Here is a 72,089-nt window from a genome sequence, read left to right on the forward strand (position 1 = left end):
AGGAGAATTGTTTCTTGTTCTGGCACCGCAGAGTTACCCCACTCTGTTTATTTCTCAAGATGTTTGAGAGAACCAGATTGCCCACATCCCCACAGGTGGGTTTGCTATACTCCCCACCTCTAAAGGCACCTTCTTACCCCAAACTCACACTCCCGTCCATTGAGCTACAGCCCTGCCCAGAGTTACCCACATCGGAGTGAGGAGCCCTCTACTGAGGTGTGGGGGTGGGGTTTGTCTTTGTGACAAAATATTTAAGATGCATAAAAATATATTTAAAATAAGGTAGCAACCATTGATGTACCAACATGTAAGTTCCCCAACTTCCTTTTCAGTACCCAGCATTCCGTGTAAGAAATGTGTCCACATGGATGTTGTGGCACCAGTTCACTGAATTCTCACTGATTTATTAATAGTTCTTATTTTTTTCTATATTCGAGCACACTGCTAGGAGTATTCTTCTGTGTATATATTTATATGTACCCGTATTCATAGATACCCTTACGTGTGTGTGTGTCTGTGTAGCCTGTAAATTTATCTAGAATATGTACCTATAGTTGAAATTCTGGATCAAAAGAAGGTGTATATTTAATTTTATTAATATTTCCAAGTATGTCTCCAACATGACCATTCTAATTTACCTTCTGGCCAGAAATACGTGAGTGTACATTCTAACCTAAACTTTGCATTTTAGACTGAGGACTATAGAATAGTATTTCAATGTGATATTAATATAATTAATAATAATTATCTGATAACTGATGAGCTGTGCGTATATCCATATTTCTATTGGCCATTTAAGTCTCTCCTATAATGATCCTGATTATACATTTTGTGAATTTTTCACGTGGGGCAGTTTACAGAAATTACTTAAATGTACTGGATACTAATTCTTTGACCTTTATATGTGTTTCAAATAAATTTACCTGAGTAAAATTTTAGTAATTACCAGGTCTCTTCTCTTTCATAATATTGGTGTTTTTAAGTTAGATATCGTTGAATTTTCTGTGTTTTATGTTTTATGCACTCAGGTCTTATTTAGATTTTTTACTGCGTAGTTAGGGGGAAGGTAGTCTGCTGTGTTTCACTCTCACAGCTTCACAACTTAAGTCTTTAATCCATTTGGAATTGATACAACGAGAAGTAGAAACACAGTGTAAGTCATTCATGTGTATAAACACTTCAGCGCCACGGTTTATGGGGCCATTTGCATTGTTGCCCGTGCCGCTGTTCTCATGCTTCAAGCTTCAGTGCCTTGTGGGCCTGTTTCTGGGCTTTCTCACAGTTCCATTGACCTGCTTGTCTCTCCTCACACCAGTGCCACACTGTCTCTATTATTGTAGCTTTATATTAAGTTCTGATTTCTGATAGGGCAAATCCCTCCCTTTTATCCATTGAAATTCTCTTAGCTATGTTTAGCTCTTTTCTCTTCCATATAAGTTTTATAAGCTTGTGAAGGTGAACATGAAATTCTCTCAAGCATTTCGCTGAAATTGCACTGAATTTGTAAACTAATATGAGGGGAAACATCACGTTGGTACAACTTGGTCATGACTGCTGCTGGAGAATACTTTGTCCCTGTTCCTGATGTTTCTCTCCTGCAAAAGGAGCTCAATCTGTGTAATCATGGCCACCCTGTCCCCATTTTATTCACTTGGTTCCTAGAAAGGTGGAGGGGCTTATCTGATTGTTAAATCTGAGAACAACCTGGCGCGCCCTGCTCTGCCCTCACCCTCAGGAGCAGCCAGGCTTCTGAAGCCCACGGGCCCCTGCATTTCAGAGGTGCTTCCCCACAGTGTGCAAGAGGGCTGCCCGCGTCACTGCCACCAAGACTGGGTGGATAAGCCTGTCTGCTTACGGTGTTCATTGGGAGCAAGCAACTTGACTAATAAAATTGAAGTCTTCCCCCAGGTGTCTGAAGGTGATATAATGGTCTCCATATATATACACTATCTTTTATTTCTCAACTTTTTCAAACCCTCGAAAAAGAAAAAAATAGCCATTCACTCAGAGCCTCTTTGAGATCCTAGCAATTGTTTGTTTATGAATGGATGGATTTGATTGTTGAATATGTATTTATTAAACACTGTTTGCATCTATTTTTACAAGTGAAAAGGTTCTAATATTCTTTTCTCAAACTTTAATTAGGTATCAAGGTTACATTAGCTTCATGAAATGTGGAGTGTTTTCTTTTGTGACTTACAGGAAAAGATTGTTTGATATTAGAATTATTTGTTCCAAAAACGTTTGGTAAAAAGTTCCTATACCATAATTGTGTCTAGAGTGTGTGTGTAAATTTTTAAATAAAGTCAAGTCAGTTAATGGTTTAAAAATCTTTAAATATTTTGCACATATACACACAGAGACACACACAGTGACTACTATCACTCTCCTGTTGCCTGCTTTTTTAAATAAATATTAAGAAAGTGCAAGTAAAATTTATTAAATTATACATATGATATAAATGCCATGATGCCACAGATACCATGTGCCAGTAACCTAAAATGGAAAAAAAAAAAAAACCTTTTACTATTGCTTTTTACTATCTTGGGGAAATGAACTAGGGAATGAAATTTACTTCTCAAAAGAACAAAACATAAATCAAAAAAAAAATGATAGTTATTATTTTAATTTAAGGATTACTGTTCTATGAAGGATGGTGTAGGCAAAATTAAAAGGTGATAAAATGTGAGGGAAATCTGTTAAGTCAAAAACTGACAAGGAATTCAAATCTTGGATAAACAAAGAATGTCTAAAATCAAGTCAATACAAACGTCTACAAAAAATATAAACTGGCAGTTTACCAAAAAAAAAATTAGAATCCCAAAATTCTAAGAACATTAGACAGTGATCCAATTTACTTGTCATTAAATGGAAAGAAAACAAATAGAAAGTATATAACACATTACACTTGTTTTTCCTGGCAAAAAAAGATTAGGAAAATACCAGTGTTCACTGGAAAGTGACAACATGGAAACCCCCACGCACAAATTGTAGGGATGTAGATGGTGTATGCATTATGAAGAGTGATCTGGAAAAAACGTGGTCAAGTTAAATGTGTGCACACCCCCAGACTCAAAAATGTTCTCCCAGGAATATACCCTAGAAAAATTTCACACTGAGTTCTTTGTAGTGGGAAAAAGTTGTAGGCAATCTGCTACCCATCACTAGGGAAGCTCATAGGTGCTTATATTGGATGGACACGTAGAGCAGCGCTACTCAGTGTGTGGTCCTTGGACCAGCACCTGTGCTTAGATTCTGCTTCTGCTCTATGATGAGATAACCACTGAAAGTGAGATCAATCATTTAAACTATCACAGAATTTTGACAATGCTGAGACCTTTTTATTGCATTTTATAAAAATACAGGGCCTCAACAGATTGGAAATTTTACAAAGAAAATTATCCTTTACCGTAATACCTTGATAAACACTTCCATAAAGGATTCTACAACTCCATGAGACCATCGTGGCAGAGAAGAGTTACTAAGGAAGGCAAAAGGATAAAATGAAAATATGGAGATAATTGTGAGCAAGATCATTTAGAAATCTATGGATATGTGAAGATTTCAAATATAATGCTTAGTATTTAAGCAAGTTGGGTTTCTAATTAAAATATAGTGAGCATAAAAGAAAGCATACTTAAATGTCTATGTATATTTCATTTGTTGCTGAATTGATAGATTTATGAAATACCAATTACTCTGCACCCTGAAAAACATAGATACCAAACCATGACAACTTCCCTCAACTGTAAATGAAAATATCTGAGTCAGGTGTCAAGGTTCAGTCTTTAAAATCTGAGTTAATTATGTCACAGAAAATATTCTCTGACCCCACTATGAGATTAGATGTTATACCATTTTCAATTCCAGAATTAGGTAGATGATCATGATGGTCTTAGCTTTCTCTGCTCTTCTTTCTTTGCGCCTTTTCAGCTAATATTTCATCTTTGCCAGCCATGGAACAAAACAATGGCACCAAAGTGACTGAATTCATTCTCCTGGGATTTGCTGGTCAACACAAGTCTTGGCATGTCCTCTTCATAGTATTTCTAGTGATCTATGTGCTCACCCTAGTGGGTAACATTGGCATGCTCCTACTCATCAAGATTGAGTCTTCCCTTCACACCCCCATGTACTTTTTCCTCCAAAACTTGGCTTTTGTTGATCTCTGTTATGCATCTGCTATCACTCCCAAGATGTTGCAGAATTTGATGAGCAAAATAGATTCCATCTCATTCGTAGGATGTATAGTGCAACTCCTTGTCTATGGTACTTTTGTAACAAGTGACTGCTTCATCCTGGCTGCTATGGCGGTGGACCATTACGTGGCCATCTGTAACCCCCTCCACTATGCAACAGTCAAGTCCCAGAGAGTCTGCGTTCAGCTCTTAGTTGTCTCATACTTCATGGGTTTCCTAAATGCTTCTGTAAACAAGTTTTACTTTCTCACTGAACTTTTGCAAATCCAATAAAATTAACCACTTTTTCTGTGATGAACCCCCAATTGTTGCCCTCTCCTGCTCCAATATTTACTTCAGCGTCACGCTACTAGCAGCCTTTGTGGGGTTTAACTTGATGTTCACTGTAGGCGTTGTCATCTTTTCCTACATATTTATCCTGGCTGCCATCCTGAAGATCTCTTCTGCTGCAGGGAAGAAAAAAGCCTTCTCCACGTGTGCCTCCCATCTGACAGTGGTCACCATTTTCTATGGGACGCTCTCTTACATGTATCTGCACCATAGTACCATAGAGTCTCAGAGCAAGAAAAAATGGCTTCTGTGTTTTATGGTGTTATGATCCCCATGTTAAACCCCCTCATCTACAGCCTGAGAAACCAAGACGTGAGAGAAGCCCTGAAAGGAGTTGGAAAGAAGTGCTTCTAGTTTGAACATCAGTTACTAAGTCAGTGCAGTTCAACAAGCAAACCAACAGTTTTCTCTTATTTCCCAACAGCAGAAGGGATGGCAAATATCTGTGGGTTACAAAGGCATTCCTTAATTATATCAGTAGATCTGAAATGTAATGAAAACATCTTAAATGAGTAAATAAGTTTCTAATTCATGTGTTTCTTAAGGAGAAAGCATATGAAAAGGTCTTTGATATTGCTTTTGTACATTTTGAGGAGCCTTTTTCTTCAAATACCTGCCCTTAAACAAGAAAAGAAAAATACAGAGAAGTGTATAAAAACTGTTGTAAAGTACCCATAACAAGTATAACATGAATGCTCACCAGGACAAAAACCTTTTCTGATTTCCCTTGACAGATGCTGTTACTCTTACTGTGACTCTATAGCTACATTATTTTAATTTTATAAAGAATAAGTCAAAGAGCCAGTTTTTGGAGCAAATATGCGGAAAGAGGGAAAAAACACTAGAGCGAATTGCTACATAGACATTATGGAGAAATATCCCTCTTTTCTATACATGGTCTGTAACCAACTAGGAAATTGACACAGGAATTAGGCAAATATGGATCATAGCAACTTACTTTGGTAAAATTTTATTTTACATGAAAGTTGAATCTCCAGCCAGACGTAATGCAGGGTTTGGTGCTACAGAACAGACTCATTTACCCAGAATTGGCATCTTATTTCCCTCAGTCTCCAAGGATGTGGAGAGATGGAGGAATCCAGGTGAAACTTGAGAAGTCATACTTAGGCTTGGGCATGAGTGTTCCATCCACTCGGGAAAAGACAGAATCAAGCGCACACCCATCCTATTGCCAGGCGTCTGAACAAAAAGATATCACATGTTGTAGTTCTCTCAATCTCATTAATCTGGTAAAACCACAGTATGTTGCTACTGAGAGGATTGAGAAGATGAGAGTTTACTGCCTTTTTCAGCATTTCCAGAAGTTCCAAATTGTGGGTGGAATTATGAGCACAGAAGTGCTGTGAAATGGATCCAATCATAACGCGAACAATATCAAAAGAAACCAGACGGTACCAGCCCATGTAGCAGAGTGCACTTTTCTGCACTCTGGAAGAGACTCGCAACATTCGGAAGCTCTGATCCTACTCCAGGTTGCCTGGGACCTGCCCAGATCTTCCTTTGCAGAGAGAAACTGTACTTTCACTTGGAATGTAAGCAGATCCTCTTCAGAGAAGGAAGGAAAGGTCTTTATCTTCACTACCCAAAACCGTCTCTGGAGACAGAGACAACTCTAACTTTTTCCCTTCTGATGTGTCTCCTTTTACAAACATCCTTAAACGTATTGGCTGTAAATGCTTTGTATAGAGGAATTGGACTGTGCAGACATATTCTTGGAAAAATCTGTAAATTAAATAATATTGCCTTAATATTCATTAAGTAAAAAACAGGAAATACACTGATGAAAGAGACATGTTACTGTAATAGTAAATGTCAATTTACCTCTTGCAGTTCATGGTAGATCAAACTGAGAAAAATAATTTTAATAAAATGACAGAAGAGTTATTTGACATAATTAATGAGAGTAAATACCATATACAGAAACTCTATATTGGTGAAGCCTACCAATGAAACTCACTTGGAGTCAAAATTTAGACTTATTTTGCTTCTGCAACTCACTCCCCAGAAGCTGTGGATACATCAGTAAGAGGAAGGGGAGAGGGCTTTTTGCAGTGTATGGGCTTTGCTGATGTTTCCGAGTATGGATTAGGGAAGTGGATACTCTCTCTAGATTTGGAAACTATCAAAAAGCAGGAGAAGAACAACAACTGGGTATCTCGGTAAGCACTGCTCAAGAAGCAGAAGGAGGAAAGTAGTAACAGTATGTCACTGGTGAGAAGGTAGCAGTCACTTAGAAGTGGGAGTTGTTAGTCTTTTTACAGTTGCCTTGTGGACTTGGGAGGTCCAGTTAGACCCGCAGCTTCTGGTCGGCTTTCTGTGACTCCTGGCACTGTGTTAGACACATCACTGTCTGATTACTGGCAGAACTGATTTTCATCTTCATAGTAGCTTGAAACCAGGAAACCATCCTTATTTGTTCCTTCTACTCTCTTTCTTTTTCTTTCTTTCCTTCCTTCCTCCTTCCATCCCTTCGTTCCTTTTTTCCTTCCTTCTTTCCTTTTTATGTGCCCATAGAAGAATTGCAGCAATACAATAAACTCCAAAAATCAGAAATACATGGAAAATATTCTGTGATCCAATGACTTAGAACTAGAATTTAACAGTAAAACTTCAAGGTGAAAAACAACTAAAATTCTACCACTTTAAACTGAAACTCTCATTTAAACAACCCTTTGGTTGAAGATGAAATAAAAACAAAATTGACAAATACATATAATATAATATTTTATCAACTATCACGTAAAATTCTATAAACTACAGGGGTGTCCAAATAAAATTTTAATAACTCCATAAGTAATTGTGTTAATAAATAGGAAATAATAATAAATTAAATGAGTATACATTTCAAGGCATAAGAAAATAAGATTAAGGAAAGAAGAAAAGTAATAATTATTTTAATTGATATTAAAAACCACATAAGTGTTAGAAATAATAAATCTAAGGATTCATTTTCTGAAGTTAAAAGTAACAATAAAATGGATAAATGATATGCTAATTTATCAAAAAATAATACTAAGAAACAAAGAAAACCTTTAAAAATAAGAGAAGAATACTTAGCTGAGCAATATCTAAATGTATTAGAGAACCTGATGGAAAGGATGTCTTTTTACTAAGAGAATACTGATGGCAAAAAGTTATTACAGAAGAGATCAAAGAACAGTTAACATGGAAAGAATAAGTAATGAAAGGGCAGCCTTCTCCCCAAAAAAAGCACCAAGCCCTTTTGGAGGAACAAAAAGCCTAGAACGGTCAAACATTGTTTAAATGAAGACCACAGCTGGAGGGCCTATGCGGCCTCTTTTCAGGTCTAGCTTAAAGATGTGGTATATAGACCAGCATTATAGTAACATAAGAAAGACACATTGAACAATGGAACAGAGTTTTAAAAAAAGCTCAACAAACATATGATAAGCTGATTGTCAAAAAAAGTACTAACCAATTCCATTACGAAATTACTGTCTTTTCAAAAACAATGGTCTTGAAAATAACTCTATGTTCTTCCTACCACTTCTGCAGTTTCTGAATTAGTCGATTCAACCAACCATGGATCAAAAATATTGCACCCATATGGTGGCTCCCTGGAAGACCCCCCTGTCATTATTTGACCTAACTCAAAACTCTCATGTAATGCAAAGAGATTTTTTCCCAAGCAAACTTGTTTAAATATATATATATATGAGGTCATGCTGTAACATTGCAGCTGCCTAAAGATATAGATAAGTGTTGAGCCAAACAATAGGCAAACCAGAAGCTTAAAAATAAAAGCTGGAGAATGAAACTTTCACAAGGATATTGAAAACTTCCAATATATTCCTAAGAACTACAAGACTATGACCATCTGTAGTACTGTGAGCTTGCGCCGGGCTATGTTCATGTTCATGAAAAGACCTAAGAAGATCTTAAACACTCAGTCTGGCTAACCCTGAGGCTGACACTCAAGCAGCAAGTGAAGGCAAATGTGGCATTATAAACTACATTTACTGAGGATTAAATGCATAACCCAACATATACTCAGAGCTCATTGGCAAAGACTGGGAGATTTATGGGTTTCAGGCATTTAAATAAATCTCCTTCCAATCACTAGCTGACCACAAAGTAATTAAGCAGACACTTCAATGACCACACATGAAAAGGAATACAATCTTTACGGGATTCATTCAGACAAGTCACTAAACACAAACATTAACAAGAAAAATAAGCAACAAAAATAAATGCTGGGGAGAAAGATAATCTGATTTCCAGAATTTCTACATTGTTTATCATTATAAAATACTTATTTTTCAATACAAATAGTGAGAAAAGAGAAGAATGAAGAAAATAAGACTCTCACATGGCAAAATGGCCAATGAATGGAAACTGTCCCAGAGAAACCTCATATTTTAGATTTACTAGACAAAGATTTTAAATCAGCTATTTTAAATATGTTCAAAGAACTAAAAAAAAACACTTATAAAGAACTAAAGAGAAATATGAGAATAATGTTTCATGAAAAAGAATATCATTAAAATATATAAAATTTTTAAACAACTATTCTGGAGTTAACAAGTAAAATTATTGAAGTGAAAAATTTACTGGAGTGGCTCACCAGCAGATCTGAACAGGCAGAGGAAATAATCAGTTTACCTGAAGCTAGGTTAATTGAGATTATCCAGTCTGAAAATGGAAATGAAAAAGAATGAAGAAAAATAAGCAGATTCTGAAACATCTGTAGAACACCATCGAGAATACCAATATACGGTAACGGAAGTCCCAGAAGGAGAGGTAAGAAAGAGACATAAAATCTACTTTAAGATTTATTGGCTGAAAACTTCCCAAATATGGAAAATATTCATCTACACAGCCAAGAAGCTCAATGGACTCCAAGTAGAATAAGAGAAAAGAGATACATACCCAGATGATAGTCATTCTGTCAAAATTCAAAGATAGAATCTTGAAAGCAGTGAGAACTGATTGATCATATAAAAGGATTCTCAGTAAGATTACTAGCTAATTTCTCTTCAGAAAGCATGGAGGCATATGGATGGACCTTCAGAAGGGTATGATGCTGAATATATAAGCCAGACAGAAAAGACAAATATAGTATGTTCTCACTTATATGTGGATCTGAAACGAAAACAAAACAAAAAACAACCAAAAAAACACCAAGCTCTTAGGTACAGAGAACAGAACAGATTGGTGGTTGCCAGAGGCAGGGGGTGGAGGGTGAATGAAATGGGTGAAGGGGGACAAAAAGTACAAACTTACAGTTATAAAATAAATAAATAATGGGAATATAATTTATAGCACCACGACTATAGTTAATACTGTATTGCATAGTCAAAAGTTGTTACAAGAGTAAATCTTTACTCATCACAAGAAAAAAAATCTGTAACTATGTATGGTAATGATGTTAACTAGATTTATTATGGTGATCATTTTGCCTTGTAAACAAATCATTGTGCTGTACACCTGAAACTAATATAAAGTTATATGTCACTTATAATTAATTAAAACCATCAATAGGACATTTTGGCTAACACAAATTATATGATTGTGTTAAGATAATAACAGTAACTTTATATATATTCAATGTAATTATAATGAAAATTCTAGTCAAAATACCTTGGAATTTAAGATTGAGCTTTTCAGATGTAGGTAAAAATACCTATTAGAAATTATATCTTTTTCAGGGCTAAAGATATGAATAGTTCAGACTTGGTTAGAAATACACATGTTACATATTTAAGGTTAATGAGTAAAATAATATAACTTTAGATTGTAAATCAATTAGTCAATCAATCAATCAATACTTAACCTTAAGGGCAGTTTTAAAGTGTATTTTAAAAACTTTAAAGTGAATAAGGCCTTAATAAATATAACAAAAAAATTGAAAATAACTTTGCTGCATAAAAATCAAAGTTTTTTGCATGTAAAATATAAAATTAGCAATGTAAAATGATTAATATTAAGAAATACATGTTTGCAAATTTTATAAGGAAGTAAGGGTTCTTGACTCAAAACATCAGTATAAAAGCAAAATATTTTTAAGAGGGCAACATATATAAACATAATTCACAGAAAATGAAATACTAATGGTTCTCAGACATGGAAAAAGATATTCAATCTGGTTTACAGGAGAAAACAGCAAATAAGACTAAAATATACTGTTTTTATGTATGAGACTGTTATCAGCATTGTATTAGAGAATATTTGCAGAAATAGTCACTCTAGACTTGCTAGAAATGATTTAAATTGACAGAGCCTACTTCTGAAGGACAGTTGGGCAATATCTATCAAAACGTACAGTGTTTTACACTCTTTGACCTGGAGTTTATCCTTCTAAATATCCTTTAATCCCACACTTATGCTCGTTAATATATTTATTATAACTTTTTTTAGTAAAAATTGGAAGCCATCTAAATATGTACCAATAGAGAAGAGAGTTTAATTAAACATATTAAGCAATGCAGCTGTTCAATAAAATACTATACAGCCAATAAAGAGTGAGATTTCTTTTTCCATGTAGATCACCTAAGAATATTAAGTGAAATGCAAGTTGCAGAACTATGTGGGTGATACACTGTCATTTTTATTGATGAGGAAGAAAGAATATAATGTTAGTATGTTTTCAAAAGCAATGCAAGGCTAATATAGAAGAATACAGAAATTGTAACAATGACGATATCCAGGGAGGGAAACTAGAGATTGAGAATCAAGGGATAGGCAGCTTGTTTTTCACTCTGTGCACTTTGGTACATCTGGATTTTTAACCATGTGGATGATTGGCTATACACCTCCCCACAAAAAGGAAGGCAAGAAGCCAGAAAAGAGGAAGGGAGAAAGGGAGGAAGGAAGGAAGGGGAGAGGTAAGAAAGAAGGAAGACAAGGAGAAAGGAAAACACAGAGGGAGAAAGGAAGGGAGAGAAGGAAGGTAATTTGTCAATAGTAGGGCAACTCTTAACAACGAAACCAGGAAGTCCCTAAAGGCAATAACACAAAAATATATTTTGTCCCCTCTGGCAGTCTGAACTCTTATACAGCAGAGAATAACTAATGAATGTTGTTTTTTCCGATTCCATTGCAGGCCCTGGAAGCTCGGGTTCTCAAGGGATCCAATATTGAGCCCTTAGGTCCCAGCTATAAACTCCCAACTGGAAGGAACCATGCAGAGAGACTTGGTGAGCAATCAGCCTCCATCATTTGCAGAAAGAGAATCTGGAGACAGCTTTGGTGTAAGTAAAACAAAGTAAATCCTATTTTTCAACATGAGACGTGTATCACTGCAGTGTGTGCAGGGAGCAGCAGAGTGAAAGGGTGAGGGTCAGTGTTCCACCATGCCTTGCCCCAAGACCAGGAGCAATCACTTCATCACTGGTGATGTAATGGAAATGCAGTGAGGTCACTCAGTTGGGCTGAGCATTGCCTAGCAAAGGACATAATCGAGCAAATAGTTGAGTGAATTAATTGATCAGTCAATCAATATTGTATGCCCTTAAATAAACATTTGCATGTGTTACTATGGCCATTCTTTGAGCACGTAATACAATATCTAGCCTTCTGCAGGCAAGTTTACCTAAGTTTGCTCACTTGCACCTTACAACATTGCAAAGCAGATTTTACATTTTCCTCTCCTTCATTTTTTAGCTTCTTATTTTGAAATAAATATACATTCATGAGAAGTTGCAAAGCTAGTACATGGAGCTCCCATATTTGATATCATCATGATCAGGGAAGGTACACTATGATTTCAATTCTTCTAAATTTATGAAGGATTTTTTATGGCTTAGGATATGATCTACTTTGGTATATATACTTCTAGCACTGTGAAAAAAGTGTATATTCTCTTTTAGGTGGAGTGTTCAATAAATGTCTATTAGATCCTGTTGGTTGATGATGATGTTGGGTTTTCTATATCCTTGTAATTTTCAGTCTAGTTTCTCTATCAAGTGTTGAGAGAGGAGTATTGAAGTATCTGATTATAATTATGTATTTCTCCCTTCAGTTTTGTCAGTTTTTGCATCATATTTAAATAGCAGTTCTAGTCTTTGGTGCCCACACCCTAAGATTCCTATTTCTTCTCGGTAGGTTAACCCTTTTATCATTACATGTTGTCTCTCACTTGTCCTTGGTAGTTTTCTATGCTGTGAAGTCTACTTTCTCTGATATTAATGTAGCCACTCTTTCATTTTTGATTAATGTTTGCACAAGTATATATTTTTCTCTTCCTCGAAACGTATATGTATCACTACATTTGAAGTAGCTTTCCGGTACACAGCAATTCAAAAGCATTTAATTGCTGTGTACAGAAACCTGCTTTGTTCTTTCCACCTGGTCAAATTCTTCCTTTTAATTGGTATTTAAAAAGTGAATCTTGGAACATAAAGAAAGAAGAGAGAGCAAAGAAAGAATAAAAATATGAGTAAAAACAGCAGACCTTCTTTCTCTTCAAGTTTCTAAATTATGTTTGACAATAAGGCAAAAACTTTAACCTTGACGAATATGATTCCCAGTGTATTCCACATTTCACTCAAACTGTTAAATGTAACACCAGCTATGTACATATAATGTAAACTTTGAGTGGCAACTATTTTATAAAAAAACTATATAGATTTGCAGTAAAACCACTATAGATAAATCAAAATGAAATTCTTAAAAATGATCAAGTGACCCACACAAATGCAAACAAATTAAACCTGAAACAAAAAAGAAAACAAAATATATGATACACTTAAGACTTAGCAAATCAATGAATCCATAAAATGTAAATGGTCATCTTTATTTTTAAAACAAGAAACATTATCAATTACCACTTTTAAAAGAAAGCAAAAGTGCAGAAGTTTATAAATTTAAAAATTGAAGTTTTCTCTCATCCAATCCCACACCTATGAATAATTTAAGAATTTGAGTACTTAATCCCTAAAGACTCCACACAAAAACCAGTAGAGCTGACGAGCAAATTCAACAAAGTAGCAGGATAGAAGATTAACATACAGAAACTGTTGCATTTCTTTGCACTAACAATGAAATATCAGAAAAGGAAAGTAAAAAAAAAAATCCCTTTTAAAGCCACATCAAAAAAGTTAAATACTTTGGAATAAACTTGACCAATGAGGTGAAAGACTTATACGCTGAGAACTATAAAACAGTCATAAAGGAAATTAAAGATGATTTAAAGAAATGGAAAGGTATCCCATGCTCTTGTGTTGGAAAAATAAGTATTGTTAACATGGCCATACTACCCAAAGCAATCTACAGAATTACTGTGACCCTATCAAACTACCCAGGACATTTTTCACAGAAATAGAATAAATAATGCTAAAATTTATGTGGAGTCCCAAAAGACTCAAAATTGCCAAAGCAATACTGAAGAAAAAGAATGAAGCTGGAGGAATAACTCTCCCAAACTTCAGACAATACTACAAAACTACAGTAATCAGAACACCATGGTATTAGCACAAAAAACAGACATATGGATCAATGGAACAGAATGGAGAGCCCAGAAATAAACCCACACACCTACAGTCAATATATCTTTGATGAAGGGGGCAAAATAAACAATGGAAAAAAGACAGTCTCTTCAGCAAGTGGTGTTGGAAAAGCTGGACGGCCACCTGTAAATCAATAGTTAGAACACTCCCTCACACCATACGCAAAAATATACTCAAAATGGCTCAAAGACTTAAGCATAATGCAAGATACTGTAAACCTCCTAGAAGAAAACATAGGCAAAACATTCTCTGACATAAATTTTAGCAATGATCTCCTAGGGCAGTCTACCCCGGCAATAGAAATAAAAGAAAACAAAAAGACCACCTACAGAATGGAAAAAAATTGTTTGCAAATGATGCAACTGACAAGGGCTTAACTTCCAGGATATACAAACAGCTCATACAGCTCAATAACAAGAAAACAAACAACACAATCAAAAAATGGGCAGAGGGCCTAAACAGACATTTCTCCAAAGAAGACATTGAGATGGCCAATAGACACATAAAAAGATGCTCAATAGCACTAATTATCAGAGAAATGCAAATCAAAACTACAATGAGGTATCACCTCACACTGGTCACAATGGCCATCATTAAAATATCCACAAATGATAAATACTGGAGAGGCTGTGGAGAGAAAGGAACCCTCCTACAATGCTGTTAGGATTGTAATATGGTACAGCCACTATGGAAAACTGTTGAGATTCCTCAAAAAAGTAAAAATGCACTTACTATCTTATCCGGCAATCCCACTCCTGGGCATATATATCTGGAGAAAATTCTAATTTGAAAAGGTACTTGCACCCCAATGTTCATAGCAGCACTATTTACAATAGCCAAGACATGGAGGCAACCTAAATGTCCATCAACAGATGATTGGATAAGTTGTGAGATACACACACACACACACACACACACGCACATACACAATGGAGTATTACTAGCCATAAAAAGAATAATATAGTGTAATTTGCAGCAACATGGATGGACCTAGAGATTATCATATGAAGTGAAGTGAGTCAGACATAGAAAGACAAATATCGTATGATATCACTTATGTGTGGAAGCTAAAGGAATAGCACAATTAACTTATTTACGAAGCAGAAACAGGCTCAACAGACATAGAAAACAATCTTATGGTTACCAAAAGGGAAGGGGAAGAGGGATAAATTGGGAGTCTGGGATTTGTAGATACTAACTACTATGTATAAAACAGATAAACAAGGTCCTACTGTATAACACTGGGAACTATATTCAGTACTTTGTAATAGCCTATAATGAAAAAGAATATGAAAAAGTACATGTATGTATGTGTGTGTGTGTATATATGAATTCATGTATATATATATATATATATGAATCATTATACTGTACCTCAGAAACTAATAGAATATTGTAAATAGACTATACTTCAATTTTTAAAAAAAGAGTTTGGTTACTTAAGTAAGAGTTCGTTACTTAAGAGTTTGGTGTGTTTTTTTCCTGACCTTCATTCATAAATAAATAAAAAATGAAATCAAAAGAGAGAATGGGAGTGAGAGAAAATTTGGTTTTTAGAAGGGTCCATGCTGTACCTATTATTCTACAACTTTTATCATTTGATAATAATACATAGGCACTTTTTTGGTAAAAGTATATATTTATCTCACCTTTTGGGACTGTGTATTGATCCATAATAAGAATGTGCTGTATCTATTTAACCCTATTTCCAAACTTTTGATTATAAACGGTGTTTTGATGAATATCATTAAATTCTAAGCAGTTCTGGGATCTCAATGTTACAGAGGAAGGAACTGAGGCTGAAAGAGGTTACACCCTTTGTCTCTATTAACTGGTAGGACAAGAATTCACCCCAGTTCTGCTGGTTTCCTTTCCACTGCCCAATGCTGAATATAAATGGAGCCTCAGAAAGACTGAGACTCAGCCTATGTTAAGCACATTCAAACTGCTCAGTAGTTGGCCATTTTCTACATATCATTCATTTGATTAGCAAATACCTTCACCTTAAATGGAACAAAGAAAGTGAGGGTATAGCTCAGTGGTAGAGTGCATGCTTAGCTTGCACAGGGTCCTGGGTTCAATCCCCAGTGCTGCCTCTAAAAATAAATAGGTAAACCAAATTACTTTCCCTTCCAAAAAAAAAAAAAAAAGAGAGAGAGAGAGAAATTCAATGGAAGAAAGAACTTCACACTGAGACAGCCCACCTTTAACGTACACATTGTGTGCCATATATGGGTTGTGGGGCTTCTACTAGTTTCATTAGCTCTTGAGAAGAGGCTGATCAAACTCAAGTTGATATGGTAAATGTAGTAATAATTACCCTATCAAGATTCTCCATTAAGTGGACCCCTGATCTATTCTAGCTTCATCCTATAAGTGCTTACACCCAAAGGATGGACGCCTCCTTGAAAGGGCTGCATTTCAGCTATTTTACAGCAGATTAACCTGAGGAAGGGACTTGCACCAACTTGTTTCTCCTCAGCCCTCACTAAATGTTGAACTAAAGAGAATGGCTTCTTGTTCTCTGACAACAAAGTTATCCACCTGTGCTTACTCCAAAATATTTTAAAGAACCAGAGAAGCCCATATCAACAACAGGCTTAGTTTGCTGCATTTCTACCACTAAAGACACATTTTTAGCATCTTATATATGCAGATACACAGCTCGGCTTACAGTTACTGACATCAGGGTAAAGGAAACTCATTTAATAAACTCAAAGTGAGTTTCCTTTACCCTGATATATATATATACAATGAGAGGACTGATATATACATACCCTGATATGTATATATACAATATATATACAATGAGAGGACTCCTTGGTTTGCAAAGAACATCATCTAAAGGGAGGTGCATGGTAAACAGCAGTACAAACTTTCTGAAGCCTTCAGACATAAAATAAATCTCAAAAATTTCTCTAATTGAAAAGCTACTAATTTCAGCACCTTGAACTAGGATTAAAATGATAAATGGCTGAGAAAAACTATAGGTTACTAAAAAAGGACATGATTTTGTTTGAATATTACTCTATGAAACTATAAATACCTGTTTAATATAGTGGAAATATATGTTGTTCTATATTAGAATCGCAGATATTAGACATGAGCCTACTACTTCTGTGAAAACTTCTTTATTTTGAAAATGTATCCATGGCTCACACATCACTGTTTCTATGGTGGGTTCTTACCAAGAAAATAGAAAAAAAATTGGAAAGAAATAAACGCTGTTGTGAGTGCTCACCATGAAAATCTAATTTTTAAAAAGTGACGTAAAATAAGAGCCCTTCTACTCAATAGCTCACAAAGATTTCCTTTCCTTTCTTGGTCCTCCTCTTGGTCCTTTCTAGACTTTTGATAGTCATGACACAAGGAAATAGCACTGAAGTGACTGAATTCTTTCTTCAGGGATTTGGTGCCCAACACAAGTTTCAGTATGTCCTCTTCACTGTATTTTTGGTCATCTATGTGACCACCATGGTGGGTAATAGTGGAATGATCCTACTCGTCAAGACAGATTCCAGACTTCAGACACCCATGTACTTTTTCCTACGACATTTGGCTTTTGTTGATATCTGTTACAGTTCTGCTATCACTCCCAAGATAATGCAAAACTTCATAGCTGAAAACAAATCAATATCATTCAAGGGCTGTGTCATGCAATTATTGGTTTATGCAACATTTGCAACGAGTGACTGTTACCTCCTGGCAGCTATGGCAGTGGACCGTTACGTGGCCATCTGTAACCCACTTCGCTATCCCATGGTCATGTCCCGAAGAGTCTGCATCCAATTGGTAGCTGGTTCATATGTCATGGGCACAATAAATGCTTCTGTGCACACAGGGTTTACATTTTCAGTGTTCTTCTGCAAGGGCAACACCATCAATCACTTCTTCTGCGATGTTCCTCCAATCCTTGCCCTCTCATGCTCCAACATTGACATCAACATCATGCTACTTGTAGTCTTTGTGGGATTTAACTTGATGTTCACCGTGTCAGTCGTCATCTGTTCCTACACATGTATCCTGGCTGCCATCCTCAAGATGTCTTCTACTGCAGGGAGGAGAAAAGCCTTCTCCACGTGTTCCTCCCACATGACAGCAGTCACCATTTTCTATGGGACCCTCTCTTACATGTACTTACAGCCTCATTCTAAAAATTCCCAGGCGAACATGAAAGTAGCCTCTGTATTTTACAGCATTGTGATTCCCATGTTGAACCCCCTGATCTATAGTCTGAGAAATAAGGAGGTAAAAGAAGCTCTAAAAGTGATGGGGAAGAAATTCTTCTAGATTGGATCCCAAGGGTTAGAATTCAGCACACCAAAGTATGCAGTAGAGATGTTTGACCATATTTAATGTTTCTGAAATAGGGAACCTGTTCACCTCTTAAACCAATGCTACCTCCTTCAGTGGATAATTTCTTAGAATGTAATAAATATAGTGACATCTCATGGGACTAATTTTTCAGTTATATATTTTGAGAAACATCACATACTACCCATGAAGAACTGTTTTAAGCTTATTTAAAATATTAAGGAATATGTGTAGACTTTACAAAGTATAGAGTTATTACAAATATATTGTAGATATGTTCTTAAAGACTGTATTTTGCATATAATCAATATTAAAATTGAAGTTCACTGTTCCCTATCCATCTAAACAAGTTTCCTAAATTATCTATGAAGAGGCTCTTCATATGTTCTGTTCCAATTGTTGTGTAAACCAGAATGCAAAATAAACATAGTGCTTTGAAAAGCACCTTATGGCTCAGGCCATTGTACTTCCTACTTACAGCACTTGAAAACACTTACTTTTTATGTGACATTGTGACTTGTTTTTTCATTAGTTACCCTCTTTATTTTGAATCCTTCCTTTTCTTGAGGAAGTTAAGGAAACTTCTAGAAATAAAGAAACTTCTCTATTGGAGAGACAGAAAACCTAGAATGTAAGTGGATCTAAAATGGCAGTGGTCATTCATTTATGAAAGGTATACCAATCATTTTAGACCAGACAGAAAACTTTAAACTTAGAAATGAAGCGAGAAGTTCAAGAGTCCAAGAGTGCTTTGAATCAGGAAGACAAACTGTTAACAGAAAAAACTTTAGCACATGGATTGTGGGTAAGTGATGGAAATCCTCACATAAATCTAAAGCTGCCATGCTAGCTAGATGAAAGAGGAAGTTTCATATTAAAGTAATGGCAGCCAATCTAATGAACTGGCCAGAGAATGTACTGTAAGTAACAACACAGGGAGAATTGGGCAAGAAAAGAATATATTTTTTTCAAGTACATTATCCTACATAAATTCTAAGAGATGAGTTAAAATTAACCTGAAGTCAATGCAGCATGACCAGAATCTGCCCAGCAAAACTCTACCTTTAGAAAGAAAGAGATCTTGTATCCAGGGCAGATCCATGTGTCTTCAAAGATCAGGACCAGGGACAATAGCTGGAGATTCATGGAAAGTACAGAGGATTTCCTGAGACCCTGGAGGGGAAAACTGGAGACTAATGTACAGCATGGTGACTGTAGTTAAAACGCAGTGCTATATACTTGAAATTTGCTTAGAGAGTAGATTTTAAGCATTGTCACCGCAGGAAGGAGAGAAGGAAGGAAGGAAGGATAGGAAGGGAGGAGGGGGAAAGGGAGGATAAGAAGGATAGGGAGGGAGGAGGGTGGAAGGAAGAGGAAGGAAGGAAAGGAAAGAAAGAAAAGTTTAAATATGTGAGGTGATGGATATTTTGAACTTAATTGTTATGATCATTTTACTATGTATATCTATATCAAAATACCAAGTATATACCTTAAGTATATACAAATGTTATCAGTTATACCTCAAGTAAATTTGGGAGGGAGGTGATCAAGCAAAGAAGAACTTAGTGCACATTGTTAAGTCTAAGTGGCCAAATTGGAAATAGGGCACAAAATGGAGAGTTGTGTAGTACTAGGCATTGAATACCTAAGTGAAAGAAACCCCAAAAGGAAATAAACTGAATGGTAAATGGACAAAAGTAGCAAAAATCCCAGAGGCTTATGTAAGGACGAAACAGTTGATGTGGGTTCTGACACAGGAACAATTAGCAATTGTTAGCACTTGTCCAAGAGAGAGACATCCCTTCTGGCATTGTGTAGAGTAGCAGTGGTCTGATGTTACATAATCACATATGTTTCATAAATCATCAGCTGCCTTTAAGCTGTTTGGGGCCGGTCAAGACTGAGGGGAGCAGGAAATACAAACCCCCATCTTGAGTGAACCAGTATTCTGTGCATCCATTCAGGTTTTTTGTTTGTTTGTTGGTTTGGTTTGGTTTTTTTGTTTTGTTTTGTTTTGTTTTTTTGCAATTTCAAACATTTACTGAGGGTAGTGTAGAATCACAGGGCACCCACAATTGAATCAGGTACTAGCAAGAGATTTAGGAAGCACCTAAATCACTAAAGAAATAATAATAATAACTTGTTGACCTAATTCCAAGGAATCACAAGGATAGAAGTAGGGCTCGTTCCCAGCCTAGAACAGCAGCCCGGGAGCCAGGGAGAACCAACTGGAAGAGTAGCTGGAGGCTGAGACAGGATGAACGCTAAGCAAATATCCACGAAGCAGAAGCCCAAAGCTCAACCGTTAAGAGGACACCCTCCTAAAAAGTGAAATTAGTAAAGAGTAAAATGAAAAAAATTTTGATACACACAACAACTTGGATGAATTTCCAGGGAATTAAGCTCAGTTTAAAAAAAAAAAGCCAAACCCCAAAGTTGTACACTGTATAGTTCTAGTTATAGAACATATTTGAAATGACAAAATTATAGAAGTTGAGGACAAATGAATGGGTACCAGGGTTAGAGATGGAGTGAAGTAAGGGCTGGGTGAGGTGTAGGGTGTGTTCTAAAAGAACAATACATGGGATCCTTGTTTGCAACTGTTCAGTATCTCGACCGGGGTGATGACTATAGAAATCAGCATGGATCATAAAAATTTTTAGCAGGGGAGGGATATAGCTCAGTGAAATCCATGCACAAAGTCTTAGGTTCAATCCCCAGTACCTCCATTAAAAAAGAAAGAAAGAAAAGAAAAATTTATAGAACTTATTACAAACACACACACACACACAAATGAGTTTGGAGGAAACTGGAGAAATCTGAATAAAATCAGTGCAATGCATCAATGCCAATATCCTGGTTGTGATATTATACTATAGTTCTGCAAAATGTTACTATTAGTGGTATATTAGTTTTCTATTGCTGCTGTAACAAATTACCAAAAAGTTTAATGGCTTAAAACAACACAGATTTATTATCTTAGAGTTCTGGTAGTCAGAAGTTCCAAATGGGTCTCTAGATCAAGTGTTAGCAGGGCTCTATTTCTTTGTGTGTAAACTAGAGGAGAATCCATTTTCCTGATTTCTTTTCAGCTTTTAGAAGCCACCTGTATTCCCTGACTTATAGCTTATTTTCTCCATCTTCAAAGCCAACATCATAGCATCTTCAGATCTCCCTCTGACTCTCACTCTTCTACCCTCCTCTTCCAATTTTAGGGATTCTTAGAAAACTCCGAGTAGTTTCTTGATCTCAAGGTCAGCTAATTCGTACCCTTCATTCTATCTGCAACCTTAGTTGCTCTTTGCCACGCAGTCTAATGGGTTTACAGATTCCAGGTGTTCGTAGATGAAGATTCTTTGGGAACTGTTACTCTGCCTATCACAGGAGGAATCTGGGCAAACTGTACAATGGATCTCCATCTGTTATTTCTTACAACTGCACATAAATCTATAATCATCTCAATAATTCAACTGTAAAATATTTCATGAAAATATTTTTAATCTATCCTGTGATTAACTTCTTTTTGAACTGTGTTGCTCATTATTTTCTCATACACACACACACATCATCTACCATCCTGAGCTTGCCCTCGGGAATAGGGGAAGTAAAGGACTTCTGTCACAGATGTCTTGCTCCTGACAGCTCTTATCTTTTCTTTAGGGCTCCCTCTTGCATGTACTTACAGTCTATATCTACCAACTCTCAAGAGTAGGGAAAACATCCTTATTGTGTGGCATTACGATTCCATGTTAAATCTCCTCATCTACTGACTATGAAATGAGGAAGTAAAAGAAGCTCTCAAATCAATAAGGATTAAGTCCTTCTTGCTTGGGCATAAATCTGACACCGAGTGCCAGAGGAATCCAAGCAGGGTGTTCTTCTGCATTAGCTGATGTCACATTGGCCATAGCAAGTCACATAGCCAACCCAGATTCAAAGAATTGGAGTCACTGACTACCACTTAATGGAAGGACCTGCAACATCACATTGAAATGATGTGCCTGCCTTGAAGGAAATAATTTGTGACCTGATTTATAACCTACCAGAACATGTTCCTGCCTGGAATAAATATTTTTTAGCTGACACCCTGATCAGGATATGATTTATACTGCCATAGGTGTGTGCATGACAAAGACTCAAATTTAATCTCTGTAAACATAATGATAATTTGTCTTTTGCTCATTATTATGTCCCCAGCATCCATTAATTAAGGAATACATTATGTGCTCATTAAGTGCTTACTAAAAGAATGAGCAAAGAATACACACAAAAATTTGACTATGGCCCCACAATGAGAAAAAAATACTAGCTACAGCCCAGTACAGCTAACTGTTCTTATAACATCTCACGTTGCATCCCAGGTTGCTGTGTCCACCAACTGTCTCTAAGACATTATGATAAAGGCTCAGTTCTTCAACCAAAATTTGAGATCAAGGAATAGCAAAGATGGCTAACTTTGTTAGTCTAGACCAAAATGGAAGAAAAGATGGTATCACACGTAAAAGTTTTGAACAAGAATGACATGGAGAAGAGAAAACTTTAAAAAGCTGAAAGACAAAGAATCTCTTCACCACCACTAGTCATGGCAAAATATACTGGTTTTTCTGCCCACTCTCCATTCTCCTCTCATTCCACCCTTAAAAACCCAGTGTTATGTGGCAGGTGATGCAGCCAGATAAACAGGTACTTATTCCTAGCTTCCACTGGAGCTAGAGTGGTACGTGTCATAGTTTACGTCCCTGAGATGTGGCCTTGGGTAAAGGTAATGTATGTAGGGGTGTGTAGTGAAGAATTAACCTTATCTGAAGAAAGGTCCCAACTTTGTCTCCACCCACTGGGAAGTGACCTCAAAGACCCTGAAATGCCATCCTTAAGAGGAGTGGCTTGGTTTGCCTGGAGGCTTTGGCCACTGGACAGTCCAACAGTGTGATTTATGATCAGGGCTTTGGGATGTGCCCTATCAGCTCCAAACTCCAGAGGAAATGGGGACTAAAGGTATAACCATGAACCTGATTGAGAACTAAAGATCAGCCACATGAGCAGTGACAGAGAGCCCCAAAAGGAACTGTGGACACTGAAGGTTCAGGTGAGCTTCCTGACTTGGCCACAGTCCATGCGTACAGCCACATGTTGACACTCCAGCAGGTACTGTGTCCCCGAGGACAATGAAAGCTTCAAGTTTGGAACCTCACAGAATTTACCATCTATATATGTTTATCGAGGTGGTTATAATTTGTGTCTATTTGCTGTAGTAAAATTGGAATGTATGTGTAGTGGTTTCCAGTTGTGTTCGTTCAGGCTCTATTATAAATTACATAGACTGAGTGGCCTCTAAGGTACAGAAATTCTTGGCCATCTGAATTTCCTCTTTGTAAAAACGTGTGTTCAATTTTTCTACCCATTTTTTAATCAGATTGTTTGGGCATTTTTTTTTTTTTGATGTTGAGTTGTATGAGCTGTTTATATATGCTAGCTATTCACCCCTTATTGGTCGTGTCATTTGCAAATACCTTACCCATTCAGTAGATTGTCTTTTCGGCATCCTTTGCTATGCGAAAGCTTTTATGTTCAATCAGGTTCCATTTGTTTATTTTCCCTTTTGCTTCCTTTGCTAGGAAATAGATCCAAAAAAATTATAATCTTAAATTCAGATTAGCTTTGGATTTCTTTTTTCCAGATTGCCATGTCTTTTGCTGATTTGGGGGACAAGATCAATTTTCTAGACCTGAATACAACTTTATAGACATAGCAAGAATTGCTCAACCCGACTCACAACAAGAAAAAATTTTAAAGCCTTGCTCTATAACAAGGCAACACACACACAAAGTCCCTGATGACCGTAACATGATTAATTTTATTTCTCTAGAGGAAACTTAAAATGTTCTTCAGCTGAAAATAACTACTAAACATTGTTTATTCCAATTCCATTACAGCCCCTGGAAGCTCAGTTTCTCAAGGGAGCAAGTATCAGTCCCTTAGTCTCCAGCTTTAAACTCTCCAGTTAGAAAGAAACATACAGAGACATTGGTGGCCATCAGCCTGTGCCAGCTGCAGAAGGAAAATCTGGATGCAGCCCCGGTGTAAGTAAAAAAAAGGCAAACCCTGTTCTTCAAAACCAGCCACATGCCCTCCCAATGTGTTCTGGAAACAGCAGAGCAAAGGGGTCAGAGACAAAGTTCTAGTAAGTTTCAGCCAAGACCGGGAGTAATCACTTCATCCCTGGTGACACAATGGAAATGGAGTGAGGGACCTGAACTGGGCTGAGTGTTGCCTGAGAAGGATGTGGATGAACAAATGATTGAAAGATTGAATGAATGAATGGATGAATGAATGAATGATACTATATACCTTCAGTGTATTATTTGACTGTGTTATGATCAGTTTTGAGCTCCCATTCAGCGCCTGGCCCTGTGCTGGGAATTTTACACAAATCACCTTGCCTTAAGTCACATCACTGCAAACCAGACTTCACTCTTACTCTTCCTTTTCTGTTTCAAAATACTTAAGGCTATTTTTAAAAGGAAAGTTGATGAAGTTTATAAATTTAAAGACTTTCTCTCCCCACTCCCATTCCCAAGGATAACCACTTGTATGTTTGGTGTGAATTCTTTCTGAGCTTTTTCGTGGGTAAGGAAAATGAGAAAAACAGAGTTGGGAGTGAAAGGAATTTTTATTTTGAAAGGGTCTACACTCTGTATATTATTCTGCAGCTTGTTCTGCTCATTTGAAAACAACATGAGCACCGTTCATAAAACATATATGAAAGTATATATATTCCTCATACTTTTTGGACTCTGTATTGATCCATAATACGAATCTGCTCTGACTTGTTTAACCCTATCCAAACTTCTGCTATTGTACACATTGTTACGATGAACATTATCAACTTCTCAGTAATTCTGTGATCCACATTTTGTAGAGGGTGGAATTGAGAAGAAAGGAATCTAAATCCTTTTCCTCTAAGAGATGGTGCAACCAGAATTTGAACCCAGCCATGCCTGTCTCCCTTCTACTGCACAGTGCTGGGTATAAATGAAGCTTGAGAACCTCCAGGGTTCAGTACAGGATAAGAGGTTCAAAATGCTCAGGTACTTGGCTTGACAGTGTGTGTGTCCCTTGTACTGGTTTTCCAGAGCTCTTGAAAATTGTCTCCATATGTCATACATTTTATTTTAATTCAAAAGGAATAAATTAATATGGTAAATGTCATTATCTCATAAAGATTCTAGTTTAAGTGGACACACAACCAGTGCTAGCTTCCTCTGGCAAATGCTTCCACACACTGCATGGAAGCCTCCTCGAAAGGGTTGCAGTTAATCTGTTTTACAATAAATTTAACCTGAGGAGGCAGCTCACACATACTTATTGGCCCGTGACCATCACTAAATGTTGAAAGAGAAGAATTGTTTCTTGTTCCAGCACCACAGAGTTACCCCACTCTGTTTATTTCTCAAGATGTTTGAGAGAACCAGATTGCCCACATCGCCACAGGTGGGTTTGCTGTACTCCCCACCTCTAAAGGCACCTTCTTATCCCAAACTGACCCTCCCGTCCATGGAGCTACAGCCCTGCCCGGAGTTACCCACATCAGAGTGAGGAGCCCTCTACTGAGGTTTGGGGGTGGGGTTTTGTCTTTGTGAGAAACTTCTGTCCTTCTGTCCTTGCACAATATTTAAGATGTACAAAATTATACGTAAAAGAATTCAACCATTCATGTAGCCACCATCTAACTTCTGCACCTTACTTTTTATTACTGATTTATTTAATAGTTTATATTTTACTATATTCAAAGATGCTGCTATGGATTTTCTTATATGTATATAAGTATATTTACACGTACACATATTCATACATATATTTACATGTGTATGTAAATGTGTGTACATATCCTTGTTTACATGGTCAAAAATTAATCTAGATTATATCCCTACAGTAAACATTCTGGACCCAGGGACATAAATGTTTAATTTTACTAGTATTTCCAAATTTGTCTCCAACATGAATATGCAAATTTACTTCTACAAAAAAAAAAAAAGCGAGTCCACATTCTCCCCTAAAGTTTGCATTTTAGAGGCTAAGGACTATAAAATTATATTTCCATGCAATATTAATACATTGCCTTACCAGTGAGCTGTGTGTATATATATCCATGTATATCCATATTTCTATTGACTATTTAAGATTTTCCTTCTATAAATATTCTGATTATGTCTTTTGGGAATTTTTACCTTGGGGAAATTCATAGAAATCACTTAAACGTACTGGATACTAATTGTTTGTCATGTATATGTGTTGCAAACAAACTCACCTGAGTAAATTTCCAGTCAGTATCTAATCTTTCCTTTTTAAAATGTTGGTGTTTTTAAAGTTAAATTTTCAATGTTTTACATTTTGTGCACTTAAGTCTTATTTAAATTTTTTACTTCGTAGCTAAGTCATAGATATTCTGTTATGCTTTAATCTTACAACTTTACAATTTAAATCTAATTCATTTAGAATTGATAAAATGAGAAGTAGAAATATAACATAACATTTCATACATACAAGCATTTACAGCACCGTAGTTTAATGGGCCATTTTTCATTGTTGCACGTGCCACTGTTCTCATACTTGAAGCTTCAGTGCCTTGTGGGCCTGTTTCTGGGCTTTCTAACAGTTCCATTGACCTGCTTGTCTCTCCTCACACCAGTGCCACACTGTCTCTATTATTGTAGCTTTATATTAAGTTCTGATTTCTGATAGGGCAAATCCCTCCCTTTTATCCATTGAAATTCTCTTAGCTATGTTTAGCTCTTTTCTCTTCCATAATACATTTTATAAGTTTTGAAGGTGTACTTGAAATTCTCTCAAGCATTTTGCTGAAATTGCATTGAACTTATGAATTAATATGAGGGGAAATACCACATTGGTACAACTTGGTCATGACTGATGCTGGAGAATACTTCGTCCCTACTCCTGATGTTTCTCTCCTGCAAAAAGAACTGAATCTGTGTAATCACGGCCACCCTTGTCCCCATTTTATTCACTGCCTTCCTAGAAAGGTGGAGGGGCTTATCTGATTGTTAAATCTGAGAACAACCTGGCGCGCCCTGCTCTGCCCTAACCCTCAGGAGCAGCCAGGCTGTTGAAGCCCACGGGCCCCTGCATTTCAGAGGTGCTTCCCCACAGTGTGCAAGAGGGCTGCCCGCGTCACTGCCACCAAGACTGGGTGGATAAGCCTGTCTGCTTACAGTGTTCATTGGGAGCAAGCAACTTGACTAATAAGCTTGAAGTTTTCCCCCAGGTGTCTGAAGGTGATATAATGGTCTCCATATATACACGCCATCTTTTATTTCTCAACTTGTTCAAATCCTGGGAAAGGAAGAAAATAGCTTTTCACTTGGACCCTTCTTTGAAACCCTAGCAATCAGTTGTTTAATGTATTAATGAATTTGATTATTGAACGTATATTTTTAAAGCAGTTTCCATCTATATTCACAAGTGAAATTGGTTCTAGTTTTTTTCTCAGAATTTACTTAATTGGGTTTCAAGGTTGCACTTGCCTCATGAAATTAGTTGGGTAATATTTTCTTTGAGACTTACAGGAAAAGATTATATAATGCTAGACTTATCTGCTCCATAAATGTTTCGTAGTAGTTTCTGTAAAATAGTTGGGTCTAGGGTCTGTGTGTAAATTTTTAAATAACAAGTCAAATTATATAATTGTTTAAAATATTTAAGTATTTTGCACACACATACAGAGACTCACATAGAATACAGTAAGTATCTTCTTAGTCTTATTTCTTTTGTAAAAAAATAAATATTGAGAGAACACAAACATTTATCAAATTATTTGTATGATATGAAAAGTCATAATGCCACAAATAACATATGCCAGCAACGCAGTATAAAACAGGAAAAAAAAGTTTTCTTATTGCTTTTTACTCTCCTGGAAAAATAAGCTAAGGAAAGAAATGACCTTTATTCAATTATTTTTTTAAAAGAAACTGTAAGGGAAAAAATGATAGTTATTTTAAATTTAAGTATTTCATTACAAAAAGGATATCATAGACAAAATTAGTAGATGGTAGAATGTGAGAAAGATTTAAGTCAAAAACTGACAAGTGATTCAAATCTTGGATAAACATAGACCATCTGCAATCAACTCAAAAGAAAATTTTACCAAAAAAAATTAACAAGCAATTTACAAAACAATAGAATCCCAAAATTCTAGGAACATTAAATAATGATCAAATTTACTTGTAATTAAAGGGAAAAAAAAATAAAATCAGATATCACCTATTACATCTATTTTCCTGGCTAAAAAAAATTAGGAAAATACCAGTATTCACTAGGAAGTGAGGGTGTGGAATCCCCATACTCAAATAATAGGAGTGTGCACTGGTGTAGCCATTATGAAAAGTGATTTGAAAAAACTTGGTTAAATCAAATATGTGCATATGATCAGACTCAAAAAATTTGTCTGTAGGAAAATCTCCCAGAAAATTTTTCACACTGAGTTATTTGTAGTGAAGACAAATTGCTGGCCATCTGCTATCCTTCACTACGAAAGCACATAGATAAATTATGATGGATGGACACCATAGAGCAGTGCTACTCAATGTGTGGTCCATGTACCAATACCAGTCCTTGGACTCTCTGCTTTCACTGTATGATGAGACACTACTGAAAGTGAGATTGAGCATTCAAACTATCACAAAATTTTGACAATTTTGATACATTTTCACTGTTTTTGCAAAAGTATGGGGCACAACAGATCATAAATCTTACAGAGAACATTATCATTTACCATTAATACTTTGATAAACACTTCTGTGAAAGACTCTATGTGCCCATGAGTCCATCATGGCACAGAAGAGTTACTAAGCAAGGGAAAAGGATAAATGAAAATATAAAGATAATTAAGAATAAGATAATATAGAACTTCATGTGTATGCCAAGATTTTAAATATAATGATTAGTATTTTGGCAAATTAGGGTTTCTAACTGAAACATAGAGAGTATAAAAGAAAGCACAGGTAAATAAAATATGTTCTAACATGTTCCCTAATTGATATATTTATTAAATACCGTCAGTTTGCACACTGAGAACATAGCTAATGGTCCATGGCAACTTCCCCAAACTATAGATGAAAATATCTAAGTCAGGTTCAAGGTTCAGCCTTTCAACTCGAGGTCAGTTATGTCATGGAAAATATTCTCTGACTTACCTGTAAAATTAAATATACCATTTCCAATTCCATGATTAGATAAATATTCAGAATGGTCTTACATTCTCTGCTCTTCTTTCTTTGCACCTTTTCAGCTAATATTTCATCTTTGCTACCCATGGAACAAAACAATGGCACCAAAGTCACTGAATTCATTCTCCTGGGATTTGCTGGTCAACACAAGTCTTGGCATGTCCTCTTCATAGTATTTCTAGTGATCTATGTGCTCACCCTAGTGGGTAACATTGGCATGATCCTACTTACCAAGATTGAGTCTTCCCTTCACACTCCTATGTACTTTTTCCTCCAAAACTTGGCTTTTGTTGATCTCTGCTACACCTCTGCTATCACTCCCAAGATGCTGCAAAATTTTGTAGTGACAGAACAGTCCATCTCATTTGTAGGATGTATAGTGCAATTACTTGTCTATGGTGCTTTTGCAACAAGTGACTGCTTCATCCTGGCTGCTATGGCAGTGGACCGTTACGTGGCCATCTGTAACCCACTCCGCTATCCAACAGTCATGTCCCAGAGAGTCTGCATTCAACTTGTAGTCGGCTCATACTTCATGGGTTTCCTAAATGCTTCTGTAAACACAAGTTTTATTTTCTCACTGAATTTTTGCACATCCAATAAAATTAACCACTTCTTCTGTGATGAACCCCCAATTGTTGCCCTCTCCTGCTCCAATATTTACTTCAGCGTCACGCTACTAGCAGCCTTTGTGGGGTTTAACTTGATGTTCACTGTAGGCGTCGTCATCTTTTCCTACATATTTATCCTGGCTGCCATCCTGAAGATCTCTTCAGCTGCAGGGAAGAAAAAAGCCTTCTCCACGTGTGCCTCCCATCTGACAGTGGTCACCATTTTCTATGGGATGCTTTCTTACATGTATCTGCACCATAGTACCATAGAGTCTCAGAGCAAGAAAAAATGGCTTCTGTGTTTTATGGTGTTATGATCCCCATGTTAAACCCCTTCATCTACAGCCTGAGAAACCAAGACATGAGAGAAGCCCTGAAAGGGGTTAGAAAGAAGTTCTTCTAGATTGAACATCAGTTACTAACTCAACGTGGTTCAACAAGCAAACCAATAGTTCTCTCTCATTTCTCCACCACAGAAGAGATGGCAAATATCTGTGGGTTACAAAGGCATTCCTTGATTTTATCAGTAGATCTGAAATGTAATGAAAACATCTTAAATGAGTAAATAAGTTTCTAATTCATGTATTTCTTACAGAGAAAGCATATGAAAAGGTCTTTTATATTGCTTTTGTATCCTTTGAGGAGCTCTCTTTTCAAATACCTGCCTTTAAAATAGAAAAGAAAAATAAAGGAATGTGTGCAATCAATGTTATAAAATACCCCCAACAGCTGTAGTGTAAATACGCAACAGAGCAAAAACTTTTCTGATTTCCCTTAAGAGGTACTGTTACTCTTGCTATTACTCTCTAAGCCATTTTAGTATTGCAAGGAATTATTTAAAGAAATTCTCCATTTCTTTGGAGAGAATGTACAGAAAAGAAAGTGGAAAATAAGAACAGTTTGATGGATTCTCAAAATGTTACGGAAAAATGTGTTACAGCTCCGTGTTACAGCTCAGTTGTGACAGCAACCTGGATCCAGGCGAGAGACCAAGCAGCATTCGGAGAATTGGAGAACTCAGGTTTATTACACCAGCGGGCCCAGAGGAGTTAACACTCCAAGCTCTGGACCCTGCTTGTAGGTTTACACGGGCCTTTATAGGCTGCCAGTTTTACACTTTGCAACATCATATGCAAATAAAGTATAACAGAAGTTGACCAACCAGGAACAAGCTTTGTAGAAATAGACCAATCAGGAGTGAGAGAAATAACCAATCAGGAGTGAGCTCCATGCAAATAAAGTACTACAAATGGACCAATCAGAAGTTAGGGAAGTGGACCAATCAGAAGTGAGAGTAATAACCAATCAAGAGTGAAGGAAATAACCAATCAGAAATGAGCTCAGGGAACCAACAGAATTTTAGGAGTAAGTAAGCCGTTTCAAAGGCAAAAAGAGAGAAAGCCTCTGGGCCAGGGAACTGGATGGTGCTGGCAGGAGAGTAGTGGCCCTGCTTGGGGGTCCTGCCTGTCGTTTTTATAGGGCTTCCCGCCTCAATACATATTTGCACATTAGGGAGCAATATCCCTCCTTTCTATGCATGGTCTCTAACCAGCTAGAAAACTGGCACAGTAAGTAGGCAAATATGGATCATATCAATTCATTATCAGTAAAATTTTATTTTAAATATAACCCTCTTGCAAAAGTACAAATCTAATGCAGAGTTTGGTGCTACAGAATAAACTCATTTATCTAGAATTGATGCTTTATTTCCCTCAATCTCCAAGAGTGGGGAGGGATGAAAGAATCCAAGTTAAATATGAGAAGTCATACCTGGGCTTGGACATGAGTGTTCTGTTGACTTGGGAGAAGATAGAATCAAGCACACACCCATCATATGGAAAGGCAGTGTTAACAAAAAGATTGAGGTCACATATATTTCTTCTCTCCACCTCACTAATCAATTAAACTGTAGGAAGTTGTGAGTGAGAGGATTGGCAGGATGGGAGTTCTCTGCCTTTCTCAACATTTCCAGAAGCTCCAAATAGATGGGCTGATGCCATATCACTGTGATTTAGAGCCAGTCATAACCCAAACAATACCAATAGAAACCAAGTCCATGCAGCAGGGTGCAGTACCAGAGAGGACTCCCAAAATTTGGTAACTGATTTTTCTTAGGGTTGCCAGTGACCTGCCCATATTTCCCTCTGCAGAAAGAGACTCCGTTTTCTTTCTGTAAGCAAATCCTTTCCTGCGAGTGGAGGAGAGGTCTTCATCCTTACTACCCTGAACCATCCCTGGAGATGGGGACAGTTCTAACTTTCGCTATCCTCTTGTGACTCCTTATAGAATCATTCTAAAATGCACTGTCTATAAATGCCTTGAAGAGGAATTGGACTGTGCATAAATATGAATGGAAAAAAATATATGCTTTCAATAATATTCATAAAGTGAAAAGTAGGAAATACATGGATGAAGAAAAATGCAATAATAATAGTAAATTTACTTCTTCCAGTCCATGACAGATCAAATTGAGAAAAAAAGTTTTTAAAAAGTTACAGAAGATCTATTTGAGATAATTAGTGAGAACAAACCCACATACAGAAATTCTATATTATTAAAGCCCACCAATCAAACATGCCTGGAGTCGAAGTTTAGGAGACACAATTTTGCTTCCGCAACACACACTCCATAGGGGCTGTGGACAACTTAACAAGAGGGTATAGGAAGGAGCTTTTTATAGGGTGTGGGCTTTGCTGAATGTTTCCAAGTATGGATTACAAATGCAGGTACTCTCTCTTTTGGATACTGTCAAAGAGCTGGGATAGATCAGCAACTTGGTATCTCAGTAAGCATTGCTCAAGAGGTGGAAGGAATAAAGTAGAAAAAATTATGTCATTGGCAAGAAGGAGTCTCAGTCACTTAGAAGAAGGAGTTGTTAGTCTTTTTATCGTTGCCTTGTGGACAAGGGAGGTCCGGTTAGAAACATTTTCTCATTGGCTTTTTGTGACCATTAACATCGTGTTAGATGTACCACAGTCTGATATATTGGCAGAACTGATTTTCATCTTCATAATAACTTGAAATCAGAAAAACATCTTTTTTCCTTCTCTTCTTTTTCTTTCTTTCTTCCATTCTTTCCTTTTCTTCCTTCCTCTCTTCCTCCTTTCCTCCTTCCTTACGTATTTTCTTTTTATTGTGTGCCCATGGAATAATTATAGAAATACAATAAATTGCAAAAGTCAGAAAGAGTGTATAAAATTTCCTCTGCTTCAAAGACCTAGAACTAGAGTTTAATAATAAAGCTTGCAAGTGAAAACACCTAAAATTCTACACCTTATAACTGAAAAGTCTGATTTAAACAAAACTTAAGTGAAGATGAAATAAAAATAATATTGCCAAATATCTATAAAACAATAATTCAGAACCATTACATAAATATCTATAAACTACAAGAGGTTTTCAAATAAAATTTTATAACTCTATAAATACTACTTTTAATAAATAGGAAATAATAATAAATTAAGTAAGCATACATTTTAAGACGAGAAAATAATGTAAGGAAAGGAGAAGAGAGTAATAATTATTTTTACATTAACATTTAAAATCTCTTAAATTACAGAAATAATAAATCCAAGAACTTATTCTCTGAAGCTTAAATTAACAATAAAATATATAAATCATTTGCTAATTTATCAAGCAGAGTAATACTGGAGAACAAAGAAGTTTTTTAAATGAGAGAATACATAACAATATACAAATGTATTACAGAATCTGATGGAATTTTTCTAAAGGATCACTAATTGCAAAAAACAATTACCATTGAAGAGATTCAAGAGGAATTAATTTGTAAGGAATAAAGTAGTGAAAGTGCAACTCTCTCCCCAAAAAAACACCAAGCCCTGGAGTTCTATACAAATATTAAGAAATAGACAATATTTCTTACAAGAGAATGATGCTTGAACTGTTGGAGAACGTGGGAAAAGAAGGAATGTTTCAAAATGATTTTTATAAACTAAGCAAACAAAGACAGCTCAAAAACTATAGCCCAGTGCCAGTCTCAAATATTAATATAAAAATTTATAATAAAAATGTCAGCACACACAAAGAAAAAATTTCAGCAGCATATTAAAAAAATAAGCCATAACCAAGTTTAGTTGTATTATAGGAGCACAAAATAATTTAATATTAGTTCATATAATAATGTATTAATTAATTTTTAAAAGATAAAGCATGAAATATGTTCAAAGATACTGAAAAATATTTGCTAAGAAAAACATTATTCTTAATCTCAGTGTTTAAGTAAAAGTTAAAATACCTCAACCCAAAGACTTGATTACATTTATAGGTAAACACTGAGAACATTCCACTTAAAGTCAAAAACAAACAAAATATGGTCTTGCTCAAAATTATCCTCAAAATTGTTCTGGAGCTACTGATCAAAGCACTTGGATTATAGAAATCAATAAAAATCAATAAATCAAAAAGGAGTGAAAATTATTATTTGAAGATGAGGATTTTTTTCTGGATATTACAGAGAATTAATTATTATAAACAACATAAGTCAATCATGTGGCTAGACAAAATTATTGTACATAAATCATTAAATTAATTAGAAAAACAATAAACTATAATAAATGAAAATATCAGTCTTATTCCTATACAACAGCAAATGTGGAAATGAATTTTTAATACCACTCACAATAACATCCAAAAGCATGAAATACATAGTGTTAAACTTGACAAAATATGTGGAGCATCTATGTGGTGATACCTCAAACGTTTCTGAGAACATCAAGAAATCCTGTATAAGCAGAAAGATATATCATGTTAAAAGAATTGGAAAACCCAATATTGTTAAAATGCCAGTTCTCACAGGATTGATCAATACTTTCGTGAAATTCCACCCAAAATGCAAGCAGGTTTTCTACAGAGATTGATAAGCTAATTCTAAAACTTAATTGGAAAAGAAAAAAACCTGGAATAGTCAAAAACATGTTTTAAATAAAGAGCAAAGTTGAATGATCTTTGCTACCTGATTTCAAGATTAACTAAAAGATGTAGTACATAAACCAGTCTTGTAAATCACAAGGAAGGTATATTGGCCAATGGGAAAATATAGAGTGAAAAAAATATATCAACAAATGCATGGCAAGTTAATTTTCAACAAAAGTACTAAGCCAATTCCATGATGATATTGGAAAAAAATAACTGTACAGTTGATCCTTTCTGCAATTTTCGAATTCATGAATTCAATCAACCACAGATAGAAAATACTATTTGACCCATATGGTGATTCCCTGGAAGACCATACTTGCAAGGCTGTCATTATTTGACCTAACTCAAAGCTCATTCAATGCAAAGAGACTTTTTTCCTGAGGGCATTTGTTAAAAACAAAATGATACAAGTGAACTAATTTATAAACCAGAAATAGACTCACAGACATAGAAACAAACTATGTTCCAGGGACATAAGGATGGTTCAACATATACAGATCAATCAGTGTGATACACCACATCTACAAAAGAAAGGATAAAAATCATCTCAATAGATGCAGAAAAAGCATTTGATAAAACTCAACATCCTTTTTATAATAAAAATTCTTACCAAAGTGGGTATAGAGGGAACATACATCAACATAATAAGGGCTATTTATGACAAACCCACAGCCAGCATAAACTCAATGGTGAAAAATTGAAAGCTTTCCCACTAAAATCTGGAACAAGACAAGGATGCCCAATCATCACTTCTATTCAACATAGTATTGGAATTCCTAGCCATAGCAATCAGACAAGAAAAAGAAATAAAAGGGACCCACATTGGAAGAGAAGAGGAAAAATTGTCACTATATGCAGATGAAATGATATTATATATAGAAAACCCTAAAGAATCCACACAAAAACTACTAGAGCTGATAAAAGAATTTGGCAAGGTAGCAGGATACAAGATTAACATACAGAAATCTGTTGCATTTCTTTACAGTAACAATGAAATATCAGAAAAGGAAATTTTAAAAACCACCCCTTTTAAAATCACATCAAAAAATGAAATACTTAGGAATAAACCTGACCAAGGAGGTGAAGGACTTATACATGCAAAATACATGCATTAAATAGGAAATTAAACATGATTTAAAGAAATGGAAAGATGTCTCATGCTCTTGGATTGGAAGAATTAATATTGTTAAAATGGCCATACTACCCAAAGCAATCTACAGATTTACTGTGACCCTATCAAATTACCCGGGATTTTTTTCACAGAAATAGAAGAATTCTAAATTTATATGAAATTACAAAAGACCTAGAATTGCTAAAGCAATACAGAAAAAAAAAATGAAGCTGGAAGCATTATTCTCCAAGACTTCAGACAATACTACAAAGCTGCAGTAATCAAAACAGTGAAGTATTGGCACAAAAGCATATGGATCAATGGAATAGAATAGAGAGCCTCAAAATAAACCCACAGACCTAGGTCATTTAGTCTTTGACCAAAGAATCAAAAATATACAATGGAGAAAAAACAGTCTATTCAGCAAGTGGTGTTGGGAAAACTGGACAGCCACATATAAATCAATGAAATTAGAACAAACCCTCATACCATACACAAAAATAAACTCAAAATGGCTTAAAGACTTAAACATAAGACAAGACACCGTAAGCCTCCAAAAAAGAACATAGGCAAAACATTCTCTGACATAAATCATAGCAATGTTTTCCTAGGGCAGTCTACCCAGGCAATAGGAATAAAAGCAAAAATAAACAAGTGGGATTTAATTAAACTTATAATCTTTTTCACAGCAATGGAAACCATAAAGAAAATGAAAAGACAATCTATAGAATGGGGCAAAATATTTGCAAATGATGTGACCAACAAGAGTTTAATTTCCAAAATATGCAATTCATACAACTCTGTATCAAAAAAAACAAACAACTCAAGCAAAAAAATGAGCAGAAAACCTAAACAGATATCTCTCCAAAGAAGACATACACGTGGCCAAAATACATATAGAAAGGTGATCAGTATTACTAATTATTAGAGAAATGTGATTCAAAATGACAATGAGGTGTCACCTCACACCAGTCAGAATGGCTGTCATCAAAAAGTCTACAAATAAATGCTGGAGAGAGTGTGGAGAAAAGGAAAACACTGTTGGTGAGAATGTAATTTGTTGCAGTTACTAAGGTAAACAGAATAGGACTTCCTCAAAAAACTAAAAATAGAGCTACCATATAATCCAGCAACCCCCCTCCTGGTTATATATCTAGAAAAAGTGAAAACTCTGATTCAAGAAGATTTGTGCACCGTTGAAAACTCTGATTCAAGAAGATTTGTGCACCCTAGTGTTCATATCAGCACTATTTACAGTAGCCAAGACATGGAAACAACCCAAGTGCCATCAACAGATAATAGTTTAAGAAGATGTGGTATACACAAACAATGTAATATTACTTAGCCATAAAAAAGAATGAAATATTGCCATTTGCAGCAACTTGTATGGACCTAGAGAATATCTTACTAAGTGAAGTAAGTCAAGGGAGAGATAAAAATATTATATAGTATCATTTATATGTGGGAAATCTAAAAAAATAACACAAATGAATCTATGTAAAAAACAGAAACAGACTCACAGACATAGAAGACAAATTTATGATTACCAAAGGGGAAAGGAGGAGAGGCATAAATTAAGAGTATGGGATTAACAGATACAGATACAAACTACTACCACAAACTATAGTAACAGATACAAACTACTATACATAAAATAGATAAGCAACCAGAATTTACTCTGTATCACAGGGAACTATATTCAATATCTTGTAATAACCCATAATGGAAAATAATCTCTGTGTGTATATATATATTTCTGAATCACTTTGCTATGCACCTGTAATTTTAAAAATATCATAAATCAACTTTACTTCAATTTAAAAAAAAAAAAAGTATCTCTGTTTGCCTGAAGGCTTTGGCCACTGGACAGTCTAACAATGTGACTTATAATGGAGCTTTGGGTATCGGTTCCAACCTCCAGAGGGACGAGGGACTAAAGGTATAACCCTGAACCTCCAGGAGGGAGTGAGAACTAAAGATCAGAGACATAAGCAATGACATAGAGCCCCAAAAGGAACTGTGGACACTGAAGGCTGAAGTGAGCTTCCTGAGGTGGCCCACTCCATGCGTATTACCATATGTTGACACCCAGGTGGGAAATGCATCCCTGGGGATGATGGAAGCTTCAAGTTTGGAACCTCACAGACCTTACCCTCTAAGTATCTTTATTTAGGTGGTGATAATTTGTATCCAGTAGCTATAATTACTGTAGTGGTATGTGTAGTACATTCCAGACTTTGTTAGTAACTTCAGGCTCAGTTACAAATTACATAGATTAAGTGGCTTCTAAACAACAGAAATTTATGTCTCACAGTTCCGGATGTTAGACGTTTGAGATCAGGGTGCCAGCATGGTTCAGGTCTGGTAAGAGCCTCGTTCTGGGTGACAAGACTGCCAGCCTCTCATTATGTCCTCACGTGTTTGAGAAGAGCTGGAGAGCTCTCTGGAGGCTCTTTTATAAGGACACTTGTCCAATTTATGACATCTGCATTCCATGACTTAACTACTTCCCAGATGCCCCACCTCCCAATACCATCACACTTGTGGGTTAGCATTTCAACAGATGAATTTGGGAGGGACACAAACATTCAGTCCATAACATTGATTTATTATAGTGAATTATCAACCTGAGGGTGACTGTAGAGACCCCTAATTGTAGACAGGTAAAAATGAGAGCAATTTCTGGTGTACAGCATAATACATATATTGTTTTCATATTCTTTTTCATTATATATAAGATACATGATGTTGTATGAGCTATTTATATATTCTGGAAATTAAACCTTTGTCAGTCACATTGTTTGCAAATGTTTTCTCCCATTCCATAGGTTGTCTTTTTACTTTGTTTATGGTTTCCTTTGCTGTGCAAACACTTATAAGTTAAACTGGGTCCCATTTGTTTATTTTTGCTTTTATTTCCATTGCCTGGTAGACTGCCCTCGGAGAACATTGCTAAGATTTATGTCAGAAAATGTTTGCGTACGTTTTCTTGTAGGAGGTTTATAGTGCCTTGTCTTATATTTAATTCTTTAAGCCATTCTGAGTTTATTTTTGTGTATTGTGTGAGGCAGTGTTCTAACTTCACTGATGTATATGTGGCCGTCCAGTTTTCCCAGCACCACTTGCTGAAGACACTGTCTTCTCTCCATTGCGTATTCTTGCCTCCTTTGTTGAAGATTAATTGACCGTAAGTCTGTAGAATTTTTGTCTAATATGTGAACTGACATCAGCCCTGTGGAAAATGTTCTCTCAGACTATGCAGTTTGCCAGACTCTTTGAAAGGGTTTATCCCAAGCAGCACAGAGAGGAGCAGGAAGAGTGAGGTACAGAAGGACAAAAGCAAGGAAAGAGTGAATAACTAGCTGCCTTACACCCTGGGACCTGGACCTCAATCCCACAGGGGACTTTGGTAAACTACGTAGAATGTCCCCACAGCTGTCCCTCTGAAGGACAACGGCTGAAGACAGTAATTTGCTTCCCCTCCCCCATTGCTTGGTGGTCACCCAGCATCTTCCACAGCTTCTGAGATACTCCTGAGGAGCAGGGAGCAGAGGTGCCACAGGAAGCCTGCCCCGGGCAGCACAGACACGGCCGCACACACGGATGCACTGAAACCCAGTAGCTGAGGGTCTGTGGTGCGGGACAGAGATTTCTGCTGCTCCGTGTAACACAGTTCACGCCAACGCAATGGAAGTAGAAGTCCACTAGATGTGGGCAAAGCTTTTGTCTTCCTGATCAAGAGTGTGCATGTGGTTGTCACCCTGTCCTCCTGGATCTTTAGCTCCCGAACTCCTCTCACCTGCTTTGAAAGAGTGTGTGATGTCTGGCACCGTAGCAGACATGATAGACTGTGAGGCAACCAGCATGTGGGAGAGACCAAGCACATCACAGAAGTGCGAGTCCTGACTTCCAGGCTGTGGCTATGAAGGAAAAATAAGTCCTTGTTTTTATAAAAATAACAGCCAAAGTTAAGTTGGGTTTTTCTTTATTGCAGTCGAACATATTCCTAACTAAGACGCTGGTCATGCAGGAAGGAATAGTGAGTGTCAACTCACCAGACTTTTAACAATAGCTCTCCTTCACAGGTATACTTGTTAATCAAAAAGTTACAGACTTGGTTAAACTGCTTTCTCCTTTCACTGATTGAAGGTTTAATCCTCGCAGCATTATAGCCAAACAATACTCAAGATCTCTTTCTCCACAAATGACCAAAATATTCTGAAGCTGTAAACTCTAACCAGAAGAAAAGGTGTCTTTATCCAGGGACGGTTTTTTTAAGATACACATTTTTACAAGAAGTGAAGAAGGGATCAAAAGTAAATTTTTTCTTCAAATAAATAAACAATGGTCAAAATGATAATAAAAAATATATTTAAATAGTAGTGACTTACATTAGGAACATAGGAACTTAAATTTAGATTAGCTTTGGATTTCTTTTTTCCAGATAGCCCTATTTGTTGCTGATTATGGTGACAAGGTAGATTTTCTAGACCTGAACACAAATTTTTAGACATAATAAAAATTGCTCAACCTGATTCATAACAAGAAAAAGTTTTAAAGGAGTTATTCTATAACAAGGCCACACAGACAACAAGAAGTCCCTGATGACAGTAACATGATTAAATGTATTTCTCTAGAGAAAACTTAAATGTTCTTCAGCTGAAAATAACTACTGAACATTGTTTATTCCAATTCCATTACAGCCCCTGGAAGCCCAGGTTCTCAAGGGAACAAGTATTGATCCCTCAGGCTCCAGCTTTAAGCTCCCCAGTTAGAAGGAAGCACACAGAGAGCCTGGTGGCCATCAGCCTGTACCAGTTGCAGAAAGAAAATCTGGATGCAGCCCCAGTGTAAGTAAAACAAAACACAGCCCATTTTTCAAAATGGGCCGTGTGCCCTCCCAGTGTGTGCTGGAAACGGTGGAGCAAAGGGGTCAGAGACAAAGTTCTAGTAAGTTTCAGCCAAGACCAGGGGTAATCACTTCTCCCTGGTGACAATAGAAATGAATGGATGAATGAACGAATGAATGAATGAGTATTCTATGGCTTTTGTGTGTTATTTGTAAGTGTTCTGACCAACTTTGAGTTCCCATTCAGTGCCTGGCCCCATGCTGGGGCATTTACATAAATCACCTCACGGCATTAAGAAGCAGACTTTACTTGTCTCCCTTCCTCTTCCTTCTTAAAACAATTAAAGCTATTTTAAAATGAAAGGTGACAAAGTTTACAAGTTTAAAGAATTTCTCTCCCTACCCCTTTGCCCAAGGATAACCATTAGAAGTTTGGCATGAATCGTTTCAGAGCTTTTTCATGGATAATTAAAGAAAATGAGGAAAAGAGAACACGGAAGTAAAAGAAAATTTTATTTTAAATGGGTCCAGGTCTACATATTATTCTCCAACTTGCTTTGTTCTTTTGACAATATGATATGAGCTCCTTTCCATAAGAGCATATTATTTATCTTGTAGTTTTTGGACTACGTATTCATCCATAATATAAATCCACTCTGACTTATTTAACTCTATTTCCAAACTTTAACTATTGTACACAGTGTTACAATGAGCATTGTTACCTTCTCATAGTTCTGTGACCCCCATTTTGTAGAGCATGGAACTGAGACCAAAGGGAGTTACATGCTCTGTCTATATGAGGTGGTGCAACCAGAATCCAAACCCAGGGCAGTCTGTTTCCCTTCTGCTGCACAGTGCTGAATATAAATGAAGCCCCAGAAGCACAGGGTTCAGTACAGGATAAGCACGTTCAAAATGCTGGGTACTTGGCTTGAGTGCATGTGTTTGTGTGTGTGTGTGTGTGTGGATGTGTTATGTGCCTTGTACTGGTTTTCTTTAAAAATGCCCCATGATGTCATACGTTTTATTTTAATTCGAAAGGATGGTAAATTACCTCATCAAGATTCTAGTTTAAGTGGACTCACGACCAATGCTAGCTTCCCCTGACAAGTGTTTTTACCCACTGAGTGGAAGCCTCCTTGAAAGGATTGCATTTGCTCTGTTTACAGCGAATTTACTTGAGGAGGCAACTTATACTTGTTGGCCCGTGGCCATCACTAAATGTTGAAAGAAGAGAGTTGTTTCTTGTTCTGGCACCACAGAGTTAACCCACTCTGTTTATTTCTCAAGATGTTTGAAAGAACCAGATTGCCCACATCCCCACAGGTGTGTTTACCGTACTCCCCACCACTAAAGGCACCTTCTTATCCCAAACTGACCCTCCCGTCCATGGAGCTACAGCTCTGCCGGGAGTTACTGACATCAGAGTAAGGAGATGTCTACTGATGCGTAGGAGCGTGGTATTTTTCTTTGTGACAAAGCATTTAAGGTGCATAAAAATGTATTTAAAGTAATGTATTAAACATTCGCGTAGCCATCATCTAACTTCTACAACTTGCTTTTTATTACTCAACATCCTCTGAGATATTTGTCCCACAGATGTTCTAGCACCAGTGTACTGAATTCTCACTGATTTATTTAATAGCTTATACTTTTTCTCTGTTCAAGAATGCTGCTGTGAACCTTATATGTATATATTTACATGTACACATATTCATAAAAATACAGGTGTATGGATGTGTATGTGTGTCTGTGTATCCTTGTTCATGTGGTCATAGATTTATCTAGAATGTGTACCTATAATGGAAATTTGGGACCATAGTGAGGCACATATTTAATTTTATTAATATTTCCAAATTTGTCTCCAACATGACTGCCTAGTTACCATTCCACCAGAAATATGTGAGTTGACATTCTCACTTAAAATTTACATTTGAGACTGAGGAGTATAAAACTACATTTCAATGCAGTATTAATATACAGTTATGTGATTACTAATGAGTTGTGTGTATCTCCATATTTCTATAACCATTTAAGTTTTTCCTTTTATAATTATTCTGATTGTATCTGTTGTGAATTTTTCCCTTTGGGCCATTTATAGAAATTACTTAAATGTACTGGCCACTAATTCTTTCACATTTATGTGTTTTAAACAAATTTACCCGAGTAAATTTCCAGTCAGTATCTGTTCTTTCTCTTTTTTATAATGTTGATTTTTTACTTCAGATACAGTAGAATTTTCAGTGTTTTCTGTTTTATGTACTCACGTCTTATTTAAATTTGTTTCTGCATAACTAGATCATAGATACTCTGCTATGTTTTACTCTCCCAGCTTTACAATTTCATACTGTGATCCACTTGGAATTGTAAAATACAATATAGTTTTTTCATATGTATGAGCATTTTTAGCACCACAGTTTATGGGGCCATTTTTCATGGATGTTCATGCTACTGCTGTTATACATCAACAGTCCAGAGACTTGTGGGCCTGTTTCTGGTCTTTCTCACAGTTCCATTGACCTGCTTGTCTCTCCTCACACCAGTGCCACACTGTCTCTATTACTGTTGCTTTATAATAAGTTCTGATTTCTGATAGGGCAAATCCCCCCACTTTTATCCATTGAAATTCTCTTAGCTATGTTTAGCTCTTTTCTCTTCCATATAAGTTTTACAAGTTTGTGAAGGTGTACGTGAAATTGTCCCAAGCATTTCATTGAAATTACATTGTAAATTAATATGAGGGGAGATACCATGTTGGTACAACTTGGTCGTGACTGCTGCTGGAGAATACTTTTTCCCTGCTCCTGCTGTTTCTTTCCTGTAAGCAGAGCTCAGTCTGTGTAATCATGGCCACCCTGTCCCCATTTTATTCACTTGGTTCCTAGAAAGGTGGAGGGGCTTATCTGATTGTTAAATCTGAGAACAACCTGGCACGCCCTGCTCTGCCCTCACCCTCAGGAGCAGAAAGGCTGTTGAAGCCCACGGGCCCCTGCATTTCAGAGGTGCTTCCCCACAATGTGCAAGAGGGCTGCCCCATCACTGCCACCAAGACTGGGTGGATAAGCCTGTCTGTTTATGGTGTTCATTGGGAGCAAGCAACTTGATTAATAAGCTTGAAGTTTTCCCCCAGGTGTCTGAAGGTGATATAATGGTCTCCATATATACACGCCATCTTTTATTTCTCAACTTGTTCAAATCCTGGGAAAGGAAGAAAATACCTATTCACTGAAGCGTCCTTTGAAACCCTAGCATTGCTTGTTTATTGGATGGATGGACTTGATTACTGAATGTGTATTTTCTTAAAACTGTTTGCATCTGTTTCCACAAGTGAAATTGGTTCTAATTTTGTCTCAAACTTTACTTAATCAGGTGTCAAGGTTGCACTAGCCTCATGAAATGAGTTGGAGAATGTTTTCTTTTGAGACTTATAGGAAAAGGTTGTATAATGTTAGAATTATTTGTTCCATAAGTGATAGAACTTTCCTATTACATAATTGAGTCAAGTGTCTATGTGTAAATTTTTAAATAACAAGTCAAATCACTTAATGGTTTAAAAATATTTAATATTTTGACCAAATACCCACTGACTACTATACTCTAAATCTTGTCAGTGTGCTTTCTTTATTAAAACATAAATATGGAGAAAACACAAACAACATTTATCAAATTATATGTATAATATAAAATGTGATAGTGCCACAGATACCACACGCCAGCAATTCAGTATAAAATGGAAAAAAGAGTTTTATTACTGCTTTTTACTATATGGAGAAATAAACTCAGGAAATAAATAAATGTTATTCAATTATTTTTTTCAAAATAACAAACTAGAAGGCCAAAAAATTGAATTACAATACAAAATTTAAGGATTTCTATTCTATGAAGGCTATCATAGGCAAAATTAATAAATGATAAAACATAAGAAAGATTTGTTAAGTCAAAAAATTACAAGAAACTCAAATTTTGGATAAACAAAGAGCATCTGCAATCAACTCAATACAAACTTTTACCCAAAAATGCTAACAAGGAATTTGCAAAACAATAGACTCCCAAAATTCTAAGAACTTTAGACAGTGATCAAATTTACTTTTGGTTAAAGGGGGAAAAACAAAAATAAGATAACACTTCATACCTATTTTTCCAGCTAAAAAAATAATTTGAAAATACCAATATTCACTAGGAAGTGAGGACTTGGAAACCCCATGCATAATTAGTAGTAGTATACATGGTACATCCATTATGGAAAGTGTTCTGGAAGAACTTGGTTAAGTTAAATGTGTGCACACCTCCAGACTCAAAAATTTTCTCCCTAGGAATATGCTGTAGAAAAAGTTCACACTGAGTTCTTTGTAGTAGAGACAAATTGTAGGCCATCTGCTATCCACCACTAAGAAAGCACATAGGTAAATTATGATGGACCGACACCCTAGAGCAGTGCTACTAAATGTGTGGTCCATGGACCAGCTCCAGTCCTTGGACTCTGCTTCCATCCTATGATGATATAACTACTGAAAGTGAGATTGAGCATTTAAACTATCACAAAATTTTGACAATTTAGAGATCTTTTTATTGCTTATTACAAACATACTGGGTCACAACAGATTGGAAATTTTACAAGGAAAATTATCCCTTATAATATATACTTTGATAAATACTTGCATAAACAAGTCTACATATCCATGAGTCCACCATGGCAGAGAAGTGTTACTAAGGAAGGAAAAAGGATAAAATGAGAATATGGAGATAAATGGGAGCAAGATCACATAGAACTTACTGGGTGTGTCAAAAATTCAAATATAGTGTTTAGTATTTAGGCAAATTAGGATCTATAATTAAATTATATACAGCAAAAAAGAAAGCATAATTACAAAGTATATTTTTAAGTATATCCCATTGCTTCCTGAATTGATAGATTTATGATATACCAATCACTCTGGACCCTGAGAATACAGATACTGATCCATGACAGCTTCCCCAAATTATAGATGAAAATATCTAAGTTGGGTGTCAAGGCTCAGCCTTTAAAATCTAAGTCAATTATATCACAGAAAATATTCTCGGACTTACCTATGAAATTAAATATTATGCCATTTCTAGTTCCACAATTAGATAAAGGATCACAATAGTCTTTGATTTCTCCATTCTCTTTCTTTGCAACTTTTCAGCTGCTATTTCATCTTTGCTACCCATGGAACAAAACAATGGCACCAAAGTCACTGAATTCATTCTCCTGGGCTTTGCTGGTCAACACAAGTCTTGGCGTGTCCTCTTCGGAGTATTTCTAGTGATCTATGTGGTCACCCTAGTGGGTAACATTGGCATGATCCTACTCATCAAGATTGAGTCTTCCCTTCACACCCCCATGTACTTTTTCCTCCAAAACTTGGCTTTTGTTGATCTCTGCTACACCTCTGCTATCACTCCCAAGATGCTGCAAAATTTTGTAGGGACAGGACAGTCCATCTCATTCGTAGGATGTATAGTGCAATTACTAGTCTATGGTGCTTTTGTAACAAGTGACTGCTACATCCTGGCTGCTATGGCGGTGGACCGTTATGTGGCCATCTGTAACCCACTCCGCTATCCAACAGTCATGTCCCAGAGAGTCTGCATTCAACTCTTAGTTGGTTCATATTTCATAGGTTTCCTAAATGCTTCTGTAAATGTAAGTTTTATTTTCTCACTGAACTTTTGCAAGTCCAATAAAATTAACCACTTTTTCTGTGATGCACCCCCAATTGTTGCCCTCTCCTGCTCCAATATTTACTTCAGCGTCATGCTACTAACAGTCTTTGTGGGGTTTAACTTGATGTTCACTGTGGGGGTCGTCATCTTTTCCTACATATTTATCCTGGCTGCCATTCTGAAGATGTCTTCTGCTGCAGGGAAGAAAAAAGCCTTCTCCACGTGTGCCTCCCATCTGACAGCAGTCACCATTTTCTATGGGACGCTTTCTTACATGTATCTTCACCATCGCACCATAGATTCTCAAGAGCAAGAAAAAATGGCTTCTGTGTTTTATGGTGTTATGATCCCCATGTTAAACCCCCTCATCTACAGCCTGAGAAACCAAGACGTGAGAGAAGCCCTGAAAGGGGTTGGAAAGAAGTGCTTCTAGATTGAACATCAACTTCTAACTCAGCATGGTTCAACAAGCAAACCAACAGTTCTATCTTATTTCTCAACAGCAAGAGATGTGGCAAGTGTTGTAACATACAAAGTCATTCCTTAGTTACATCAGTAGCACCTGAAAAGTATTGGAAAATGTCTCAAATGATTAGATAAACAATCTTCTAATTCTTCTAATTCATGTGTTTCTTAAAAAGAAAACATCTAAAAAGAAGATCTTTGATTTTTTTTGTACATTTTGAGAAGCCCTCTTCAAATACTCAACATTAAAAAGGAAAAGAAAGAAAAAGATGATTCAGATGTACAATTTTATGAATTTTGATAGCTGTATACACCAATGAAACCACCACCAAAATCAAGATAGCTAACATTTCCATCACTCCCCAAGAGGTGCAAGTTTCAAATTCCCAATTTACTCCTTCCAACCCCCTTTCCCCCCTGGTAACCACAAGTTTGTTCTCTGTGTCTGTGAGTCTGTTTCTCCTTTGTAAATAAGTTCATTTGGGTCCTTTTTTTTTTTTTTAGATTCCACATATAAGCAATATCATATGATATTTTTCTTTCTCTTTCTGACTTACTTCACTTAGAATGACAATCTCCAGGTCCATCCATGTTGCTGCAAATAGCACCATATTACTCTTTTTTATGGCTGAGTAATATTCCATTGTATAAATATACCATAGCTTCTTTATCCAGTCATTTGGGATGTTTCCATGTCTTGGCTATTGTAAATAGTTCTGCTATGAACAATGGGGTGCATGTGTCTTTTCTAATTATATTTTCCTCCAAATATATGCCCACAATAATGAATGCCAGGGAAAAGGATAATCTGATTTCCTGAAATGCCGCATTATATTATTTAAAATGTTCAGTTTTCACAACAACAAAAATATATTTTGACATGCAAAGGAAGAAGTATGAACCACACACGAAGAAAAAGATAGTCAATGAAACAGTCTGAATAGCACAGATGTGAGAATTACTAGATAAGGCTTTAAATCAGCATTTTGAATATGTTTTTAAAACCTTTTTAAAATCCTGAAGTACTAAAGGAAACTGTGAGAATATATTCCACCAAAAAGAGAATATCAATAAAAATGGAAATTCTGGAGTTAAAAAGTAGAAGAACTGAAATGAAAATTTCACTAGAGAGGCTTACCAGCAGATTTGAACAGATAGAAGAAAGAATCGGTTAACTTGTGGAAATACAGCAACACAGTCTTAATCAATGGCCAAAAGAAGAAATCAGAGGAAATTAGAAAATACTTTGATAAATGAAAGCAAAAACACAATATTACAAAACTTATGGAATGCAGTGAAATCAGTGCTCAGAGGCAAAAGAAAAGAAGGAAATAATAAACACTTGTCATTTGATCCATCAATTCCACTCCTACTTATTTATCCACTAGAAATAAGAATGGCGGGGGATAAATTAGGAGTTTGGGATTAACAGAATCAAACTACAATATACAAAATAGGTAAACAGCAAAGTCCTACTGTATAGCACAGGAAACTATATTCAACAGCTTGAAATAACTTACAGTGAAGAAGAATATATATATAATGTATAACTGAATAACTATGCTGTATACCAGAAACTAACACAACATTGTAAATCAACTATATTTCAATAAAAAAGAGAAAAAATAAGAAGTGAAAATATATGTTCACACAAAGACTTGTATAAAAATGTTCATAGCATTTTTATTCATTATAGCCAAACATGGAAACAATCAAAATGTTCATCAGCTGGTGACTTAAATATAAAAACAAACTGTAGAATATTCATTCAATGGAGTACAATACAGCAATTAAAAATGGAATGTACATACAACATATGGCTACATATAGTATATACAACAATATGACTAAATCTGAAATCAGATCAGTGGTTACCTGAAAGAGTTAATGACTGGGAAAAAGCCCAAGATTTTTTTTTGGATGATGAAAATATTTTATATTTTCATTTTAGTAATGACTACATGAATATAAACACTTTTCACAACTCAAAAAAATACACTTCAAATGAGTATGTTTTATTGTATGTAAATTATACCTCAACAAAGATGATTCTTTAAATATCTTTATTTTAAAATGGCATGATTCTTTTCTAGAACACCCAGAGAATCAACTGTTACAAATAATAGGAAAATTCAGCAAGGTGACTAGATTAAAATTACAGCACATAAATTAATAATAATGTTGAAAACAACAAATTATGTTAGAATGTAAATAAATTTCTCCTTGGAAAGACCTAAAAATACACTTAGCAAGAAATGTGCAAGATTTCATCAGGAAATCTATAAAAAGCAGACTTCAGATAATCAGAATACTCTTCCATTCTTTGACAAGGCCTCATATGTCAATATATACATTTGATATGAACTCAATAAATAAGTTAATAGAATATTTTGTTGGGTGGGTGATAATATATTATAAATTGGTTCTATACTTTCATACAAAAAAAAATGGCAAGCAGTTGTGGTCAGAAAAATTTCAGGGATAAAAAGGAATAATATGGTGAAAATAACCCTGCCAGCTACTAACACATTATAAAGCTATAGAAAAATTGTGTGGTACATAGGAAACAGGAAGATTAATACAACAGATATGAAAGTCCAAGAATAGGTCGAAATCCGTAAGATGACTTATTATGTGATAATAGTAATATTGCAGTCATGGGGCATAAATGGACAATGTAATCATTGAAATAATGAAATATTGACTATTTGAGGTGAGGTAAAACTGGAAACTTACCTCACAAACTGCATAAAAATGAATTTAAAATGGTTCAATGACTTTAGTTTAAAAATTAAACTTTAAAGACAGTAAAAGAAAACACTAGATTTTTTTAAACTTTACAGTGAAGAAAGCCTATAAAAATATGACACAAAACAAAAAATAAATTTGCTTCATGAAAGTCAAAGTTTTCTGCAGAGCAAAATACACCATTAGCAAAGTAAGACAATTAATATTGAGAAATAGATGTTTGCAATACTTACAAGAAAATACCAATATAAAAGCATACAAAAATCCTTTTTAAGAGGGCAACATATATCAACAGATATATACTGATTTTTTTTTTGTGGAAATATGGAAGGATGTTCAACCTCACTCATGGAAGAAAAAAGCAAAAGAAACTAAAATGTATTAATTACACTTCAATTAAAAAAAAGAAAGAAAACAATGGTTTTTTTCCTAATATGTTTTTACTTATCATGATGACAAAGTCTAATAAAAGTTTCTCAGCATTGTGTTGAAGATTTGGAGAAATACTCCTTCTGGAGCATTTGCTAGAAGTGATTTAAATTGATGGAGCCTCTCTCTGAAAGGCAGTTAGGCTACATCTATCCAAATATACCATGCCATCCCCTTTAACTCAGATTCCTCTCCTAAATATCTTCTAATCAAAAATATATATTCACAATTATGCACACTAATATATTTACTATAACATTGTATTGATTAGTAAAGATTGGGCACCATAATTGTCAAACAGTGCTGGGGTGGGGCCCTGATTAAACAATGTAAGGAATGCTGCTATTCAATAAAATATAATACAACCAAGAAAAAGGGTGAGATTCCCTTTTCCATACTGATCACCCAGAAATATTAAGTGAATGTACACTGAGGAACCATGTGCATAGTATGCCGTCATTTGTGGGTAGGAGAAGAAAGGACAGAAATGTTAGCATATTTACAATGCAATGCACAGTTTATATCTGGAAAAATAACAGATGATAACAGTGGTGATCTTCAGGGAGGGAAACTAGAGATTGGGAATCAGGGGATATAAGGAGACAGGTTTTACTCCATAAATTTTTGCACATCTGAATTTTTAACTATATGACTGGTTTGTTATACACCCCCTCCCCCCCAAAAAAAGAAAGCAAGGAGACAGGAAGGGGGAGAGGCAAGAAGAAAGGAATGAAAAGGGAAGGGAGGGAAGAAAGAAGGAAGGAAGGGAGAAGGGGGAAAAGGAAGAGGGGAGGAAGAAGTCAAGCAGGAATGATAGGAAGGGAAGCAGGATAAAAAGCAATTTGTCAGAAGCAGGACAACTGTCAAAACTGAAAGCAAGAAGTCCCTAATGACAGTAACACAAAAATAAATGTGTCCCCTCCAGAAATCTGAATTTCCTTCAGCAGAAAATAACTACTAAATGATGTTTTTTCCAATTCCATCTCAACCCCAGAACCTCAGGCTCCCAAGGGATCCAGTATTGATCCCTTAGGTCCCAGCTATAAACTTCCCGATAGGAAGGAACCACACAAAGAGCCCTTGGTAGACAATCAGCCTCCATCAGCTGCAGAAAAAGAATCTGGGGTCAACTCCCATGTAAGCAAAGCAAAGTAACTCCCATTTCTCAACATCAGCTGTATAACTTCGCTGTGTGTCCAGGAAGTGGCAGAGCGGAAGGGCCAGAGCCAAAATTCCACCTGCCCAGGGACCAGAAGGAATCACTTCATCACTGGTAATGTAAAGGGAATGGAGTAAGAGAAGTCTGTTGGGCTGAAAGTTGCCCAAATAAGGACATAAATGAGCACATAACTGAATGGCTCAGTCAGTAGGTCAACCAAACAATATTAAATGCCCTTAATGTATTGTGTGTATGTATTATTATGGTTATTTGATGAGCACTAATTCACTATCTAGCCCTTAGCTGGAAAGTTTGCATAAATTTGCTCACTTGACCCTCACATAACTGCAAAACAGGCTTTACTTTTCCTTCATTTTTTTTAAGTTTTATTTTGAAATGAACATGCATTCACAGAAAGTTGCAAAGATAGTACAGAGAGCTCCCATGTATCCTTCACCCAGTTTTCCTTCAATGATTATATCTTATAAAATTATGTTATTTATGGCATTCAAGCAAGATATTTTTTATTGGTGTGTATGACTGTGTGTGTATGTCATTTTATCACATGTGTAGATCTGTGTCACCACCACTACAATCTAAAGACCTATTCTATCACGGATGCCAGCTATCGCATAGATCTCGCTCATGCTACCCCTTAGTGTCACACCACTTCCCTCCCTACTACCCTGACCCCTGGCAATCCTTTCTCCATCTCTATTTGTCATTTTGAGAATGTTAGATAAAAGGAAACACGTGACACTAAGTGATCTTTTAACATTGTCTCTTTTTCACTTAGCATAACGCTCTTCAGATCCGTCCAAGTTGTTGAGAGTACCAATAGTCGGATCCTCTTTACTGCTGAGCAGTATTCCATGGTATGGGTGTCCCAGAGTTTCTTTAACCCACCACCTGTTGGAGGACATTTTGGTTGTTTAGTTTGGAGCTATTACTAGTGAAGATGTTATGAAATAATTTTTTGGTATTGTCACTTTTTTATTTTAGCCATTCTGTTGGATGTGTAGTGATACCTCATTGTATTCTTAATTTGCATTTTCCTAATGCCTAATGATGTTGGACATCTTTTCATGTGCTTACTTACCACCTATGTAGCCCTCTTTGGTGAACTGTCCACGTCATTACTCATTTCCTACTTTGTTTTTTTTAAAGTTGAGGTTGAAAGCTTTTTATATACTCTAGCAATGAGTCCTTTGTCAGATATATTTCATCAGTTTGAGTAAATGTAGAGACCTTTTTACCCTTTGCATCCTTTACTCTTCCCATTTGTAATATACTGGTCTTAAATATTTCCTCCACACTATACTGAGAGCCACATTAGACAGGGTCAAAATTTTTGCTTCAAGTGTCAAATATGGTTTAGAAAACTTAAGAGAAGTTAAGTCTATTGTATTTATCCATATTTTTGCTCTTTCCATGCTCTCTCTTCTTAATATTCCAAGAATCCTCCTTTTAATATCAGTTAAAAGAAAGAGAAAAAAAGAATAGCCATTATCTCAAAATGTATAAGTCTTCATGGCAGAGAAAAAAGAGAAAACTGGAGTGTTTGCATCAACAATTAAATATTTTAAGCCTGAAATCATTACATGAACAAGTCCTGGGTAGTCTGATGAAAGATAAGAAACCATATGAACCAAAGATGAGTCAGTCCAATTTCCCTAGCCAAAAATCTCAGGCGTATGAATGAACCAGTTGAAAACAGCAAAGCCAACCACGGAGCTGACCACAGAGACACAAGGGAGCCCTTTTGAGAAAAAAAAAAAAAATCACCCAGCTGGGTCCAGACTAAATTGTCAATTCATGTAATCATGAACTAAGTAAATATTGGCTTAAGCCAATAATTTGAGGCAGCTTGTTTCACAGCAGTAGCTATAATACATGTTCAAACCTAGCTATAAAAGAGGCAGTAAAAGCAGTAACATATTGTGCCCAGAAGATGGAGAGCAAGAGAACTTTGGCAAATAGCTCTAAAGACTACCATAAAAGGGCAGTGCTCAGCTCTTTTAGGATACAACAAAGTTTAAGACAGAGTTTCCATGCCCTGGAAGTTATATAATATTGATTGAAAGACAATGAATAGTGAAATATGATATGAAACAATATAATATAAGGATACATAGAATTATCCAAATTGAACAGGAAGCTGGATCCACTTTTTAGAAACCTTTCTTTACCTATTCTTTAAACAAGTTGTCTTAGAGTTTTCCTTCATCTGAGAATGTTGTGATATCCCTTGCATTCCAGAGGGATATTTTTTGCCAGATATAGAAAATGTAATTGACAGTACTTTTCTTTCAGCTCTTGAAAAATGTTGTGCAACTTTTTCCTGGACTCTGTGGTTTCAGATGCTAAATTTGCTCTCATTCTAATTGTATGACCCTATAGGTAAGAGTTCTTTTCTGGCTGCTTTCAAGATTTTTTCTTGGTCTTTATTTTTCAGAAGTTTAATTATGAAGTGGCTTGGCATGAATGTCTGTGGATTTAGCCTATTTGGGGTTCACACAGCTTCTCCAATCTGTGAGCTCAGCTGCCCACTTGGCCTTGCTGACATCCGGGCAGGGAAAAGAGGAGTGCTTACTAGACCCCACTGGCCCTGCCTTCTTCAGTCTTGTTGAGGCTGAATGGGGCAGATGGGAGATGAGCTCACCTCTGCACCCGACTAACTTTACATTGGTGAGGGAATCAAAGGACTCTGGCTACTACTAGGTGGGAGGTGGAAGATCAGCTCCCGGCCCTGTACTCCTACTGTCCCCTCCCCAAAACACACTATCCTGGAAGGGAAATCAGACCTCCATATGGTTATACCAGGTGGAACATAGAACAGATACCCATGTGATCTACTGATATCAACTGGCAGGGAAATTGTAGTACAACACCTGCATCAGTGGGGTGAGGAAAGGGAGAGGGATGAGTGGAAGATCTAATTCTCTCATGGCTCAATGAAATTGCATGGGTGAGTGTGGTTTTTCCTTAGGGGTTTGGCTAAAGTAGGGAAGATATTCTTTAAATTTACATGCCAGGACCCATCAGTTAACACTTACTACAAGTGATGAGGTCTTCATCATATTCTCTACGTTGAGTGACAAGGTTCAGCCGCTTGCATGTTTGCCTTTAAAATTTGAGTCAATTATGTCATAGAAAATGTTCTTTGATCCTGCCATGAAACCAGATATTATACTGCTTCCAATTCCAAAATTAGTTAAAAAAACACGACGGTCTTAGCTCTCTCTGTTCTTTATTCTTTGATTCTTTTCAGCTATTTCATCTTTGCTGACCATGCAACAAAACAATGGCACCAAAGTCACTGAATTCATTCTCCTGGGATTTGCTGGTCAACACAAGTCTTGGCATGTCCTCTTTGTAGTATTTCTAGTGATCTATGTGGTCATCCTAGTGGGTAACATTGGCATGCTCCTACTCATCAAGATTGAGTCTTCCCTTCACACCCCCATGTATTTTTTCCTCCAACATTTGGCTTTCATAGATCTCTGTTATGCATCTGCTATCACTCCCAAAATGTTGCAGAATTTTGTGAGCACAAAACAATCCATCTCGTTCATCGGATGTATGGTGCAATTACTAGTCTATGATATTTTTATAACAAGTGACAGCTACATCCTTGCTTCTATGGCAGTGGACCGTTACGTGGCCATCTGTAACCCCCTCCACTATGCAACAGTCATGTCCCAGAGAGTCTGCATTCAACTCTTAGTTGGCTCATACTTCATGGGTTTCCTAAATGCTTGTGTAAATGTAAGTTTCACTTCATCACTGAACTTTTGCAAGGCCAATAAAATTAACCACTTCTTCTGTGATATACCCCCAATTCTTGCCCTCTCCTGCTCCAGTGTTTATTTCAATGCCATTTTACTAGCAGCCTTTGTGGGATTTAACTTGATGTTCACTGTGGGGGTCGTCATCTTTTCCTACATATTTATCCTGGCTGCCATCCTGAAGATCTCTTCTGCTGCAGGGAAGAAAAAAGCCTTCTCCACGTGTGCCTCCCATCTGACAGTGGTCACCATTTTCTATGGGACGCTCTCTTACATGTATCTGCACCATAGTACCATAGAGTCTCAGAGCAAGAAAAAATGGCTTCTGTGTTTTATGGTGTTATGATCCCCATGTTAAACCCCCTCATCTACAGGCTGAGAAACCAAGACGTGAGAGAAGCCCTGAAAGGGGTTGGGAAGAAGTGCTTCAAACTTGATCCTTGATTTCTAATTCTCTACACTTGTACATAACCAGACTGAAAGTGCCAGCTTTTAGGAAATCAAAACAAATAGCCAAATAACTTAGGAAAAGTTGCTCAATTTACTAATACGGAGCTGCAAATTAAAGTTGCGAGATACCACGTTGCACTAATATGACTGGTGAGAATTAGAAAAGAGTGATGATGCCTATTCATATCTGTGATGTAAGGAAAATTATCCTCTCACAGATTGTGAGGAATAGGAAATTGAAGTGTTACTTCACTTTAGAAGGAATCTGGCAATACCTTTTTAAAAAGAAAAAAATCTTCACTCCAGAATTTCAGCCTTGCAGATTAATCTATGGAAATAAAAGTTTTAATCAATAAGGAGATTATATATATATAAGGATGTTTATTGTAGCATTGTTTAGAAAAGCAAGATCAAGAAAGTAAATATTGCTCATGGGGAGATAAATCTGTATTGTTGCCATTCTAAATTGTGTCTGTTGCTGTATAACAAATTTCCACAAGTGTAGGAGCCTTAAAAACACACAATTATTATCTTAAGAGGTTTATGGGCCAAGAATCTGGATGCCCCTTGACTGGATCCTCTGAGATGCTATACTCAAGGTATCAATCAGGATTGAGAACTCATCTGGAGAATAACTGGGGATAGATTTGCTTCCAAGCTTCCTCGTTTATTGACAGAATTCATCTCCTTGCCATTGTTTAAGCCAGAGATTCCTGTCTTCTTGCTGGCTGTCAGAGCTCTTAGAGGCTAATTCACAATTCTTTGCCACAAGGTCCTCTCCACAATCCCTGTCATAGCATGGCAGCTTACTCATTCTAAGCCAGAAACCCACACTTGGTTATTCAGTATATACACCACGCGGAACAACATACCTTCACGTGCGCAAATCCTACAACCAATTCAAGAGTCAGTCTCTCCCTGAAATTTTCCTAGCTCAGTATTTGTTTCCTGACAACTTCCTGCCCCTGGAAGTAATTTCTTCTTCCACTGAATACCCATCACCCTTCACTTGCATCAGTAAATATTATTTACTACTTATAACTTCCTATCTAAATAATTTATTTACATGTAAGACCTTCACTATCATCTATAAAGCTGTTGAAATACATTTTCTTTCTATGACCTTATAACATCTGGTATAGAGCCTTGGACACAGTAGGTAGGCTATAAATATTGAATGAATGGATAGATGGATGGTTATTTAAAAAGAAAAAAACAATAATATGGGCAGCTTTCTAACTGGAAGTCATGGGACTACATAGCTACACTTGTGGTCTCTAAATACCAGTCTCCAGACAGCAGCATTCAAATGACCATGGAAAATTTTTTAACGTGCAAATAACTATAGTCTAGCCCTGGAGATACTGATTCAGTAATGTTAAATGCAGCTCAATATCTTTAAGTATCTACGTATGAAGAATGCTGCTTTGATTGCATGCTCCACTGGAAAATACTTTTTAAAAACACAGGATTTAGAATCTTTTAGAATGTGGTGTATGCCCTAACCCTGCCACTCCCCAGCGGTATCTTTTTGGAAGTTAATTGCACTTTAAAACCTTATTTTTCATAATAATACATATCTCATGAGATTTTTTAACGTGTTTGTTTGCTCGTTTGTTAGAAACAGGTAAGATAATGCAAGCATATCATAGTGCTTGGCACTAATAAACTCTAGATAAATGTTAATTAGTAGTAGTAATAAGGATTATTTCAACATGGATGTGACAGGTATTTCGAGAACCTCATCACTCACACACACACACACACACACACACACACACACACACACACATATACACACAGTCAGTCAGTCTCTTAAGATTTGCAACATGAAAACTTTCCCTTCTGGGAAGCTCCTCTCTCGTTCAACAGAAACTAATAAAACTTGTTTTCTTTGATCCAGTATCAGCACCTAGAGTCATAGATCCTCAAGGGAGCAGGTAGTAATCCCACAGAACTCGGCTGTGCACTTCCTCCATGGAGAGGGCATTTGATGGGCAATCAGCCTGCACTAGCCTGGGAAGAAAAGCTTAAACACAAACCTCCTGTAACTAAAACAAACTGCGTTTTTTTTTTCCATTCAGCTGTGCATTATTCTGGCATATAAGGACCACAGTAAAAGCTTTAAAATTAGAGCCGATATGCCAACATCATTAACTTCAAGGTTGGATAGAGTCATCTTATCATCAGCAAAACAGAGCTATAAATGGAGAGAGGAAATTATTGATGGTGGGGAGAAGTTATAAATGGCCCTGGAGATGACATATCTGATATCTGACAGACCTGATATATTAGCTATAATGTTCCCAACTGAATATAAATAACTCTTACAGAATACGAGCAATAATTCGACAAGGCCACTCCATGACTGAGATGGGACAAGATAGAAAAAAGGCCACTCTGTGAGTTGTCTGAAATAAGACAGGAACCAGGACTCTTAGCAACCAAAAAGAAAAAGAGCTACGCCTTCCCCTCTTCCAGCTAAAATGAGTAAATTCTCCTTCTCTACCTACTTCAATTTTCTCACCTCTTGGGTGTAAATTACCAAAATATTCAATCATTGAATTCCTGAAAACACTCAAAACAAAACTTACCTTCGCCTAAATCTTTCTTATTGGCCTTTCCGATCTCTTCTTGTCCAACATTCTGGTCTGCTGGTGTGTGCTCTTCCTTATTATGAAATAAGCCTGACTTTGCTTGACTACGTATATACGTACTCCTGGTGCTTGTTGGCTGTTGGGCACTGTGGAGTGAACGGTGCCAGGGACATCTATTATCTCGCTTGAACTTTGCTTCTTTTGTTATTCATTTTTTATTGCAAAAAAAATTAATATGTGTCCATTATTTTTTGAATACAGTTGTTTTTAAGGTTAAAAAAGAGATTCTCTGTTTTCCTCAGTCCTGCTCATTAAGTTAAAGTGTTCATATATTCCTTCTAGCTGGTGTTTTCTTCATGTAACTACACACACACACACACACACACACACACACACACAGATTTTCTTAATTAAAAATCAGTTCACACCCCACTTGTTTTTCTGCAAAATGCCTCACTCACTTAACAGTATGTAATTAACATTTTTCCTAAAACTACATATAGATTTCTCTCATTATTAGGTGCTTCATGGAAGTACAAACTATAGATTAACTCTGATTTGTTTTAGTGTTGCCCTACCTATTGCCCACATTTTGCTCAAAAAAACAAAAAACAAACAAAAAACCAATATGGCATAGAACCCCTTGTGTTTAAAGTTAATTTTTTCCGCCTCATTTTATCAAGGATTAAACTGAGGTTGAGGGAACTTACATCTCTTGCCCAAAATCAGATTACCTATTAAATGGCAGGTACAAGAGTCAAATCGAGATCTTTCCAAGTTCAAAGCCTATCTGCTTTTCATTGCAGATAATATAAAATAAAGTTTCAAAGTGGATTTGAATACAGTATAATTGGATACAATACAATTTGGGCAACTTAAAAACACAGGTATTATTCATGAAACTAGAAGTCATTTCCAGAACTTCCACTTTTGCCCAAGATAGAGAACTAGAGATTGGATTTACCCTCCTACCTAAAAAAAGAAAAACTGGACAAAATATATGAAATACTAGTTTGCAAGATGTACATTAGGCAATAAAGACAGTGGCTCCTGAGAGGCAAGAAACAAACGAGGACTAAAATTGCCCCAGCCTTTCTGTCTTAAGAAAGCTTCTAGACCACAACAATGCAAAGAGTGAGTACTCAGGAAATGGTTCGTGGACCTCCTAGAGGAAATGGAGATGAAAATTTGGAAAGAGCAAGGCAACTAAAGTTTGCAGGACAGAATACTGAAGACAGGGAGTTTTGCAAAGAAAGAACCCCAAGATCTGCAGAGGATCCTCCTCAGTTATTTGGCTCTAAGCAGCACCCACACGAGGAACCAATTTGAGGGAGAGAAGGAAATACTGAAAAAACTATAAACAGTGCTTGATACTCACACGAGGCTGGGAATGGTGCCTGTTCTAACCAGCCTGACTAGAAAACTAGAAACCAAGATTCATGATGCATTGAGTAGAGTGCACAGGAAGGACTTGCCTCAGTGGTGGAAATGATCAGCCTATGCTAAGCTCTGCTCCAGTTACAACTAGCAAATCTACAAAGCAAGACTCAAAGGGATCAGACAATTTCCAAGTAACTTAATTGTTCACCAGAACAAAGCTCAAGAATATTTATAAGTTTACGAAAATACCTAGCAGCAAATACAGTAAAATTCACAATGCCCGGCATCTGATCTGAAATAACAACACATGCAAAAAGCAGGAAAACATGATAATGAGAAAAAAAAGAAAAAAAAAAAAAACCAATGGTCAAAACAGATGAAAACTGTCAACAAAAAGCAGAATTAGCACTGAAGGACATTAAAACAATTATTATAGCTATGTTCCATATCTTCAAAAAGATAAACAGAGATGGGAAAGACAAGCTAAAGACTATGGTATCTGATGGTTTAAAAAAAAAACGGATGGGATTAACTACAGATTAGACATTCCAAGAAAAGTGATTAGTAATCTTGAAGACATAACAATAGAAACTATCCAAAATAAAAGAAAAGGGAATCAAAAAGATAAATGAACAACACATCAGTGAGCTGTGGAACAATATCAAGAAGTTTCTAGATGCCTAATTTAAAGGACAGGAGAAACAGTGTTGATGTAAAAATTTTTTTTAAAAAAATAATGCTGAAAATTTTGCAAATTTGGCGAAACTGTAAACCCACATATTCAAGAATCACAAGAAATCCCAGACAAAGCAAACATGTAAAACTACACCAAGCCATATCATAATCAAATTTCACAAAACCAGTAATAAAGGGGAAATCTTAAACGTATCCAAAGGGGGGAAAAAAGACACATGATGACTAGCAGAACAAAAATAAGGATAAAAAAAGATTTCCTCTCGAAAACAATGCAAGTGAAACCACAGTGGACCACCATCTTAAAGTGCTTAAAGAAAAAATGCTTTTATAATAAGCTAAAGAATCTCATATCCATCCTTTCCTTCACACACACACATACACGTGAATCCTTCTGACTTTGCAGTGAACTTGAAAAGTGCCCATCCAATGTTAAATCACTTTTCACCTTTTATTTAAGTTGTTCAAGTGACTTAATTTCAGAATTGTTAAAGACAGTATAAGACGGTTTAAACAAATCCAGTCATGCTGGTATATCGTCTTGCTCTGCTTCCCACTAGATTCAAAACTGCTTGAAGGAAGAGACCAAATCTTACTCATTTACATTACAGACTCTCCTCAAGGACACATCTTGCATAAAGATTGACTTAGAGTGAAATTGTCGCTCATTTTCTTGCTAAAAAGTTACTTGGCTGTGAGTCTCTATTTATCAAAGGATTTGAAAGAAACAGAGATGCTAAGACCAGACGACTTAGTTTGCATTATGCCCCATTTACCATAGTCACATTCTGACTTTACCTTAATGATAAAGCATCAGTTACAAGGTTTTTGATGTTAATGAAGACAAGACTTCTAATGATATACCAAATCGTTGTATTGTTTTCTTATCTACAGGCAACCTCTTAAGCTGCCCACAGAAACCCTAAAGCTATCCCTAAGGCTGGTCAGAGCCAGACAGGAGAAGCTATGAGTGTGGTCACATTCAAAAGCTTAACAGTTCCTACAACAGTGCATGAGGATTTAAATCATCATAAAAATAATATGTGAAAGTAATTTTCATGTTGAAAGACCCATTTAATAAGTGAACATAAACTTCCTATTTGGGGCAAATTATTCTGCAAAACTTCATCATAGATGATCATAAATTGAGGCAGCAGTACGTACTGGCACCATAATCCAGTGACTTATATAAGAATGAAATGTGAGGACTGCACCTCCTTGATCCTTGTGGGTTTTAGGCAAATAGTGAGCATAAAAGGAAGAAGGAAAATTGGCAGGAAAAAAATGGGACCTTTGCCCTAAGGATTGTAAAGGGAGAAGTTGGAGTGAATCAAACATTGGAAGGGTCTCTTGCAAAATCATTTGATGGAAGAACCCTTGAATCACCCTAGCATCATTCTACGAACAAATGCCACGTATGGTCTTCCTTCATGCAAGAAAGTTTATCATAGGCCTGGAGAAGGAATTAAAATTATTATTACCTAACATTAGTATAGGCTTTCTAGGTGCCAGCATATAGAAAGTGCATTATCTCAGTGAACCTTGACAAAATAGTCCCCATTTTTAAATTATTAAAAATTTGTAATCCCAATTTTCACATTATATGACTCAGGGCAGTTAAATAATCTATCAATCCACATATCTAAGTGGTGGAACCAAGGTTTTAATTAAATTTTACAACCTGTACTCTTGACCAACACAATACACATTTTTTTTTAACTGAAGGAAAAATAATTAACTGGAACATTTTAATCTGACTATGGGCTCCACTGTTTTAATTCTTAAATGCACATTTCTTTCATGGTTTAATATTTCTGATGTTAGGATTATTTTAAAATCATGTGTACATTTAACAGAGCAATGAAGCTATAAAATTGATGGTGAATTGTTCAATCTGTCTAAGATAAGATAGGAAATGCATTTTAACAGCTTAGAACCCATGTTCCCTATATAGTATAGTTTGAAAATACCTGTTTAAAAAAAAAAAGCTGGCTAAGTGTTTTATAAAAGTAACTAGAGTGAGCAGATTATTAAAATACTAGAAAACATCATTTAAAGAGTATCGTCAGCTCTAAATAGAATACCACATTGTATATCAATGATCAATTTTCTATTCAGTCATTAACCCAAGTGCTTTAATGATTTTTACTGGGAAGCACGTCATTTACCCTGTTCTAGTTTTTGTGGATGGATATTAAATGTCTTTATTTCTTTGAAAAGTATCCAGTGATTCAGGCTGGCCATTTCATACAATCTACTTATTTTGGTGAATTCTTAGTCCTTGAAAACACGTATTACTGTCATTATTTACTAGCTTTAATATGAGTCAGCTTTCTCCCTCGCCTAAGGGAAGTGAACCTTGTAAACACTTTCTGGAATCCCAACTCATGTTTACCCAAAGAGTGGAAGTGAAATCCAGCTGTGATCTACTTAAGTTTCAGGAAGGCTTGGTCATGCCTACGCATCACCTCGCCCTGACCATTCCGTCCCATCAGGGTACCGCCAGTGGCCTTGACAGAGCCAGTGTGTTCCTATCTGTATTCCTTTGTCAGAGCCACTGTGACAGTGTATCACAAACTGGGTGGCTTAAACAACAGAAACTTATTGTCTCACAATTCTGTAGGCTGGAAGTCCGAAATCAAGGGATTGGCAGGACTGGTTCATTCCGAGAGTTGCAAGAGAAGGGGCTGTTCCGGGCAGCCCTCCTTGGCTGGCAGATGGCTGTCTTCATCTTCACGTAGTGTTCTCTCTGCACATGTGTCTGCCACCAAATTTCCCCTTTTTATAAGGACACCAATCATATTGGATTAGGCCCCACACTAGTGACATTTTAATTTGATTAATCTCTCTGTAAAGACTGTATCTCCAAATAAGGTCACATTCTCAGGTACAGGGGGTTAGGACTTGAACACATGACTATTGAGGGGAACACACTTTAACCTGTAACACTGTCTAAAATAGTAAAGGGCACTCAACTCTTCAGGACGCCAAAAATCTTTTTTTCATACAATTTTTAAAGGTTACTTTACATTTGCATTTATTTTAAAATTTTGTCTCTATTCCCCATGGTGTAGAATACATCCTTGAGTCTATCTTATACCCAATAGTGTGTGCCTCCCACTCCCCAACCCCTCACTGACCCTCCACCCAACTAGTAACCACTGGTTTGTTTCCTGTATCTGTGCGTCTGCTTCTTTTTAGTAATATTCACTCGTTTGTTGCATATTTTAGATTCTACATATAAATGATATCGTACAGCATTGGTCTCTCTCTGTCTGATTGACTTCGTTAATCATAATGCCCTCCGAGTCCATCCATGCTGCTGCATAGAGGAAAATTTCATTCTTTTCTGTGGCTGAGCAGTATAAGAACCTTACAAACATCATCTGGATCTAAAGCAAACCCAGATCAAGCCTATATTTTCTCTTCCTTTCTTGATAGACGAGTCTCTGCCTGGCAGCTGGACCTGTCATGGCATTCAGGAATTATTGGAATTGCATTTTCTCGTCGCCAGGATGCCTCTCACACCCATCGGAAGAAAGTGAGCTCTGGTTAAAAAGACCAAAACTGGATACTAAGAGAGAACTGAGCCCTGATGTGTTCTCAGGGGTATGACAAGCATAAGGAAGATAATAAGAAGGTAAGAGATTATTATTATAAAAAGCTCAATTTCCAGTTTAATCACTACCTTCAATGGCACCAAACCTGAAATCTAAAATTCCACAATAATAACAAATAATAATGATAATCATAACAGCCATTTATCAAGCAGTTACTATGTGCCTGGAATAGGTTCTTTAGTGTGCATGATTTTACTTAATCTTCACTACCACTGGATGAGGTTGATTCAATTTGATATGTAAGTAAAGAGCCTTCCACAAACTCTGACACAAGGTATGTGTTTAATAACCAAAAGTTAATGTACTTGCCCATTTTACAGATGAAAAAACTGAGCTTCAGAGACACCTAGGATTACACTGATAGTGAGAGATGTTGCTTGTATTTGAATCTAGGTATGTTAGACTCCAAAGCCTGAGATCTTATACACTAAACTATGCTGTAGCCCATTTCTATCTCTATCCCAAAAGTTCAAGATTATATAAAACTCTGGAACCATCATGTCCTCTGTCCTCTCTGAGTCACTGAAGACTTTTACAGCTGCCCCTATTTAGTCCCCAGAGCTTGAGAATTACTGTTTTAAGATTAAACTAGGACTTCAGAAATGGGGTTTGTGAGCTTCGTCTTTTTCCAGGGTCCCTTTCTCCTCCTCCACGCAGACACCTAGGTAGTTCCAGAAACTCACTGTAAGCACCAGGAAGGGTCCCAGCTATCTTTCACGCACTCAGGTGGTCTATGGCTCCTGCTTCCCAAGAGCTAGGTGGCTGGTGAAGGAGACCATCCCCTGACACAGAGAAACCGAAGTCACTATTTCAACTGCATTGCTTTCCTCTTTCCCAGCATCTAGCAGTCCTGGGGACTACAGACCCCAGCTCTGTGCTTGCCCCATAGCTCAGTTACCCGAGCTCTTGAACCCAAAGTCAGCATGATCCTGGAGTCTTCAAAGTTAGTTTGTAGGAGTTTCTTCAGGTTAAGAGAGCTGTCTCAGCAGAGCCTCTTCAGTCAGAAAGGCCAGCATATAATGTGGCCTTTCCCCCCCATCCCCAAGGCCCCCCTAAAACTCTCATCATCAGTACAGGAGACACTATGTCCCAGCGCAGCACAACATGGGACACTTTTGAAGATGCATGCTCTTTACTGTGACCTCAGCTGGTGAATGTACCAGATAAGACCTTAAGATCTCCCAATAAATGAGTCAGCTGATTGAGGAAGGGCCCTCTACTTGGCTAGTTTCTACATCAAATGCTCTTCTTCAACTCACTTTAGAATTACCATTTCCTTTTCTCAATTTCTGCACCAGAGATATGTACAGTGTCCAAAACTACACAGAGCACTTTTACAAAGTACACCATCTTATCTGACCTTCACAGCAACTCTATGAATCCACTTTGTGTCACTGAAAAAAAAATGATACTTAGGGGAACCAGATGGCTTTCCAAACCCCTCAGCCAGGGAATCTCAAGCAAAGATGGGCATTTAGAGGATTTTTGGTACAATTCTACTTTCTCTCCACTATAACCTATTGCATCTCTGATTCTCAACACCCCTCTTCAACTCTAATGTCAATGATTACCTTACAGAAGTCTTACTTTAACCATCCAAGCTCAGTTTTCAATCTTACTTGACATTACCTAATCAATTTTTAGAAATTCATTTCTTCAGCAAATGTTTTTGGGATGGATGCTCCATGTCAGATTCTGGGCTGAGTAGGGGCATAAAAATGAGCAAGACAGACATGACTTCTCCCTTCATGAAGTTCTCAGTCTAGCGTTAGTGTCACAACCAGTCCAGAACTTAGCTGAAGATGTCAAAATCACTGTATCAAAGAAGCTATGGTTCGACCATACTCAAGACCAGGGATAAAGGGCCTTTTACAAGGAAAGTAAAAGGAAGTCAGAGTTTAATTCCTGAAAGTGTTCACCAGGAAGAATTTGGGTACTAGGAGAAATGATTCAAGAGACTAAAGGGAACCATCTTTAAAGAGGATACCTAGCCTTCTGATTGCAAGAGTTAAGCAAGTGTGTGGAGATGAGTTCATTAGGAGAACATTCTTATCTTCCCTTTTTAACATGTGAAATTCTCAAACTGAATCAGACAGAGGAGGTCTGGAGTCTATGTTTTTATAACAACTTATTCATAACAATGATGAGAACCAGAGTCTGTCTGACTAATGCAGCTAAAGCACTGTCTACACTGGGGAATAGGCCCCAGGCTACTGGTGTCTGGAACCCTTGTCAACAGGCCTGTATCTTTAAATCTCACAGGGTGGTCATGCTCTCGTCTGTAACATGGGGATGTAATAACCTGTCAGAAATGATTGCTGGAGAATTCTTTGAGAAAACGTAGTCCATTGCACTATGAAAACTCTTCTTATATATCCCTCCTAAAGGCTCTGTCTTAAGACGTTTCCTAAGCTCAAAGAGGGACCATTTTAGAGTAATAAGGACGTTTCTGCCATCTGGTTTGAAGAATAAAATTTGCCTTTGCAAGAGTCTGTTGTTTCTGGAAGAAGCTTTTTAATTAGCACATTTAGTTTTGCTGATGTTAGGTGAGCATTCATTCATTGTTTGTTTTTGAGAGGAAGACCTGAGTGGAATCACTTTAGATTATTGGCTCAAAAAGACAAACACTCCAAGGACTGAACTGGCTTCCATTGCAGTTTGATCCAGAGGCTCAAATAATAGCGTCCAGACTTAGTTTCTTTGCATCTCTCAATTCTGCCTCCTTCATGAGTGGTCCTCAGCCCCGAGCTGGTCTCCTTTCTGATGGTAAATGGCTGTAACAGCTCCAAGCCTCACAGGACCAAATCCAGTGGTGGAGACAAAGCCTTTTTTTCCAGGCACCTCCCCCCTCCACAGAAAATACCTCCTCGGAGCTCACTGGCTCTGCTCGGATTGTGTGCCCCTCTCTGACACAGTGGCTGAGGGGAGGCATGATCAGCTCATGCCCCTGACTCTGGAGATGGAGCCAGTCATTCCCAAGCAAAAAGACTAATGTAAGACTTTCAGCCTTGACCGACAGACATGGCCTCCTCTTCCCCACCTCTGGGCCTCTGTTCGTACTCCCTTCCTCTTGGAATGCCCTTCCATCCCATCCCTGTTCCGCTCTCTACATTACCCTCTCCTCCTTTCAAATTCCATTTTAAATGCTGTCTTCCATCGGAAGTCTTTCCTAATCTCTCTGCTGGGAATGAGACAAGCACCTCTGAATTCCCACAGCACCCTACCTCTGCTACGTCAGTGATGAGAAAGTATTCCGCTGAAAGAGATCTCTGCTCAAACCCTGATTCCTCCATGATAGTCAGCCTCATTCTGGACCTTGCTGAGAACTGGGCCTGGTTCATGCCTGCGTAAGTGACAGAACACTACGATAATGTCCAGTATCAACAAGGACTTTTCAATCTCTTTCTGTACATGTGGTAGGCAACCTCTGACCGTCTCCAGTGAGCCCTTCTTCCTGGTATGCATGCCCCCTGTTAATTTCCCCTCCTTGACTCCTTGAGCATAAGTAGGACATAGAGACTCCCATATAGTGAATAGAATATTGTAAGAGTGATGAGATGCTGCTTCCAAGATGAGAAAGATTAGAATTAGGAAACAACTCTGGCTTCCATTCTCAGTCTCTCAGTCTCTCTCTGTCTTTCTTCCACTCTCCCAATAAGGGCAGTCAGCTGCCATGTTTTGCATTTCCCTATGCAAACATCTATGTGGCAAAAAACTGATGTCTCTGGCCAACAGCCATGTGAGTGAGCTTGGAAGAGGATCTTCCCCCAGTAGGGCCCTAAGATAAGGCCACAGATCTGGCTAACACCTAGATAGCAGCTGGGAAGAGGCCCTGAGCCAGAAGCACTCAGCTATCCTTGAGACCCAGAGCAATTGTCAGATAACAAATGTTCCTTATTTTAAGTCATTTCATTTTGGGGTAATTTGTTATACAGCAACAGATAACTCATACAGTGACTAATCAGACATACTTTTCAGAATCCTCCTTTTTTTTGGAAAAAAATGTCTTTGTTGCCCTATATCCATCCCTCACTCCACTCTTTGGCATTTATTATTCTTCGAAAAGTCTATTATTTTCCAGGCAGTATGCTGATCTAGGGAATTAAGCTCGGAATTTGATGATTCCCATGAAATTGGCTCTTTTCCAAGAGATGGTATAGGTATCCAAAACTTCGAACAATCCTTTCCTGCTAAAAATGTCGTCCCTGAGATGTTATGATAAATTATTTTATGCATATATATTTCCCACATGATTACATCAGTTCAGATAAACACATATTTTGTACTAATAAGCCTGGACTATGAGAAGAACAAAATCCACTCAAATGTCTTGAAACAGCTGGGCAATGAAACCTTCTTATGAAGCCAGCAGACTCCCAAGTGAATCACTCTGCGGTCATCAGCTGACATTTTTAACGTCCTTTTCACCTATTCATCATGTCCCTGCACAAGCCCCAGCATGACCATCACTGGTGGGTGGCTTCAGTAGCTGAAAAGCAGGGGGCCTAGCCCCATAGGAAGAGTCCCCGTGGTGGTTCTTAACTCTTAAAGGTCACAGCCGCTGCTGGGAGAAGAGATACTATTCTCACTGAAAAGGAATCTATTAATATTTTATCAAAGTCCTTGAGGCTTCCTTCTGTGTCTGAATCCCTCACTGGTTTGGTATTAGATGAGTTCACTTCAGCCTTCCAATTCTTAAAAATTAATCCATGGATTTTTAGTCGAATCAACTCTAAAAACATTTCTTGTGTCTGCTGGGTGCAGTGGGAGTTGGGGAGAAAAGAAAAGTGCAAAGATGACTAAAACAAGAGGTTGTTCTGACAAGTTTAGAGTCTGTACAAAGATTCAACAATAGCTTTACAATCAATGACCTCAAATAGCACTGAAGTAGGGAGCTGAAGACCAGAGCAAGAATTCCAGCTGTGCCAGCCTTGTTTTTTTCATCTGCACAACAAAAACTTGGACTAGACCAAGGCTGCTATACTAGGCAGAATGCTAGGAAGGCTTCCCAAGTTTGCCATCCCCTGATGCACATGCCTCGTGTAATCCCCTCAACAGTGTGGGTGAGATCTGTGTATGTGCTGGGACCTCACTCTTGTGATTAAGTTATAGTGCAAGGAAGAAATGAAGGGATTTTTTTTTTTAAAGAAATAATTAAGGTCCCAAGTTAATTGGTTTTTTAATTAATCAGAAAGGAGATCATCTGTCTTAATCAGATGAACGTCCTTAAAAGAAGTACCAGGCCCTTGCTGAAAGGAGAGATTTTTCCTGCAGGCCCAGAAGCATGGAGCCGCTGTGTATTGCGGGAGCCTGTGAGTCGACCATGTGACCAGGACTGTGTACACCCTCTAGAGCTGAGAGTGGCCCCAGATGACAGCCAGAAAAAAAAAAATCTCAGTCCCACAACTGCAAAGAAATCAATTTGGCCGACAAGGAGGACCTGAGCCCCAGGAAGGAACACAGTCCAGCCAAAGCCTTGATTGCAGCTCTGTGAGACCCAGAGTTTCCAGCCAAGCCATGGAAACTGTGAGATAACAAATATGTTGTTACAAGCCACCAAATTTGTGGTAATTTGTTACACAGTAATGGAAAACCAACATAGATTTTTGAGTTCCATCTTGCCTGCTAACTGCAGTGATTGAAAATGTCTGCCTGCAGCACCATTTGGAAGAGGATTCAAAATCTGCATCTAAGCTCAGCCACCAAAAGCACCATAACTGATTAGTAACATCCACCATGGGTATCCATCAGTTAGGACTCCTCTGGTTGTAAGCAACAGGAAACACCCCACAAAGTGGCTTAAGGAGAGAAAAAGAATTGTTAGAACTGGTATTTATTCAGGAAATTCTTAGTGAACACTACTGTGTGGTGGCGAACATGGTTCTAAGCACTGAGGTTTCCAAAGAAGTGAAGTCCTTGCCCTCACAGAACTCACACTGTAGTCACTTATTAAAATGAAGAGTCCAGGGGTAGAGTTAGCTTCAGGCAGATTCTGGAGTTCAATGTATAATGTCCATGTTAGAGCTGCTTTAGGCTCCAGGCTGACATTCTCTCTGCTACACATCAAATGGGAAAAGATTATTCTTAATCTGGCTACTCAGGCAGATAGCCCAGGATTCCCTCTTTATTGGTCCTGATTGAAAAGGCTTGGGTGACACATCCATCCCTAAGCCAATCACTGTGCCCTGGAAAGAGTGGTGTCCTACAGGGTCAAGCTGGATGTTATGGACCACATATCTGTGTCCCCCTCATCCCCACCAAATTCATATGTTGAAGTCCTAACACTCAATGTAATGGTATATGGAGGCGATCCTTTGGGTGATGATTAGATTCAGATAGAAGCCATGAGAGCTGGGTGCCCATAATGGAATTAGTGTCCTTATAAGAAGAGGGAAGCAGACCAGAGATCTCACTCTCTCTCAGCCACGTGAGGACCCAGCTAGAAGGCAGTCATCTGCAAGCCAGGAAGAGGTTCCTCACCAGGAGTAAAATCTACTGGCATTTTGATCTTGGACTTTCCAGCCTTCAGAAGCATGAGAAATAAATATCTGTTGCTTAAGCCACCCAGTCTATGGAATTTTATTATACAACAGGCCAAACTAACCAAGAAATGGGATCAAATACCCCTCCCTGAGGGGAAAAACAAAGTCTGCTCCAACCAATGCACCTGGGACTGTGGGAGAGGGGATTCTTGAGCAGGAAATCAGGGTGCTGCTCTCAGAAAAACAGAAAATAATCAACATCCAGCAGGAATAAGGAGTGGCTCTAAGTTCACCACATATTTGATCTCTGGATAAAAGGTGATCCCTAAAGTCCTCTAAAATTCTAAAATTGGATGATACTTATCCTTCTATTTTACTAAATGTTATCAACCTGTAATGTTACATGAAATAAATGTTCAATGTAATAAAAGAAAAATCAAAAGATGCAGCAATCTAAAAAGCAGAAGGCACGTTCTTCACGAGCCTCCTTAACTGTTATCTTCACTCCTCCTAAAAAAACCATCCTGAAAACCTGCCTTCCCTCCTGGTGACATATGTCTACACACTGCATGTATTTGGTTTTGCTGTGCATGTAGACTTCTTGGCTGGGAGAGGGAGGGGAGGGGAGATAAAAACTCAGGTTTGGGAAAAGAGACTCCAAGCCTCCAGAGTCAAGATCATAGAGAAAGTCACAGATCATGGAAGAACTCCCCTAGGGCACATCAAAGCCAGAAGAACCCCTACCTTTCCACCAAATGCCCATCAGTTCCCAGTAGATTTAATGACTCAGAGTGGTGAGGACCTCAGACTCTGCATGCCCTCTCTGGTAACCATATGATATGATGGAAGGAGCATGGAAGTTAAAGTCAGTCAGACATGAGTGCAAATCCTAGCTTTGCCACAAACTCTGAGATCACAGAAAATTTACCGTATTCTTTGGATCATCAGTCTCCTGGTCATTAAAAGCCAGGATTACCCACCTACTTCAGTGTGTGACTGAGTGAGAGAACAGCTCTCATGGCAACACCTAACACATACCTAGTAATGAAAAGAATGCATAGAGACTGAGCCTTGAGCCTTCACTGTGGCATGGAAAGCCCACTGAACCGGGAGTCCTAGGCAGTCTACAGGCTGTAGAAGTGGGCACTTAAGACCCTGGACCCAGACCACCTCCATTAGAACCCCAGCTCCGCCATTTACTAACTGGGTGAGGTCTTTGAATTTTACAAGTTACGTGAACTCTAAAGTTACCTGGATGTGCCATGTCTTAGTTTCTCTTTCTGTAAAATAACAAGGAGACTAATTGTCTCTCATTCATAGGGTTGTCGTGACAAATGATTCAATAAATATGGAACATTTAGAACAGGGTCTGACATAGTTTGAATTCAATATATGTTAACTATTATCATTATTACTTATACATTCAACACACATTTGTTGAGAATAAATGTTCCAGGAGCTATGTTTGGTGCCAGAACTGCAAAAATGTATGTACGTTAGTCTCTCCCATGGA

At 37.1% G+C, this 72,089-nt stretch overlaps 5 protein-coding genes across 5 annotated transcripts; all 5 read left to right on the forward strand.

Annotated features, from left to right (window-relative positions):
* Positions 1 to 3,956: 3,956 nt before the first annotated feature.
* Positions 3,957 to 4,883, forward strand: LOC102521869 (olfactory receptor 5AK2). The gene is given in 3 exon segments (XM_006193464.2): positions 3,957 to 4,429; positions 4,431 to 4,762; positions 4,765 to 4,883. Coding segments are annotated over 3 exon segments (924 nt in total).
* Positions 4,884 to 17,377: 12,494 nt separating this feature from the next.
* On the forward strand, positions 17,378 to 18,522 carry LOC106728772 (putative olfactory receptor 5AK3). Its single transcript, XM_032490451.1, has one exon. It carries the CDS (start codon positions 17,378 to 17,380, stop codon positions 18,305 to 18,307), a length of 930 nt encoding a protein of 309 aa, XP_032346342.1. The 3' UTR covers positions 18,308 to 18,522.
* Positions 18,523 to 29,659: 11,137 nt separating this feature from the next.
* On the forward strand, positions 29,660 to 30,502 carry LOC102518182 (putative olfactory receptor 5AK3). Its single transcript, XM_014568288.1, has one exon. It carries the CDS (start codon positions 29,660 to 29,662, stop codon positions 30,500 to 30,502), a length of 843 nt encoding a protein of 280 aa, XP_014423774.1.
* Positions 30,503 to 46,268: 15,766 nt separating this feature from the next.
* On the forward strand, positions 46,269 to 47,198 carry LOC106728773 (putative olfactory receptor 5AK3). Its single transcript, XM_014553181.1, has one exon. The coding sequence runs from the start codon at positions 46,269 to 46,271 to the stop codon at positions 47,196 to 47,198; it is 930 nt and encodes a 309-aa protein (XP_014408667.1).
* A 7,659-nt stretch (positions 47,199 to 54,857) lies between these two features.
* On the forward strand, positions 54,858 to 55,708 carry LOC106728774 (olfactory receptor 5AK2-like). Its single transcript, XM_032490452.1, has one exon. It carries the CDS (start codon positions 54,858 to 54,860, stop codon positions 55,698 to 55,700), a length of 843 nt encoding a protein of 280 aa, XP_032346343.1. The 3' UTR covers positions 55,701 to 55,708.
* Positions 55,709 to 72,089: the final 16,381 nt, after the last annotated feature.

The sequence above is a fragment of the Camelus ferus genome, chromosome 10 (assembly GCF_009834535.1).
Source record: "Camelus ferus isolate YT-003-E chromosome 10, BCGSAC_Cfer_1.0, whole genome shotgun sequence".
In the NCBI taxonomy this organism is placed as follows: domain Eukaryota; kingdom Metazoa; phylum Chordata; class Mammalia; order Artiodactyla; family Camelidae; genus Camelus; species Camelus ferus.

Coding starts and splice junctions, on each gene's coding strand:
- LOC106728772 (XM_032490451.1), top strand. CDS start 17,378: ATGACACAAGGAAATAGCACTGAAGTGACTGAATTCTTTCTTCAGGGA.
- LOC102518182 (XM_014568288.1), top strand. CDS start 29,660: ATGGAACAAAACAATGGCACCAAAGTCACTGAATTCATTCTCCTGGGA.
- LOC106728773 (XM_014553181.1), top strand. CDS start 46,269: ATGGAACAAAACAATGGCACCAAAGTCACTGAATTCATTCTCCTGGGC.
- LOC106728774 (XM_032490452.1), top strand. CDS start 54,858: ATGCAACAAAACAATGGCACCAAAGTCACTGAATTCATTCTCCTGGGA.